The 70,577-nt window shown below is 52.9% G+C and overlaps 2 protein-coding genes across 2 annotated transcripts; one reads left to right on the plus strand and one right to left on the minus strand.

Annotated features, from left to right (window-relative positions):
- Positions 1-265: 265 nt before the first annotated feature.
- Positions 266-48,338, minus strand: Sez6l (seizure related 6 homolog like). Its single transcript, XM_051176436.1, has 16 exons — positions 47,785-48,338; positions 46,157-46,290; positions 45,119-45,311; positions 44,386-44,571; positions 38,936-39,101; positions 35,817-35,983; positions 35,056-35,250; positions 33,592-33,730; positions 17,942-18,138; positions 13,844-14,038; positions 11,875-12,066; positions 7,671-7,865; positions 5,627-5,659; positions 3,457-3,571; positions 2,464-2,566; positions 266-398 (listed from the first exon to the last, which is right to left on the minus strand). The coding sequence occupies exons 1-16, from the start codon at positions 48,320-48,322 to the stop codon at positions 369-371; spliced, it is 2,778 nt and encodes a 925-aa protein (XP_051032393.1). The 5' UTR covers positions 48,323-48,338; the 3' UTR covers positions 266-368.
- Positions 24,494-25,936, plus strand: LOC127215940 (coiled-coil domain-containing protein 121). The gene has a single exon (XM_051176435.1). It carries the CDS (start codon positions 24,494-24,496, stop codon positions 25,820-25,822), a length of 1,329 nt encoding a protein of 442 aa, XP_051032392.1. The 3' UTR covers positions 25,823-25,936.
- Positions 48,339-70,577: the final 22,239 nt, after the last annotated feature.

A 70,577-nucleotide genomic window follows, 5' to 3' on the forward strand; every position in this document is an offset into this window, starting at 1 on the left:
ACGCGGTGGCCCGCTGCTGAAGGCCATGCAGCCCACGCGTGGCCCTGCTGATCCAACTTGATCTGCTCACCGAGTTGATACCTGCTGCCGGTCGCCTTTGTTTGCCTTGGGGAAGGAGGTTGTCATGTGACCTTGGGCTGCAGCCCGCAATGTACCAAACCTACCGATTTTCAATACCTTCAATTTTAAATATAGTAAGTAGTGCGAAGAAACAGTGAACATTTGAGTCAGAAGTGTAGAGGGAAAGATGGCTGCCCCGTCGGGCTTCAGCCCAGTGCCACGAGGTCTCTGATGGATTTCCAAGGAGGTCCCGACAGCTCATGTCTGCATGTCCGTCTCTAAAGTCCCCCTTTCCGGGGCAGCTCTTGTTAGATGGAGACTTCGTACTCTCTTGTTTCCTGCAGGACAGAGTAACACAGACGGGTCAAGTCCTGAGTGGCAGAGCAGCATCTCAAGGTGCCCAGCGCATTATACCTCTCTGTGGTGTCCCTGGCCTTGGCCTCATGGCTCTGCACTGTAGGTCTGCTCTGCCCATTCACTGTGTGTGTGTGTGTGTGTGTGTGTGTGTGTGTGTGTGTGTGTGTGGTGTGACACACATATGCAGGCTGGGGCATTTTCTGGCCTGACCTTCCACCAACACTGTGACCACAGAGGTGTAAAGGACAAGCCCCCCGCCGATGTCACTGATGTTAGCACTTCCCACGGTGTTAGGCAGACTAAGGAAATGTGTGCTCTGACTCTCAGGGAATTGGAACTCCTCCCTCTCCCCAGATCAATACGATAAACGGCGATCACATCAACACTTCCTGGCAGATGGGAGGTACCACGGGCAGAGTGTAAGGCACTTCCCATGGTCCCCACCTTCCAAAGCTCATGCCCGGGTCGGTGGGAGACGAGGGCAGGGCGGAGTGAGGGTGATTCCAGAGGCATCAAGCCAGACACGAAAGGAGCCAAGATCAGATGACCGGAAGGCTTCCCTAGGCTTCAGGGAACAAAACACACTGTGCAGAGAACCCCGGCATCACTCAAAGGACAAGTCAGAGGGCGGTCAATTCAACTCTGGCTCATTTCCAAGCTTGTTCATTTCTGTTGGTAGACTGCTTCTTTCCCTGTTACTAGCCACTCCGCTCTCTAAGTTGCCCTAAGCAACCATGGGAGCCAGGGTGGCATGGATCATTCCTTGGTTAAGCCTTGGTGAGCCTGTGGCTATGGCTTGTGAGCCCCCAGAGCAGAGTGTTTGTGTAGGAGATATTTCACACAGGAGATCAAAGGAGGAGGAAAGGGAGGGGGCAGGGCCGCGTGGACAAGGGACAGGTTTGGCAGGGAGGGTTATGTCATGATATGATGACTTGAGTGAGGGCAGAGCTGCCACAAAGCTCTAACCCTGGCGGCTCCCCATACGCATGCTTGGACCCCATCACAGGCCCCATCTGCATTTCCTGCAGTTCCTGCAGCTGCCATCTAACTTTCACGCACATCTATACCCCAGTTTTACAAACTCTTCCTCAAACGGTGTCTCCCCATCGTGCAGTCACAGAACCTGGCTGCTTTCCGTGGTCCCTCAGAGTGATAACTGATCATAATCGTGGACGCAGTTGATGGAGGCAGGAGGGCATGCAGGCTTAGGATGCCAAGTCGAGATGCTCTCCTTCCTCCTGGCTGGGTACAGACTTGTCCGAGTCGCTTTCATCTCTCTGTAAATCCACGTCCCCACAGGAAAGCGTCTGAGGGCCACATGCCTGTGTGGCCACACACTTGTGTGGATGCCTTCGTGCTTCGCCAGGTGTTGGAGCTCACTGGAGTGAGAGATCGTACCTGTAGCCAGCTTTTACCATTGTGGCTGCAGTTCCTGGTGTTACCGGAAGGTTCTTCCGGAGCTGAAAGGGCTCCGCCGCCTAGTGCGGACATAGTCACCCAGCACAGCGCTTGGGAGACAGCGGCCAGGCTGTGGTGCATAAGCCCAGCACACACAGGTATGCGTAGAGGACAGGGAATACTCCTGCCTTGCTGCCTCAACATCCACAGCAAGTCACACGAAGCCACTGCATACCTGGCAGCTCTAGTTTAACTCTTGAGGCCCCAAAGAGTGAGTGATCTGGGCCATCCATGTTCATGGGCAAGTGCTCTGAGGTTTTCCTGACAGCGAGGTCAGGGGACACTCTTTCTCAGATCACATGCCTGTCTGTCTGCGGGCGAGACATCAGTACCACGCCCAGTGTCCCACAGGAGCAGGCCCTGCAACATGCAGAATGGCCCGTGCTGCCTTTAAAGAGTGGGACTCCGTTAGACATGGCACCTTCCCCTCCAGCTTGGCTCTAATCACTGGCGAACAGGGCTGGCTTCTCCTAGCACCCCGCTCAGTAGGGGATTTAGCAGTGGCAAGGCAGGACTCTCCAGTGATCCCTCTGCCAGCCACGCTGAGGGAGAGGCAGAGCTTCCCAGGAGACCCGCGGCACCACTTACCCCAGTCTCATAGATGGGGTTGTCGAACTCAGTTTCCACGGTGATCTGGCTGTAGGGGTGGGAGTACATGAGGGGCAGGCGGAGGCTGGAGTATTGTCGGCACCTGCAGGACAGACAGCAGAGCTTGAGTTGCACCCCTGTCCTGCTGTCTGCCCCCCAAGGCTCTGCAGGAGTCTCTGTGAAAGGCACGGGGTTCACGGACACAGCTATGAGCCTGTGAGAGTCCCACTGAGGGCAAAGTACCCTCCGCTCATCACCCCACAGGGCTGTAGCGGGCCAGCCTCGCCACCTCCCTCCCTGGGAAGGAGGAGCCCACAGTGCTTTCCCTTGTGAAGTAACTTCTGCTGGACCACGCCTCATCACACACTGCACTGCAGAGTGCATGCATGCAGTCTGCCAGGGCCTCTCACGCGTCCGTCGATCTCTGCCTGCTGGCCCCCTAGTTCACTCATCACGTTAAAGCTTGTTCAAAGGCGGCACCCAACGCAGCCCCTCCTACCTACTCCACCCAAGCACGCAGCCTCTGTCCCAGAGCCTTCGCTCTCCCTCAAAGGCCTTCTTCTGTTGACCACCACAACCAGGCACTTGCTTTCCCTCTGTGCTTTGGAGACCGGCTACTTCCCCTCACCAGAGTCTGCTCTGCTCACTGGAGTGTTCACAGAGCCCAGAGGCTGCTGGCACACACGGCCCCAGCTCTGCAACCGGACAGCGGATGTGCCTATGACTGTTCTGGATGTGGCTTTCTGTCTATCCAGGGCAAGTGCTGTGACCTTCCCCAGGGACCATGGCTCATGACGGTGCATCTGCCAAGTGGCAGTGAACAGAGGAATGCACATCGCTGTGATATCGCAGGGGAACAGGGAGGCGGCGCCAAGATGCTTTCTGATTCTGGCCACAGCGCCCCACGTCACACGAGGCCACTATATCCAAGAGCCAGACAGAGATGTCGAGGCCCCAGAGGTGTGCAGTTCACAGCTGCACAACCCCGCCTACCTGGTGATGTAGATGTAGGCTCCTCCCAGTAGCAAGGAGATGAGAAGGACTGGAATGAAGATGGCCAGCGCCATGCTCCCACCTTCCAGCGAGGACTCTGCTGCCGTTTCTGCTACTGAGCACACAATCCACTGAGACCCTTGTCTCCCACCAGCTCCACACCCATGGGGAACCTGGCTCTCAAGCGGATGCCCCACCCCAGCTGACATCCCACAGCCTTAGACCCTGGAGAGTCATGGAGGGGTAGAGGCAGAGAAGAGAGGCTGGGTTGCTGACCCTTGCTAGGGATCCCAGAGTCACCATTGGTGATGGTGGGCTGAGGGTGGCTGAGAACCTGTACCATGGTCATTCCACGCCCATTGGAGGGCCAGGGAGAGGGCAGAAATCTGGTTAAAATTCAACTCTGGGGCGACTTGGACATAGCTGAGGAACAGTCTCACCTTACTCTCCGGCCAACCTCTGTGAGCAGCCGCACCAGGCTTGGGGCCCTTCTAGAGCTTGCCATGGGATGCTACATAGGGGTGGCTTGGGGCAGTTGCCCCCAGTGCATGTGGCAACTGCAAAAATCATGGCAGGTATCTTGGGAGCTGGGGGCACTAGCCCAGCACCACTTGAGGGTGAATTGTCTCCCTTTTCACATTGCATCTGGAAGCTTGACCTCCACTGCCATTATTCTGTGGTCCTTCAGCTTCCCGTCCGCCTGTAACCCATTATCCACCACCTGTGTGGGTGGGAATAACCAACCCCCATCTCCACAATGAGCATGCACAGCCAGGTCTCTGGCTTTGTTCACGCTTCCTGAGCACAGGGCCCTGGGTGGTGGTCTCACTGCACAGCCAGGGGCAGCGGGGGATCCCAGTCTGAGGGACACCGTGGGGCACCCTGCTTCCTATGAGCGGTTGACCCATTACTCTCCCAACACTTAATCTTTGTCCTCTGCTCTACGTGCTGCATTAAGTGAGCACCAGCTAATGACCCGTGACTCACACCACAGCCTGATACCCAGCCGTGTTGTCAGGAGGACACTAATGGTGCTAGAGACAACGGTAACGGCCGCCGTCCGTCCAACTGGCTAAGGCTTTTTCTAACCGAGACAAACAGGTCACTGTCATCTGTGTCCGTGAACCTGCACTGCACTGAGTGGACGTGGTGCACAAGGCAGGCTGGTGCATGTGTGGGAGGGTTCATCTTCACGGCTGCCCTGACTGGACCAGGGAGGCCTGTATGCCTTGGAGGCACACCTCTGGGTGTGAGGTATCTGGAAAGGTCTAAGTGAGGCGGGAAACCCACGCTGGCTGTGGCAGCTCCATCCCATGGGCTGCAGACGCTGACTGAACACAAAGGAGGAAAAGCAAGCGAGCTGGGCACCAGTGTTCACCCCCGCTTCCCGACTGTGGGTGCCGTGCAAGCAGCCGCCTCTTTCTCCTGCCATCACGCCTCCCCTTCCTCGACACCCCGGACTGGTGCGCCACAGTGATCACTTCCTGCCTTAAGCTGCCTTTGCCGGGTGTCTTGTTATAGCGAGGAGACAAGTCACTAAGACAAGGAAGGGACGACTCTCAAAACCGAGAGAATTAGGTTAGCTATGGTCATCTGCCCCACAAAGCACCCCCTGCAGAGGGGGAGGGGGCTGTGCTGAGGAGGGGAGGCAGAAAGGAGGCCCCAGCAGTCAGAGGACGCTCTGGCCAGGACGTGAGTGAGGCTGTTTTTGTCCTGGTGGCACCTGTGTGGCGGAAGGTGTGTGGCAGGGCGGGGACCTCTCAGGGTTCTCTGATTACATTGACACTGTTATGTCAGGTTATACTTGGGGATCTAGTTGAAAATGCTTTTGTTATTGTTTCTTCTCTCTGTGTGTGCAAGGGTGTGCATGTGTTCATATGTGGTGTGTGTGTGTGTGTGTGTGTGTGTGTGCGCGTGCGCGCCACATGAGTGCAGTTGCCCACAGAGGCCAGAGGAGACCGTTGGATTCTCCTGGAGCTGGGGTTACAGGTGGTTGTGAGCCGCCTGACGTGGGTGCTGGGAACAGAACTCAGATCCTCTGTGAGAGCAGCTCACTGTTAACTGCCTAGCCTTCTCTCCACCCCTGGCAGCTACTTTTGGGCGACCCCTGGAAAAGCTAATGACACAGCTGCCCAGGGTATCGGGACTTCCAAGACGGAGTGAAACTCACCTTCCAGCGCGTGCTCGAAACTGTCTTGATTAACTGAAACAGAAACCGGGAAGTAGCGTCAACACCAAGGGAGCTCAGTTTGCACAAAGAGAAGCCAGGGGGCCTACATCCGAAAGCCCAGAGTGCTCGGTGTAAGGGTGGCGCTGCTGGTGCTATGCAGGATGGCTCCCCCCACAGCACCCCCAAGACGGTGAGAGGAAAGAGGTGAGCAAATAGTCACAGCATCACAACGGTGTTGCCGTGGGTTCTGTTTTGTGCCAACAGTTCTTGCATACTCCCACCCAGCCCTTGCCAGTCTCCTTCGGCAGATGTAATTATTATTATCTGCATTTTGCAGATGAAGCAATGGGTTCACAGAACTGCAGAGTACTCCCTCATCACACAGCAGAGTCCTCCCCATCACACAGCAGTGAGTCCTCCCCATCACACAGCAGAGTCCTCCCTCACCCCCTCATCACACAGCAGTGAGTCCTCCCACACCACACAGCAGCGAGTCCTCCCTCATCCCCTCATCACACAGCAGGGAGTCCTCCCCATCACACAGCAGAGTCCCCTCATCACACAGCAGGGAGTCCTCCCCATCACACAGCAGAGGGTCCTCCCACACCACACAGCTTCTAAGCAGTGAGCACAGAATTCCAACCCTGCGGCTTCAGCTTCTCTCTTAACTTCTTTGCTTTTTTGTTTGTTTGTTTGCTTGCTTGCTCGTTTTGACACAGCCTCCTGTGCTGGCCTTGAACGCTCAGTGTCAGCCTCCCAGTTGCTGGAAAGATGGTTGTGTGACCCCCACACCGCCTCTAACTATTGGTCTTTTCCCGGGACCAACATTCCATATTGCTTCCAAGGAGGTGTGACTCAAGATTCCTGACACCGGCTGCAGCCGGGGTGAACCGGCTCCGGCTTTGAAAACACTGTCACCTAAGCCTCTGCGTTGCATCTGTATTTATTGACTGGGTTCTGCATTCTATAATAGATCATTCTCATAAGAGGGCTGGAGAGGTGGCTCAGAGGTTAAGAGCACTGACTACTCTTCCAAAGGTCCTGAGTTCAATCCCCAGCAACCACATGGTGGCTCACAACCATCTGTACTGAGATCTTGGTGCCCTCTTCTGGCCTGCAGACACTCATGCAGACAGAACACTGTACGTGCAATAAAAATAAGTAAATAAATTTAAAAAACATTCTCATAAGCTCACACTTCTCATGAAACCCTGAGCTCAGGTTCAAGGTACCAGGGACCCATGCTGGCCCAGCACTGACCTGCCCAGACCAGGGCACTCCAGAGTGAAGGTTTAAGTGGGAACTCTGCACTGATGGCGGCCAGGCCACGCTGGCCGCTCTGCATTGATGTTCTGCCAGGTCCCGGGACTCCTGATTACACTTCCACTAATTAAACTCACCACGGACCAGTTACAACAACCCCCGCTAAGACGCCAGCTAGCCGCGGTCCTCCAAATGTGGCCCCAGCTAGAGAATTAGTCCCCAGATCTATAGGTTGCTGTTGTTGGGGTGTGTGCTTCGGGCGGCGACTGGACTTGAGTGGCTCTGTGAGGGTTGGCATGCTCTCTCTCTCTCTCTGTCCCACCACGAGAGGGCCCTGCCGTGTCAACAGGCAGTGCGGCTCCCCGATGTGTGCAGAGCTCTGTTTTGGATTCTTTGGCCGCCACAACCCCGAACCAGAGTCCTCCATTCTTTACAAACTGTCTGGTCTCGGATGTTTTGTTATAGTAACAGAAAAAAAGGGGGGGGGGGACCAAGAATGGGTGTAGTGGTGCAGGCCTGCAGCCCCAGCGCTTGGGAGATGAAGCAGGAGGCTCGGGAGTTCAGGGCCAGCCTCGGCGGCTACAAAGGAAGCTCGAGGCTAGCCTGGGCTACACGAGACCCTGTCTCAAGAAACAAATGTGTGAACCAAAAGGGAGAAACACAGACCGGACAGGCACAGCTCTCGGTTTGGATCCCCGGAGCCGCAAAGCACAGCACCCTCACAGCAAGCCCGGCTTCTCCCGGAACCAGCCCTGACCCTCGGTCCCCGGGGTCCCTTTACCTTTACAGATGGGCAGGGGCCCGCTCCAATGGGACGGCTGTCCCAGAATACAGCGGATGGTCACTTCGCCCATGAGCTCGAAGCCCTCGTAGCACATGAAGGTGAGGGACTCTCCGGGCAGGTACAGCCGCTTGTACAGGATCTGGTACCCATTCTCAGGCAGTCCAGGGTTGTCACATGCCAGGGACTCCTCGGCTGCAACGAAGCCAGACACGGGCTCTGAGACTCTCTGTCAGACTCAGCACCAGTCTCTGGGTGACCTGGCCCCACCCTGCACCCCACATGGTTTCCCTTCATCATTCCCTCTCACATCTCTGGATACACACTACATGTGAGCACTCCAGGATGAATAGGGCTGTGGAATCAGGTAAAAAAACAAAAACAAACAACAACAACAAAAACAAAACCTCAGTTCTTTAATTTACTAGCTGTGTGGCTTCCAGAAAGCATTACACCCTCTCTGATCTTCGATTCCTCTCCCCGACCCCCAGCAAATGGGACTATGACTGCAGGACTCCATAGGGGAATGGGTGTAAGAGGTGGAGAATGTCCTCGCCATGTGGAGAGTGTTCAGTAAGTGATGGATCTCGGTGGAGATCGATTAAAAAGGCTGTCCACTCCTCCAGAGCCCATCTGGCACATCCAGGTCTGATCTAGGTCACTCATCATTTCTCCTGCAGGAATCTTTCGCCCCGCAGTGCCCACACTGAAAAACGCTGCATTGTTGAGGACGATTGTCCCGCCTGCCCGAGACTAGTCAGTGGAAGGAACCAAACGCCAAGAGCCTCGAGCGGCCGCAACCAATAGGTTCACACTGCCCCCTGGTGGCTGCTCCTGGGTACTGGCGATGCCAGTCCTGGGAGACCTAGGGTGCAACTTGCTGGTTGAGCCATTCGAGCCTGGGCGACAGCCAGCAACCATCGCTCCGCACCACAAATCCTCAAACATTTGCAAGAACATAAACCGTGGCGAACTCTTCACTAAGGTTACCGACTTAGCCGCGAACACCTGACCGACCTCTAGGGCTCCGCCCACCTGGCCGGAACCTACAGCTTCCGGAAGCCAGCTCCCGCTTGCAGTCTCTATGAACCCAGGGAAGGTGAGGGGTTCCCACAGGTGCGACTACTCTGTGAGGGATGGCTTATTCCGCGTTGTTTAACCCTGAGCAGACCACGCCCGTGTCCCTATTTCCCACTGGTGGACACGCGGCTAATGTGCCCTGAGTGTGTGAATCTGGCTGAGCATCACTCTTGGTCCTTGGGGCGGATACCTAGAAAAATGACCACTGGGTCCCAGGGTAGCCCCGAGTTTGACTTTTGAGGAACCCTACGCAGCCTTGGACATAGCTTTCCATACTATGTTCTCACTGACGATGCGTACAGGCCCCAGGGGCCCACAGAGCCCCGCCAGTCGGCCTCACTCGGCCTCAGGTGTTGTTTCCTGCACCAGCAGCTCGCCGGTTCGGAAAGATGAGAGGGGGCGGCGGGCTCCGTCAACAGCTTTAGGTGCCCCCAGGTGAGCAAACGCCTGAGGCAAGCCAGTGGCCTAGGCTTCCACGTGTAACTTGTCCTCTCAAACCCATGGTCCCCAGGCCCGGACTTAGAACTGGCCTGTGGGTACCCACAGGACCCGGAAGCATTTGATAGCTGCTCTCAGCTGCCCCCAGGGTCACTTCCTCCCCCCCCCCCCCGTGCCTTCCTCACTAAGCACGTGCAACTCGCAGCCTGAAGGGTACCCTCTCCGTTCCTTTGCTTTGTCACAGGCGTGTGCCCTCCATGCTCTGGGGAGTCCACCAGCCAGCCACACAGGTGGGAGGAGACCCCTTCCCGCGAGAGGCGGGGTTGCAGACCAGTGCCCTTCAAATCCGCCCCCGAGCCGAGCGGCTCATGAGAACCGGGCTTGGCCAATGCTATTGTCACAGGAGATGAAGGTCACCCGGAGACTGCTTGAGTTTGCTCTTGGCTCTGCGCGTAGTTTGAGACTTGCAGCCGAGTCCGCACTCATGCATGCCACAGCGCCTCCTGGGAAATATCCAAGACGGATGAGACCCGAGGCGCACACAGCAAGGGTGTTACACCCTGGGGAGCCAGCCTGGCCTTTTAAATTTAATTTAAGTTTCAGTTTATTTTCTGGGTCTCAAGTACTCCAATTAGACGTTTGGACTAGCGAGTACTTTCCAAGCATTTGAGTTCGTTTTTTTTAGTGACAGGGTCCCACTCTGTAGTCCAGGTTGGCCTTGAACTCACGAGCTTCCCGCTTGAGCCCCGCCCCAGGGAACAGAGGACGAGCATGTGCTGTGACTGTCCAGTCTAAATGTCAGTTCTGGTTTGCTTGGTCAGGTGACTAACTTCATGAAGCAAATTCATGAAGCTCTGTTGGCCAGAGGCCCTGCAGCCACTACCAGGTGTGAGCTCCTTGGCTTGGTAGGCAGCTGATGAGAACTCTGTCCGTGCCAGGTCTGTTCTGGATGCTGGCTGGAGTGGATGGAGGCAGTGAGCCGGTTTCTGTTCTGTTCCCTCAGCAGCCTTCAGCACCGAGGAGGATCTGGTCCCCATCCCCCCTGATGGTCCCACGCAATCTCTGTAGTACCCAGAAACGACCAGCAGATGGCAGTAGCACCCCACGAGCATTCTCTATCATCCTTTCCGGGAACAAATGACTCCACAGCCCTAACCCTGAGTGCTTGCTGCTTGCTGGGATCGCAGGTGTGGGCTGCCACGCTGGCTGCAGGGTGCTTTTCTGAAAGGTCCAGTGAGATCCACAGCTCACTTTGACGAATCTGTTGCTTGTTTTCTGACGCAGTCCCTGAGTGGCTCAGGAAGGAGGGAAGGAAGAGTCTGTTGGTCTCACCGTTGAGGGCGCAGTCAGCTGGGGTGAGGACAAGCTTGGCGGCAGGAGTGTGAGGCCGCAGCAGCAGGTCGCATGCGCCCACGGTCAGGAGGCAGAGACATGAAACCCCCTTTCCTAGTCAGCCCGTGGGATGGTACCGCCCGCGTCGAGGGTTCATAGTGACGGCGTCTTCTCTCTAGAAAAGCTGCACGCATACATCCAGAGGTGTGTCTCCTAGGCAAATTTGGTTCGATCCACAGCGGAGAGGTGACATCACAGTATGGTCAGTGGGTTGATTTGTCCCTCAGTTCATGTCAGAATTGTTTGGGAGTTCATTCTGGATAGATGATAGCCGCCCTAAGTCTCCAGGGTCATCGCAGTCAAGACCAAAATGCCTGTTCCATCTCTCCGCACCATCTTGCAGCCACAGCCTGCTTTGCACGGAGACTGCTACTGTGCAGCTCAGGCTGGCCTTGATCTTGCAATCCTCCTACCTCAGCAGCTCCGGGATTACCGGTGCACACCAACAACCCTAGACCTGCTTCCTCCCTGCTTAGCTGTGGCCAAAGAACCAACGGGTTATCCACCACAGTCGCTCAGCCAATAGCTGGCGGAGATAGGCATTGTGGGGTGGGGGCTTTGTATCCTTTGCCGACAGCTTGCAGCATGGCCTTGTTAGAGGCAAATAAACCAAGGCCGGGCACCTCATTTGTCAAGGGCCTCACGGGGAGGGAGTGGCTATGATCCCAGTCTCTGACCATCAAAAGTTACACCGGTTTTTCAGCCTCCCGCCCAAGGGACCCCTAGAAGGAGCTTTACCTCTGCCTCCCCCAGTGAGGCTGCTCCACCCCCCCCTCCCCCAGGTGCTCCCGGAGCTTTCTAGTACCCTAGCACCTGCTGTGACTTGTGAGCTCATTAGCCTAGGTGTCAGGGAGGCCGGGGCTCCGCTCAGCCCTGCGCCTGGCTTGGAGATCTCCAGGAACACTAGTCGCAGTGGGGGGACAGTGGAGGGGGGATGCTTGGGGATCTTTGGCTTTCACCTGGGGTGAGCTTTGGTTGCAAGAATGGATGTTTTGGGCACTCAGGTGCTGGGGGTTCACCTCACAGAGCCAGCTCCCCAGCCCCGACGCCCTCTTAACAGGTAAACAAGATAAGGAAGGGAGGGAAGGCTGGCTGGCACAGGGTTGACAGAGTTTCAGGGTTTACCCGAAAGCCTTTGCTAAGTGCCTGTCAGTGCCGGCTGCACGGGAGGCTCTGTCAGTACCGGCTGTCCCGGTGCACGGAGGTAACCGCACAAACAAGCATGCAATGTGATGCCTCCCCCAGGCTGGTGTCCTCGGTAGCTGGGGAAGCGAGCCCGAAGCAAAGGACTCACAGACGCAGTGGGGCAGACGAGATGTCCAGATGGGAGTTCCCGTCTCTCGGCTGTAGCAGGTGAGAAGCGAGCTCCCTTCCAGCACAAACCCGGGGCTGCAGGTATACTGGATGGTGGTGCCCACCAGCAGCACGGGGTCAGAGATGAGGCGGGTGGAGTGTTCCACCTCCCCGGGGTCGGTGCAGTACATGACTGTGGACAGAAGAACACAGGGATGCACGGGTCACCACGGGTCACCGAGATCCCCCACCCCCACCCCCAGGATCTAGAAAGCCTCCCAAGCACGCAGCAGCTTCCAACAGGTCAGGTGGGAAGAGAACTCGGTTTTGTTCCTGAATGTGCCCCTAGATTTTTCACCAGGCCCCCAAACTACATAAGGTATAAATCGTCACTGAGGAGGGTGAGATGGGCTGGGAGCACGGGTGGGGAACATTATGAGTGGGTGGGGAGCACTAAGAGTGGGTGGGGAGACTATGAGGAGGATGAGTGCTGTGAGGAGGGTGAGCACAGTGTGTGTGGGGGAAGTGAGCACAGGGGGGGGAGGGATGGGGAGCACTATGAATGGATGGGGAGCACTATGAATGGATGGGGAGCACTATGAATGGATGGGGAGCACTATGAATGGATGGGGAGCACTATGAATGGATGGGGAGCACTATGAATGGATGGGGAGCACTATGAATGGATGGGGAGCACTATGAGGAGGGGGAGCACAATGAGGAGGGGGAGCACAGGGGGGAGGGAAGGGCTCAGTTTGAGCATCTGTTCTGTGACATTCAGAGCGGTGGCCAGAGTGGGGGGGAAGGAAGCAAGGTTTGCCTCTGCTCCCCCTGTGATGCCCCACACTAGGAAACAAGCATCAGTTGCACTTTAATTAGATGAAATTACAGATGAAATACAGATGAAAAAGAAACAGTAAACTAATCAAAAAGGAAGGCAGCGAACACCTGGGTGACGAGAAGGGCGTCCACCACCCTCATCAGGGACAGTTTAAGCACGTTCATAACTGTCGCTATTTCTGCTTGCAAGCCACCTGTCTATCCACCCATCCATTGGCCCTCTGTCCATCTGTCCATTGGCTATCTATCCTGTCTGTGTATCTGTCCATTCATCCATCATTCATCTAGACAAAGTTTTGTGTAGATATAGAGACACAGTCATATGCCACATATGTAGTTATGCATTAGTTACCATATATATAGATGCACAATGGTGTATATAATACACACTATATGTTAACTCCGTCTCATCTGCATAAATATCCACATCTAGGAATGCACACACACATATCTGTCGACAGATATGAGCAGGCGTCTATCTATGCGTGGGAAGATGCTGAGAAATGTCTACCTCTTCACGGGCCAAACCTATCTGTGTCTATAAACCCATCCACCCGTCTGTCTGTCTGCCCACCTACCTGCCTACCCGTGTCCTGCTGAATGTACCAGATCCCACAGATGTCACACAAGTGCATGTGGCTGGCTGTGGTTCTTCAGCATCTCTCCATGTTGCCTGGTTGCTGTCTTTTTCCTTAGGTGGCCCCATCCCTGCTCTGCCCCTCCCCAACACCTTTGCCCTTTGCAACACTTGTCATTATTGAGCTGTTCTGATTCTAATCTTCTGGTGCAGGAACAGTAGACTGTCACTTGGAGTCCCTGCAACACAGGGTTTGGGTTGGGAGTTTGATGCAGGAGGTGGGTCTAAGTGGCCATTGGCCATCAGCAAGAAGCTAGCAGCTCCTCCCTGTCTTATCCCCTTTTAGGATGCCTGGCCCTGTGGCCCTGCACTCCTGGGGCAGCATCCTGGAGTCAGCAGGAAGGGGTCTGGGCTGCCTGTGGAGGGAACTTAGGCTGCAGATTCAGCATCGCTTTAGCACAGACTGGACATGCTCTCATCTGGCACGGTCCCGGCTGCTCCTACCTGAAACAGTCCCTCGGGTGACTTAGGGAGAAGTGAAAATGGCTCTTACTTTTTTCACAAAATGGGGGGTCACTGCTCCAACTCAGGTCCCACTGGCAGGTGAGGGTGTCGCTCCCCACGATGTCATAGCCTGGGTCGCACTGGTATGTGATCCGGGCGCCCCTGACCAGCTCTGTGTGGGAAGTGGTTTTCCAGCCGTTCTGGATCTCAGGCAAGTCTGAGCAGGAGTCATTCCGTGACACCTCTTTAAAACAAAACACTTTCCTTAGGCTTGGCAAAAGCAGCTTAAGGCTCAGAGTCAGCTGCACTGAGCCTGTGGAGGATCAGTTCACAGAAAGACAATAGCTTACCTCGGGTGAAAGCCGCTGATGGCAAATTTCCCAGCTCAAGCCCCACATTGCTATTGCTGGAAAACATTTTCCACAACCAGGGACACCCAAAGGCGTGGCTGAGCAGGGACCCTCTCCTCCTCCTACAGACCTGTCACTGAGGCAGTCCAAACTCCACTCTTAATGTCCCCACGTCAGACTGCACAGCGCGCAGATCCGAAACAGCTTTATATACATTTAGGAACAGCAGTGGCCTCCACTGTCTGAGGAAAAGCCACCCCGAGCAGCCTGCAGGGGCTTTCCCCAGGTTTTCAGGACAGTTTTATTTGGAGAAAGGCCCTCTCCCGGATGTCTGAAGGAAGGGACAGGGATGTTGCTTCTAGAGTTGTCTGGATGAGAGCAGGGGCCCCTGTTTTTAGGGCTTTGAAAAATCAGCCAAGCGCTGGATTTGGGAGTCAGCTGCACGTGCCGGAAGGTGGACGGGATGGAAGACGCAGAGATGGCACAGCCGGCTTTCTCTGGCTAAATGCCTCCAGGCGGAAAGGCTTGCCCACCTGACCCTCAGTGGGACCTGCCATGCCACACCCCGTGAAGGACTCTGTCCCCACTGTGGCAGGAGTCATGTTCAGAGTTTAATTAGTTGGCACCATTCCCTACCTGGCTGACCATGGCTGAGTTGCCTATACTTGCCATTCTTCCGTTTTCAGAGGCCACTACGGGGAAAACTGGAGTCAGCTTTTCCCCAGCAGGCAGCATGGGGGGGCCAAACTGCTCATCCCATGGGCACTTGTTAGCTGTATGAGCAAGGAGACCCAGACAACCTTCTCTCTCTCCCCCCCTCTCTCTTCTCTCCCTGTTTCTCTCTCTCTCTCTCCCCCCCTCTCCCTCCCTCTCTCTCTCCTCTCTCCCTCTCTGTCTCTCCCCTCTCCCCCTCTCTCTCCCCTCTCCCCCTCTCTCTCCCCTCTCCCCCTCTCTCCCCCCTCTCCACCTCCCCCCATCCGTTCTCTTCTACTTTCATGGAGTCTCATATTAGCCTGTGTCAGCTTGTAACTCGTATATCTGAAGGTGACCTTGAGCCCGTAATCTTCCTGAGTGCTGGAGTCACAGCTGTGCACCACCATGGGATGGAACCCAGGACTTTGTCTCCCTTTCTTAAACACACACACACACACACACACACACACACACACACACACACAGACAGACACTTTGCAGCCTTGGTTTGCCCGGAATTTGCTACACAGACCAGGCTGGCTGGTCTTGAACTCACAGAAATCCATGTGTGTCTGTCTCTTGAGTGCTAGCATTAAAAGCATATGCCATCATGCCTGGATGTTAGGATTTTGTGTATGTCAAGTCAGCACTCTGTAGACTGACCCAGAGCCCAGCCTGGTTCATTTTAAAGAAACTGCAGCCACATTTGAGATACACATTCAACTTCACTGTCGTCATCTGCAGAATGAGGGTCAAGAATCACACAGCAATGCGGGGGTTAACTAACATGCACATAGCCCTGAAAAAAAAAATGTGTGGGACCCTCTGTGTGTTTGCTTATTGGTCTATTATTAGCACTAAGGTTCTAAAATCATGAAGTCACATTCATGGTTAAACTAGAACCCGGCTTCAAGCAACCTCTGGGCAAAAGAAATGTATGGAGCATGCAGGGCCGTGTGCCAGTTTCTTGTGAACAGCGAAATCACCTATCAATCATGGCCTTTGGGCCAAGTGGGATCCTTCAGGCTTCTGTCCATTACTGCAGGGACACTGCCCCGTAGGTGGAGTTCACTTACTATCTTCTAACCATGAGGGGTGGACACATATGCACAACAAGACTTGTCAGTCCTGAATTGCCACAGGATGCTCGGCTTCATGCTCGGCTTCAAGTTCAGCGTACAAGACATTTAAGACATTGACACAGAGCATGGCCAGATGCTGGGTCACCTGGACCGGCCTTGGATGGAGTCAGAGCTTTGCCACTCAGCTCATACTGTTCTGGAGGTTGCCTCTGGCACCAGGGGGTAGAGAAAACGTAGGATGACTTCATCTTTCAGCAGGGAGGAAGGGGAAGTCTCTGGAGATAGACGGGAGCCAAGCCACCAGAACCCCTTCCTCCAAGGCTGCCAATCACAAGGGCGTCCATCTGTGCCCCCGCAAAAGAACTCAGGAGCAGTGATGCCCCCAGATGTTTGCAGCACAATGAAGAAAGAAAAAAAAAAAAGGGTCCAGGAAGCAGAATTCAGAGGATGGATGCCTTCCTTAGCCTCTTGGAAAGGGTAACAGGGGGGTGGGGTAGACAAGGGCAAAGGTCGCTCACCAGCTGGGAAGCCCAAAGCAACCACATTATCTGACAGGTACCAGGCTCCTGGGGCACTGGTGGTCAGAGGCAATGGTTTGTCGACTCAGATACCAGGAGAAGCACAGAAAGAAAATTGATGTTAAACAGAGACCAGGTATTTCCCAGGCCAACGATGGATGTGGAACTGTTATTCAACTCAAGGGGCTCTGTGGTAGAAATCGGGGGGCTTGGCAGCGTGAGTTCTCTGTTTCCCTGATGCATCTTGAAAATTAAGATTCCAAGCCAGTCTCTGGGAGGAGCCAGGATAGATTGGAACCACCAGCTTAACCTCGTTACCAAGATGTGTATGTGTCCCCACCATCCCGGACACCACAAGTTCAGTTAGTCATCCCTTCAGCCCCAGGTGCTCTGAGTCTACCAAGAACATGACAGAATGAGGGACTCCAAGAGCTGGGAATGGGTTACCCGGATGCCATCTCCAGGGGTCTGCCCCGACATACAAATCCCCCACCCTCGTGGATCCAGGGCCGCTTCTACCACGGTGCGACAGGGCTGTGGTTGCCCAAGTGTCTCTTCAGGGCTGGGGAAGCAGGATGTCATGGGGTTCTACGATCGTGACTGCTATGGATGGTGGTGGGCCGAGGGTGTGGCCCTGGAGGGATGTGGGGATGTGCTTGGAGCTGAGGCATGATGGGGAGCAGAGGTGAGGAAAGAAAAACAGCAAAGTCGTTTGCCCATTCCCTGGAAACGGACATTTATGCTGCTGATGGTGGCGGTGGAGATGGTGACGGATGCCGGTGATGTGTTGTGGCTATGGTATTGGTGGTTGTGTGGGTTGTGGTAGTTGTAGATGAGGGGTTGGTTTTGGTGACTGCGGTGGTGGTTAACTGTAGTTGTGGTGTTGTGGGTTGTGGCGGTAGGGATGGTGACGATGGTGGTGAGGATGAGGTTGATGTTGTTGGTCATGGCAATGGTGATGGTGGTGCCGACGGCGAGCGTGGTGGAAAGTGAGATGAGAAATGGCCTTGGGCCTGATCACAGAATGCTTCTCTTGCTTTGTTTTATGAAGAATTCATCAGTCACACTGAGAACTAAGGAAGATGGACCCTGCTTATGTGCCCAGGCCCTTAGGCACAGCTGTCCTGTGCAGTGACTTGGAAGGAGGGCTATCCTCAGGGAGCTTCAGGTCAGGGGACAGGGAGCAGACGAGACTGGGAAGCTGCAAACACAGTGGGAGTCATGGCTGGCAACCCAGGAGACGAGACGGACCTCAGTGCTATGAGGCTTCATTTGATAAGTGTTCGCAACCACTTCCTCAATGTTTCCACTTTGCTTTGAGGAGGGTGCTGAGAGCCCTCCACAACAGTGCTAGGGTATAAACCATGGTCCTTATGACTAGAGAGCCTCAAAACTACATGTGACAATTATGCCAATCCCGCCGGTCACTAAGCATCCACACGGAAGGAGGACCCACAAGAATCTCCCTCCAACACAAACAAGATTGATGGGTTGAAATACCTACCTATATAGTTCATGATAAATCCCTGGCCCTTGCCAAAGATGAGGCCGGCAGGATCCGAGTGGAACTGGATGGTGAGGTCCGGCGTGGAGGAGTATAGCTTCTGCGGGCTGCTGGTGCCGAAGTACTGGCCCAGGACGTGGGGCACAACCTCATCACCGTCATAGATGGTCAGGATGTCACTGTTGCTCAGGTTCAGGCTTGATGGGCAGAGAGAAGAGGAGGGAATCACTGCAGGCTTCTGTCTGTCTGTCTGCATAAACACCAAGTCACCTCTTCAGGGACACAGAATTCCTTCAGCCTTGCTGTGCGCCAGGCCCCAGGCTAGGAAGTGGGGCCGAGGTAGACCAGATGGCAAATGGGACCAGGACACACTGCTCCCTCCTATCAACATGACAAGCAGATCTATAGATGGCTGGGTTCTGGAAGAGAGCTTGTGAAATGTGAAGGCGGGGTTTAAATGAGTCCACGAGACCCAAGATAAACGACAAACAAGTATTTATTAGGGAAGCAGTTGCACAGATAATAGTAAATAACCGCAGATGCAGTCTGTGCCCTTCCGATGCTCTTACCACAACCCAAGAGAGCCTGAGCCAGCCCCTCCTCTACCTTATAGGGGGTCGCATCTGCACACCTGAAGCCACACTCCTAGTAGGTGGCCACCACGGCAAGTTTACTGGCAAAGAAAGATGCCACTATAGAAATGGCTCTCCCTGTCTGGGTCTCACTGCAAGGCCAAATCATGCACAGCAACAGGCCAGTTTCCCTGTCCCATTAACAACACCGTGGTACAGCGGTGTGCTGGGCATGGGGCTACATGCTGGCATGTGACATGGGACTGTCCCTCTTCTGCGATGCAGAAGATGCCGAGCAAAGGTGGTGAGGTCATCTGGAGCTGGTGTTGTCCTCCAGGCTCTGCTGACCATAGCCTGTCTGCTCCCAGGAGGAAAACAAAAACAAACAAACAACCAAACAAAAAACAAACCTGCTTCCTCTTATTCCCCAAATCAGCAGAGTTCTCCAATGTGTGCGGGAACGGTAAGGTGGGAACTGCACTCAAGCCTGTTAGTGATCCTTAGTAAGGGAGGGCACAAAGATCTGAATGCAGGACAAGGCCTTGCCACTCACACCGAGGACGGGGGTGGATGGTTGATGATGCAAAGGGCAGGCCTGAGCTCGACCTTCTGTGTCTGCCTGACCCTAGCTTGCTTGTACCATGTCCAACCTTTGGGCCTAGTCTTGCTCTTGTCCAGCCTGCTGAGTCTACTGAACCCTAGCTTGCTTGTACCATGTAAAACCTCTGGGTCTAGCCTGGATCACACACCCTTGCTCTTGTCCAGCCTGCTGTGTCTGCCTGACCCTATCCCAGGCTTGGGCCTGGTAGTCCATCCTGTGCACTAATCTAACCTGCTGAGATGGCAGTGCTCCCCAATTCCCAGGCATCATATCCACCTCCGGACCTAGCATGGGTCACACTTCTGTGCTCCACTTCAGTCTGGTGAATCATTAGATCTTAGCCCGCACATATCCAACCTCCAAACTTAGCCCAGGCCACTCATCTGTCTGGTGAGTCTCCAGACCCTAGGCAGCTTGCCTGCTTGCACCACCCCAACCTTAAGTCTATTGCACAGGTTGTATGTCAGCTTAGCTGAGTGTGTGCCCAAGATCCCACCCACATCTCCTTTCACACTCTCTGGCAGAGCTCAGGTAGCAAAACCTAAATAGATCCAACCATTTGTCCCAATGCATGCGTTCTCAGTCACCCCTTAACTGGAATCACCCCCATTCCTACAATCAAAATTACCATCAATTAACTAGAGGTCTGATTGATAGAGATCAACCAAGCTTGAGAAAAAAACAACAAAAACAAAAATCCACAAACAAACAAAACCAAGCTTGCCCTCCATAGAAGCTGCCTAAAATCTCACTTCAGATACACAACCAACGGACGTCTGTGTGTCCAGGTCTTAGCACAAAGACACGACTGTGAAGGGCCAGTGTCTCAGTCACTATACCCCCCCCCCCCCATCCACCACAGAATCATTCTCCAGTAAGAATCACCGGGGGTAAACTCCAGGACACAGAATTTGCAAGAACAGTCATAAAATTTAATCACACAACATAAGGAACCTAAAGAAAGGAATACACAGCTTAATGAATCTGATGTGATGTCCTAGAAAGTACAAACACACAGCTGAGTGAAACGATGAAGACAATTTAGGATTCGAAACCCAAACTGAATAAAGAGGTTGAAATAATGGAGAGACTCCAGCTGAAGTAATTGAAAAACCTCATTAACCTAATTAGAAAACGCGGTGGAAAGCCTTATAAACAGAACGGAGCAAGTAGAAGACAGTTATCAGGGTTTGAAGATAGAGTAGAGATTTTAGGTGCTCAGGCAAAGAGCATTAACAAGTTTAAAAACACTCAAAAGACATTTGCAGGAACTTCAAGACACTACAAAAAAGACAACATATTGGAATTACATGCACAGATGAAGAGGAATCCCAGGACAATGGCATAAACTAGATATCCAACAACAGCAAAGAAGAAAACTTCCCCAAACCACACACACACACACACACACACACACACACACACACACACACACACACAGCATCAAATATGCAGGACTAGAAAAGAAGCTCCCCATTGCACAGGATAGTTAAAACACACTAAAAATATGGAACCACGAGAGGGTATTGAAAACTGCAAGAGAAAAACCACGAGTCATATTTATAAAGGGAAACCCAGGAAAACAACAGATTTCTCAGTGGGAACATTAAAAGGCAGAATGGCCCGGGGCAATGTACTTTGAGTTCTGAATGATCACAGATGCCAACATAGACTACTGTAGCTAGAAAAAGCTATCTGACATAGCTGGAGGAAGAAAAAAAAAAAAAAAACAAACAAAAAAAAAAACAAAACAAAACAAAAAAAAAAAAAAAAAAAACACTTTCCAAAATGGTATGAACAGGCTGAAATAATTCGTGTCCACCAACCAGCTCTACAAGGAATACTGGACGCAGTACTCCGGACTGAACAGAGGAATAAGCATAGCCAGGACACTGTAGAAAGGAAACAAAAGAACAAGGCCTTTCCTCTCCTCCAACCCTTTTTTTTTTTTCTTTTCTTTTTAAAGAGAAGGAAGGTCTCACAATGTAGCCCTGGCTGGCCTTGAGCTCACAGAGATTATCTGTCTCTGCCTCCAGAGTAATAGAATTGGAGGTGTGTGCCACCATACCCAGCATCATATACCTTTCAATAAGAACTTCAAATACTAATGGCCTCAACTCCCTAATCGAAAGACACAGGTTGGCTGAATGTGTTAAGAAACGAAAATCTGTCTTCTGGAATCTACAAGATACTTACCTTGCCTCCAAAGGCAGGAACCGCCCTAAAGCAAAAGGGTGAACAAAAGTACTCCAAGCAAATGGGACTAGAAAAATAAGCAGGTGTTGCTATTTCACAAGAAAGATTTCAAACCGAAATGCGTTGGAAGAGACAGAGAAGGACACGTCATTTTATTAAGGGAATTAAACAAGAAGACAGTACCACCCTAAACATATCAGATTGGCTCCAACTCAGTAATTAGTAAGCAAGTAATTAACACCCCACTTTCTCCCATAGACGGGACATCTGAACCAAAAAAACACACAGAGAAACACCAGAATTAAATGGCATCATAATTTGTTGGACCCAACAGTTACCTACAGAACATTCCATTTAAACACTAAAGAATACACATTCTACTCAGCAGGCAAGCAAAACCTCTCTAAAACAGGACCCCATCATGGGACAGAAAATAAATCTTAACAAATTGAGGAGAACGGCAGTAACTCTGTGTTATTCTGTCTGTCTACAACGCTACATGCAAAGGTTAAAGTCAACGGCAAATGAATCTGCAGTAAAAACCCACGGAAATTAAGCCACACATTACTGAGTGATGGATGGGTTGGAGAAGGAAAAGAAATTTAAACTTTCCCGGAATTAAACAAAAATGAAAAAACAATGCAACAAAACCTCTGGGGCACACTGAAAGCAGTCCTAGGAGGGAAGTTTTTTAGCTCCAAGTGCTTACATCAAAAAGAAAAATCAGAAAGAGCACTAATGAATGACTTAATGATGCAGCTCCAGAATTTGGGGAAACAGGAACAAACCAAACACAAATCCAGGAGATGGGAAGAAATGAATGAAACAGAAACAAAGGGAACGGCAGGGAGAATCAATGAATCTAAGGGCCAGTGCTTTGAGAAGATAAACCACCCTTGATCCAACTAACCAAGAGGAAGAGAGAGAGGGAGGGAGGGGGAGGGAGAGGAAGGGAGGAAGGAATAGAGGCCACAAATTAACAGAATTGGAAATGAACAGGAAAACATTACGTTAGACACCAAAGAAATTCAAATTTCTGCAGGAGGAGACATTAAAAACCTGTATTCCCTTGAGTTAGAAAATCTACAAGAAATAGATGAATTTCTATGTTCATCCAAACTACCAAAGTTAAGCCAAGAAGAGATTAACAACCTAAACAACTGGAGAGGAGGTAGAAACAGTGAGGAAAGCCTTCTGGGAAAAAAAAAAAAAAAAGAAAAAGAAAAAGAAAAGAAAAGAAAGGAAGAGTCAGGCCCAGAGGGGTTCACAGTGGGATTTTACCAGATGTTCAGAAAGGATCTGTAAGCCATACTTCTTAAGTTAAAACACGAACCGCAAACAAAGAAATAAAAACCAGAAGGAATACCCCAACTCCTTCTATGAAGCCAATATCACTCCAATTCTAAAAACACGTAAAGACGCAACCAAATAGAGAAAGCTACAGACCAATATTACATAGATATAAAACATAGATATAAAAATCCACAATAGAATATCTTCATCATAGAATATCATCATACATACGTATGTATGTACGTACGTACATATATATATGTACACACACACACACACACACACACACACACACACACATATATATATATGATCACCCACCATGATCAAGTTGGCTTAGTCCAAGAGGTATATAGAGATGGCTCAACATACATAAACCAATAAATGTAACAGATCATACAAATGGGTTCAGTACAAAACTCACACGACCATCCAAATAGCTGTGGAAGAGAACTTTGACAAAAGCCGACATGTCTCCACAATAACATCCTAGAGAGACTAGATAAATGCTGTATATGACAAATGACCGCTATCATCATCCAGAGAAAAAGCTCTAAACGATTCCACTAACACCAGGATTGAGACAGGGCTGTCCTCGATCCTTGCTCTTTTTAATATAAAGCTTTAACCACCAACCAGTACAATAAGGCAAGAGAAGGAAATTAAAGGGATACAAACAGGAAAAGTCAAATTATCCCTATTTCTGGATGTTATATTGTACATGAATGATCCCAAAAAATTCCACCAGAAAGCTTCTAGAAACAAAGAAATGAACACTTCCAGCGAGGTGTCGGGGAATGGCATCAACGTACAAAACAAGGAAGCCTACGTATATGCCGATAATACAGGTTTTGGGAAAGGAACCATGGAAATACTGCCATTCATAACAGCCTCAAAAACATCAAGGGATAAATCTAATCGGGGAGTTGGAAAGCTTCTATAATGAACTCTTGTCTCTGATAAAAGAAATCGAGGAAGAGTCTAAAAAAAAAAAAAAAAAAAAAAAAAGGCATCCTGTGCTTAATATCTGACTCTCACTATACCAAAAGAAATGCACCCAAACGCACTGAGAAGGGAAGCCTGGAGCGGGAGCCTCGTGGCCGTTGGCCTCTTCCCTCCCTCCCAGGGCTCCTGCCCAGCCCACACAGCAAGGGAGGACGCTCATGCCACTGGGAAACCAGCAAGCACGAAGGGAGTCCCAATCCAGAGGAACAGACGCAGATTGCACCCAAACGCACTGCGAAGGGAAGCCAGGAGCCGGGAGCCTCGTGGCCATTGGCCCCTTCCCTCCCTCCCAGGGCTCCTGCCCAGCCCGCACAGCGAAGGTCGCGGGTGCAAAGGGTCTTCCTGGCTCTCACAGAGACACAACCGATGTGCCCGGCTGAGAAAGCCCAGCTGCTGTAGCTTTCCTTTGAAACTCGAAGTACACAAGCCTTTAGCTCCAAGGCCAGGCTCTATCCAGGCCCCGCCCTCACCCCCACTGCAGCCCCTGCCCACCCTCTGGTAAGTCCAGTCTTTCCTCCCTCCTGGCAGGTCCTTCCCTCCCTCCACAGGCCCCGCCCTCTCCCTACAAGCCCTGCCCCAAGATCCCACCCACCAGCCTGAGGACCCTCCCGTAGGCCACGCCCTCTCCCAGCAGACCCTTCCCTCCCTCCAGCAGGCCAAGCCCTTCCTCTCCGAAATTCACCTCCTAGGCCTTATAAAGCCCAGCGTCTGGAGTCCCCCCAGAACATTCCACATTCTGAGCCCTCATTGTGCAGAGAACCCATTTGGTTCCAAGACTTGGACAAAGGCGGTCCACTGCGCCAGAGCTGGGGCAATGTAGGGGAGGTGGTGACTGAGGGACCCAGAGAATGGATGGCTGGGATCACCCGAGGAGGTGAAGGGACTATGGAGTCCCAAGGTCAGGGTCACCCCAGCTGGAACACTAGGGGCAGGCGTGCCACCATCTTCCCCCAGAGAGATGGGGCTAGAACTTTGGGGCTCTCTGCACTTCCTGCTCAAGATGAGGCCGAGTTCCTGACCCCCCGCGAAAGGCGGTACAGGCCTCCCCTGGTCAAGAAGAGGGCCATGTGCGACTTCAGGGTGAGGTGGCCAGAGATAGTCTCCAAGGAACAGGAGACAGAGAGAGAGGACCTGCCCCGGCCCGGGCTGCATCCCCTTGACAGGGTCGGCGACTTAAGCCCTTGCTCCTCAGTTGGCAGCATCAGCCTCAAACCGCAGGACAGCAGCCACGGTGATTTCCAGGGTTCCCAAGTATCCCTCACCCACCTCCCGGAGACGCTGGCAATGTCTCCCTACATGAAGATTCTCAACAACTATCTGAAGCCACAGCTGATGACTCGGCTGGAGAAGAGGGTGAGGAGGAAGACTTTGGTGGCCATGAACCAGATGGAGCAGGAGATGGAAGCTGTTAAATTACGTAGGGAAGTGCTGCTGAGGGACGCTAGGGAGCTGCAGGATGAAAGGGCATGCGAGGAAGCAGAGAACAAGCCCCTCGTGGACTACCTTAGGATGAAAAACCAGAGAGCCCAGGAGAAATACAACTTCCTGTGGAAAGATTACATCCAGCAGTGTCAGGAGATAGAGAACAGGAGGCGAGAACTGGTCTCTGCCTTCGCCTCCCGCACCGACGACCTCCGGAAGCGGCTGTCGCAGGGCAAGAAGATGGAGGTCGGGTTGAGGAAGAAGCGGAGGGCCCTGGATCCCATTGCACAGATAAAGGAGAGCCAGGGCCGGGAAAAAGAGGCCTTAGAGCAGGAGGAAGCCAGCATAGTGGCCGACATCCCCTTCATGGACCGGGAGGCACACTTGCAATTCCTGAAGGAAAAAGCCGCCCTGCAGAAGCAAGTGGAGGAGCTGAACCTGCTGGAGTCAGGCGAGGGCATCACCAGGGAGCTGAAGAAGAAGGCCAAGGCCTTGGCGGCTATGGTCAAGCAGGCTCACAAGGACTTCTGTCAGGGTATCAACGCCGAGAACCGGCGCCTGCGAACACAGCTCCAGCAGCTGGATCGGGAATTCCGTGAGCTGCAAATCAGAAAGGAGGAGCTGGAACAGGGAAAGCAGCGGTGGAAAGAGCAGCAGTGGTACCTGGAGGCCCTGGCCCGGGGGCGGCAGCGCCTGCAGCGGCGGGAGTTCGGCCCCCCCAAACCGCAGGCTGCTCCCCACCCAACCCGGGGCAGACTACTGGAGGCCAGGCTGAAAACCAATCCCAAGTAATGGCTGCCACGTCCCAGGAAGCAGGCCGGAGCTGAAGTTGGGGGTAGCACACAAGAAATGAAGATGCTATCTATCAGGATAAAGCAAAGGGGACAGAAATCCCAAGGGGATGGAGGGCGGGGCTTCTCCGAGGGCGGAGGGATCCTGGCCTGTCTCTCAGGCTTGGTCCCCTCACCCCAGCTGAAAGGGCTATCCTAACCCACGGAAAGCTTCACAGCTTTCGGGAAACTTTGTCTTTAGACTCTGTCCCTTCCATGACAACGCGTTCCCTGTTGTGGTGGAGACTCTGGTGCTCAACCCCGCTCAAGCGTGCACTTCATGACAACAGGCGTGTTTGTAACCGGCACCTTCCACACAGCCCCCATCTCTCAGTGGTAGGGCTGGTGTCTTAGGTGGGTGCTGGGAGCCATTTGGGGAACGGGTTCTTTGCATTTGTGCATGGCTGAGGCTGGATTGGTCTGCAGAGCTGTGGGTCGTGATGTGGCGTAGGGCCCTGGGTTTGGGCTGTGTGCACCTGCGTGCCAAAACATACACAGCTCTCTCAGTCCTGGGCATTGCATCAGGCATTACATTGTAGAATTTTAAGGTTTACTTAGCTGTAAAATGAGCTCATTTAAAACTGTGCTGAAAATGAATGGCCTTATGTACCTTTGGCTTACAGATTTACCCTGCACGTGAAATGCTTTGTTCAAACAGTTACTGAGAAATAAAAGCCTGCCCGTGATTGTTCAAAATAAAAGCCTGTTTTATCATTACCGAAGCACAGGGCTCCTTCCTCTCATGTAGAACTGGTACCTGTGGGGGATTTCAATTGAAATTGATTTGCACCCTTGAAGACAAGTCATGCATGACTGTCCAGGATCCACCTGCTTGCTTGAGCCCTCACCTAGCTCTTTCGGGAGCCATGGATGTGTTTGGAGCTCAAGAACTCTACCTAAAAGACTTCGCCTGGTTCCCTCCTCCTGGCTACTTGGAAACAGGGGGCAGGAATCTGGGACCTACATCCTGAGGCAATTGCAAGGCAGACAGAGAGTTCTGTTAGGACAGGCCCGCTGGAGATGGTGCTCAGGAAATGGGTGGACATGATGAGGGTAACACGGCTAAGCCTTTGGGAGGGAAGACAGGGAGAGGCTGATTTCATGGACAGGTGTGGGGGTGGAGATCCTTATAGAGTCTTTGCCTTTGAACTCTGGGACATGTGGATGCGTTGCCTCTTCAACAAGGACGCAAACAGCCCACGAGAAGGTCATGGTTCTCTCCCTGTGGTCCAGTGTGAGGTGAGGTCTAGACATGGTGAAGATTTTCATTTACCAGCCCAGCTCTGGGAACAGAATTCTCCCCATTGCCAGCAGAGGGCAGTGTTCGAGCTTCCCACCCCAGCCAGGTGTGGAGCCTGGGTATGGGAACATGCCTTCCATGAGGGTTTGTTTTGTTTTGCTTTGTTTTTCTCTGTGTGGCACTTGCTCTGTAGACCAGGCTGGCCTCAAACTCACAGAGATCCTCTTGTGCTGGGTTTAAAGGCGTGCACCACCACTGCCCGGCCTGTCCTCAACGGTCTTTGCAACTATGCAGGTGGAGTTTGCCTTCTGCAGCCTGCACAGGAAGGAATGACAATCCAGCCATCCGTCTCCCTTGATCCCTTCCAGACAAGTGTTGGGCCCTTACGTAGACATCATGCCCTTGAAAGGTTGTCCAAGAGACATTTGCAAGATGGCTTAGGCGGGCAAACATATGGAAAACCTCCAGAGCTTATGCGCTTATTTAAATGTGAATTATATATGTGCATACACACGACTCATCTGTCAACCTGCTGATTTCAAGTGCAGAGGCAAGTCCATTTATACACAGCCTCTAGACATTCAAAAGGCAGCTGGCAATAGAATGAAAATAATAAAAACCATCATCCCCCCGCCCACCCCCAGAACAGCCCATTTCCTAGTCCATTCTCCAGTGAGGTCCGGAGTTGGGTCTTGGCCACTTCTGTTTTGTCAAATGTCCTCTGCAGAGGACTCTTCAAGGTCCCAGATCTGCCTCCGGCCTTCTGCAGTGTGCTAGAATGGGTGCCTCTTTTGTCTCATGGGTTAAGAAGGGACATGGTCTATAGTGAGATAGTTCTGTGGCACTGACCACGCCCATTGGGGGTGGAGCCATGGGCGGAAGTGACCTGAGGAAGGAGGTCAGAGGGGGCCAGGAAAGGCGCTCTCTTTCTGGCGTGACTCGGACAGGAGAGGATCGGGTTGAATTTCCGGGTGTTCATCTGTCTAGGTTGTAAGTTATTTCTCCCTGAATAAACATCTATTTGGCCTATTTGTTTATCCTGATCCTTATTTACCGCGATAACGGTCCATCTTGACTAGGAAGCATGGCAGCAGAATTGTGTATCATCTGGCCACACAGAGTCTGCGCTCGGGAAGCAGAGTGTGGACAGGAAATGGCTGACTATAAAAATCTCAAAACCCACCCCCAGGGACTTTGTCCACTTCCTGAAGGCACCACTACCCTCCAAAATATCACTAGCAGTTGGGGACCACATAGCCAAACACACGGATCTGTGGGGACCATCTCACAATCACGCCACAACATGCTCACCACCGGGAGCCTTCATGAGGTTTCTCTCACAATGCCGTTCCTGTTATCCTGTGCGGAGCGGGTGGTGTGTGTCTTTGGACGGTCCCACACCTCACATTTTTTTTCCTGTCACTGGGTGGTACCTGCTGTGTGCCCCCCCCCCCCCCCCCGTCATTGAAGACGAAGGTCAGAGTATCAGCCAAGCCACCGATCCTGTTCTCAGGACATGGGTGGGCAAAATGCAGCCATGTTGCACAGGTGACCTCTAGCCCAGTTCCCATGCAGCTCTTTGAGGCGGCACTGTGTGGCAGGCCTGGAGTCTCTGAAAACTCTGAACAGGATGTAGGTGAGACAGCAGCCCCGTTGTAGCAGGAGCTCCGGCATTTGGGAGACGCCAGTACTGTATGATAACCACAGGAGCAGCAGCCGGTGTGGAGTGTGGCTAACCAGAGCATAGAAGACAAACTCTGTGTGCTGCCGCGGGCGGAGCCGGAGAACTGCCCCAGGCCCCTTTGGAGGAGCCCAGCAGACTGCCAGTGAACCCCGGGTCACGTCTCTGGCTCCCCTCTTGCCATTGGGTCACCGAGATTACAGAAGCATGCTGCCACGCCTGGCTTTATGTCAATTCTGGGAATTGAAGTTGGATCCTCACCTTTGTGCAGCAGGTACCTCCCCCCCCCCAGTTGTCTCTCCGGGCACTTAGTAATGTAACTTTCTCCAGTACGAGCGAGTGAGCGAGGTACCAGAAAGGAGTTAACCACCGCCTAGAGCAAAGGACTCACACAGGAGGCCGGCAGAAGCTTGACCACAGCCAGCCTTGGCTTCCTCTGCCTCTGCCCTTTGCATGCCGTCACGGTCTGGCCCTGCAGCGCTGGGGGTCATAGTTAGCTTAGCTCCTTTCTAACGTTAGTACAGGGAAACATGTAGCCGCGGAACATTTGCGGGAAGAGGAGCTGGGGTGGCAACGTTCAGTTCAGCTGCCCGAATAACTAGGGGAGAGAGAGAGAGAACCTGACTATTGTGATGCCCCACCCAAAGCTGGTGCCACAGTTCGGCCGTGGGAAAGGACTCTGAGTTAATGGTTTGAGCTCTGTCCTGCATGGACTTCGAGATGGAGATAAAATGTAATGCGGTGCCAAGCTGAAGGTTAAATGAGTATTTCCTGCACAGCATGGATGAAAGAATATCCCACCTTTCCTCCATCCTTAGCCAGGCTGAGATGCCCGCAGATGTGGCCAGTTGGAGCTGGACAGAGCTGCACCTCTGGGAGGCTTCCAAAGGAGAGGAGGTCAGAAGCAGAAATGGGGTGGGGTGGTCCACAATGACTTATTGGGTAGGGCTTGAAGCTGGATGGTACTCCTTTCAAGAAAGCAAGAACCTGGGAGTCAAATTTTCCTTCTCCCACCGAAGCTCGGTGAGTTTGCCTGGTAATGTCTTCAGGGAAATGTTCTCATAAGTAGAATTATGTGTTTGTAACTTATCACAAGAACAACAGGGAGCCAGAGAAGGCTTCTGAGAGCTGTGTGTGTATCTGTGTGTGTGTGTTTAACTTATGTCTGAGTGCACGTGTGTGCACATGTTTGCGTTCTCATGTGTAGGATAGAGGTTGATATCATGTGTCTTCCTCAACTGCTCTCCATCTTAAATATTGAAGCTGAGTCTTTCCTCGGTTAGTCAGTTTGCCTTAGGGACCCTGTCTGTCCCTACCTAGTGGCATGCTCATGACCTTAGTACTGGGATTACAGGTGGGCTGCCATGCCCAGGTGGCGTTCACATGAGTGCAGGAGATCTGAACTCAGATCCTCATGCTTTTGAGGCAAGCCCCACTGGACCAACTTCTCAGCCCCCCATGCCATTCTAGAGTGGAGTCTTCTCTCAGTTAAGAGGGTCCCAGAGATGACCCCCATTATTGACCCTTTCTTCGACTGATGCTCCACGCTGGTCTCTAGATGAGGGTAGACTGATGGGGGATGTCCTTCTGTATATATGTTTCTGTTATTGGTTGATGAATAAAACACAGATTGGCCAGGCAGGAAGATAGGCGGGGCTAGGGGACCAGGAGAATTCTGGGAAAGGTAGGCAGAGGGATACGGTATAGATGCCATGTTGCCGAAGGACTAACATGCCAGATTACAGGTGAGCCACATCCTCTCTGCAATACATAGATTAACAGATATGGGTTAATAATTTAGAGAGAGCTAGCCAGTGAGAAATCCTAGTCATCGGCCAACAGTTTTATAGTTAATATAAGTCTCTGTGTGCTTATTTGGGGCTGAGAAGGACGGCAGGATCTGGCGGGACTAAAAAGAACCTACAGCAGGGGTAGACTTCCCTAAACGGACCACCCTCCCTCGCTCCCAGCTTGCATGGGTGCTGTCTTTGCTGCTGGAGCGCGTGGCCTCTCTCTCCTCACCCGCTCTCCTCTCCTTTCACCCTTTCATGGGGAAACACTTCCTCTTAGCCCCCTTGATTCGCCCCCCTCCAGTCTCCCTAGCTGCCCATCCACCATTTAATAACTTATCACTCTGTGAAAGGCCCGCCCCCAGGAGTGGTAGACAGGGATGTCCCATGACTCCCACTGAAGATTAAGGAAAGAAGAGAGAGTCAGGGAGAAAGCTTGGGTCATATGGCTGGGAAGAAAAGGAGGTGGAATTCTTTCCCTGGCCCATGAGGACCAGCTATTCAGGATCTGAGGGGCTTTTGGCTCAGCTGGAACAGGGAGGCCAAGGCCAAGCTCCCGGGTCAGCTTTACATGACAGTCCAGTCACACACCACATGCACGCATGCACACACACACACACACACCTGAGGAGTAATAGAGGATCCAGGAATGAACCCACGCAGTGACAGCATCCACATGGTCTTAGACAAAGCTGCCCAAATCAGACACTGGAAAGGAAAGCAATCTTTCACACACAGTGCTGGGGAAAACTATGGGTCTATGCCACCCTCAAGAAACAAACAAACAACCCCCCCCAAACAAACAAACAAACAAAAACCCCTGATTCAGCAAGGATCAGAAACTTCACTCTAAAACCAGAAATTACAATGGTTAGAGGGAATGGAAGAAAATACCCCAACATCCTGGAACAGGAAAGGCTTTCCGAGGGCGTCCAGCGACCCAGGGAAAAGCAGGAAGAACCAAGGGACTGGACTGCATGGAATTTGAAAACAAGAGACACCACCAGCAGAACTAAGGGATGGATGACCGTCAGAGTGGTGGGTCTCAGCCAATGTCACATCAGGATTGATTACTAGTGTCTGCAAAGACCATGGGAAAGGAACAGCCCCCAATAGCCTTATCAATCAGTGAGCACATGAACCAAGCAGACAGTCCTCCGAAAACAAACACGGGCAATAGAGACAAAGAAAACATTCAGCGTGCGTCCTTAGTCCCGAAGGACAGACAGATGAGAAGCCCCTCTCACCCAAGTCAGGGTGACCACACAGGCTGATAGGGATGTGGGAAAGCAAAGCCTAGTCATCGCAGGTGGCCGTGGCACTCGGGCAACCATGGGTCTCCAGAAACCCAAAACTGAATCCCTGACAGTTTTCTGGGTAGATGCCAAATGACCTAAGTCAGCCTTGTACAGAGAGCTCAGGCATCCAGGCCTGTTGCTATTCACGATGACAGAGTGATGCGGCTAGCTTTGATATCTATGGACAGATATGTGGATAAAGAAAACGTGGCCTGTTTACACAACGAGTTGTGTTCAGCCGTAAAGAAAAACAAACAAAATTACGCCGTTTGCAAGAAAATAGATGGAGTTGGAGACCATCATGTTAAGCAAAATAGCCAAACTCAGACAAATGCGACATCTTCCCTGTATGCAAAATCTAGTTTTTTTTTTTTTTTAAACATAAGGGGGCTTTTGAGGGGAGCTGGAAGAATGGAAGGGGCAGAGCAGGGCGTGGGGATGCAGCTGATCAAATCATACATGATACCGCGACAAAACCCACAAAACCCATCAGTCACCTTGCACAATGACTACACACTACAAAGACTGCACATTACAAAGGTAGCTACTGGACATGTGGTACCCGTCTGCTGCTTGCAGAGCCAGAGGCTTTTGGACTCCCAGCCACCTGAGACTTCCAGAAAGGCCTTTTCTCCAGACACCACCATCTGTCCCTGTCCCCATCTCACCGAGGACAGTGGGAGTAGGCGGCTGAGAGGCACCCAGAGTTCACCTCTCTCTTACCTCCAGAAGTCCTTGGAAGCTGCCCTCCAGGCAGGGCCATGACCTCAGATACACACACTCAGAGCTGACACCTTCCTTCTGGGTTCAGTGCTGCCCTCCTGGGGAGCTGGGGGCCGTGTTCTGGATGGACACACTGTGGTGGGTGCCCGGGGAGTGTGGGAAGGAGCCTAGGGCAGCAAACCCTAGCAGCCCATTCAGTAAACATTTTCACCCATTGTTACTTCCTAGACCAAGGTCTGGCGAGATAAGACCAGACCCTCACTGACAGGGACATTTGTACTGGCTGCCAAATGCAGGCAAGGAATAACTATAGTGTGGAGGGGGTGGGGTGGGGGTGGGGGTGGGGTGGGGTGGGGGAGGGGGGTGGGAGGGTACACGGCACAGCACCCTTTGTCCCTGTCCACATTGGCCATTTGGTCATTCAAAAATTGGGGGCTGGCAAGGTAGCTTGGTACGTAAAGGCACCCGACGCCGAGTCCGACAAGCCCAGTTTGAGTCCTGGGACCCACTGGTAGGAGAGTTGACTACAGGTTGTGCTATGACTGCCCTACCCATGCTGTGACACACACACCCTGGCCTGCACTCACAGTAGATACGTAAATCAATAATAGAAAGAAAATAAAAGGAGCGTTGCACGCCTCATCTTTACCCTGAGCTCTGCTGAGTGAGCCTTCTTCCCTTCCTTCTTTATGTCCAATGCCCAGTGGCCATGACCTTCCGTCCCCTGTGCTATGAGCTGAAGTCACACGTGTGATTATCTGTGTCCACCCTCCCCGAACATCAGCCTCCTTGGCAGAATGAATTCATGAGAACAGGGACCGCTCTCTCTGTAGGCTGCTGGTTGTGTTGCTGTGGCAACCCCAGGGCTCTGCAGCTCCCTGGCATGTACTAGGCACTCAGTTAATCCTGGCCCGAAACAACAAAGCAGAAACCAGCCCCTCCCCACCCGCCTGCTGCTGCGGTGGGCCTTGGTGGAGGGAGGGCGCCCCGGACACTCACAACTGGATGTCCAAGAAGATCCGTTTCTCCTCCCCCACGTGGATCTTCCAAACACAGTCTTCGCCTTCTGCGTAGGGCTCAGGCCAGTTTGGAGACAGCACCACTCCAGCCACTGCAGAGAGTTCCCCGCCACACATGGCTGTAACGGATGGACAGACGGATGGACAGACATACAGACAGACAGGAAGACATTGTTGTGAGGAAGCAGAGAGAGAGAAAGAGAGAGAGAGAGAGAGAGAGAGAGCATAGTGGTTGGGAGTGCGGGGGATGAAGCTGGCATCTGTGGGTCCCTGTGCAACGTGACTGTGCGTCCACATGGGGTGGAGTCGGGGGGGGGGGCAGCATGTGCGTGTATGTACATGAACATGTGTGCACCTGTACCCATGAGCACGTGTGAGCATTCATGTGAGTTTGCGTGTGTGCGTGTTGTGCATGTGTGTGCAGACAGAGGCTACTGGGCCCATCTGCATCTCTGAGAGTCTTCCCCACTGAGGATTGGTCACACTGTTCTGCCAGCTTTAGATGAAGTGTGTATGGTCTCATAGCATCAGTTTCCTTCCTTGTGTGGTCAGGGAACGCCCTTGCTGGCCCCCACTGACTCATGATAGAACGTAACCAAGCTCGCCACACTAGCTTGCAGCACCTTCCCCGGCCCCAGCGAATGCCCAGGTGGCCACGAGGGTCAAGGTTCTGAGAGATTCAGCCTGCACCAGGAGCCGAGATGTGGAGGCTCTGCTTTCTCCCTTCCGTTCTATTTCCCGCCTTGGAAGGTTCTCAGCACGGCAGAGGCTGGAGCCTCAATAAATCCCTCCCTGTTAATGTAGCAGTTTAATTCAGAGGCCAGTCCTTTGCCAGGGCAAGGCCGTGGCTTCATGCCAACTGCCAGGGGGTTTCCAGGAGCGAGGGCACCCTTTAGTTATCCACATGCAGGGGCTGGGGAGCCGATGTGCTTGAGGGTTGTCATGGCCAACATTGTGCAGGCTCTGAGCACAGGGGGGCAAAGCCCACTGTCTCTTCCAGTGACCCTAGAATGTTCTTTAGCATGTCTGACTCATGTATGTGGCTGCAGAGAGGGCATTGCCATGAGGCATATGCAACCCTCAGTGGGCTGGTGGTCATCCATGAGACCCACAGCTGCCGTGTGCTGATGGCTGAGTTGTGCACCGTAGCGGCAAATGCAGGAGGGGGTATGTAGGAGCCGACACCCACACAGGGCTCTCCTGGGGGAGCAGCTGTGCCCTGCAGGCCTGGGCCCTGCAGGAGGGAGCAGCTCCTAAAATGGACCAATTGTGACTCCCCAAGAGCCAGTCGCAACTGGATCCAGAGGACCATTTTTCTGGAAAGGGTCTCTCATCTTAAAATCAGTGTGTGATGAGGCCACACCTTCCAGGCTGGGGGTGGGGCTTGCTTTTGCAGCCAGGTAGAGGCCCTGGTGTTCCGGTGTTGTGGGAGGCGGTGGCTCACCTCTGCACAGAGGCTCCGTGTCGTTCCAGTATGGGTCACGCACATTGACACACTCAATGACGGCCGGCCCCTGCTCCAGAGAGTGGCCGGGGTCACAGGTGAACTCCACAATGGCACCGATGTTATAGGTGGTGTCAGATGTGGTGAAGTTCCCATTTTGGATGTAGGGTTCGTAGCAGTGACCTTTCTCAAAGGCTGAGGTGGGGATAAGGAGAGAAGAAGTGGCCAGATGAGGTCAACCTGAACTTCATGAGATCCCTAAATAAGACCTTGTCCAAAAAGTAAGAAAAGTAAGAAAGAATGAATGAAGGAAGGGAGGGAAGGCATGGAGGAAGGAAAAGAAGAGAGGAAGGAAGGTAGGAAGGGAGGAAGGAGGAAGGGAGGGAGGAAGGGAGGGAGGAAGAGAGGGAGGAAGGGAGGGAGGAAGGGAGGAAGGGAGGGAGGGAGGGAGGGAGGGAGGGAGGGAGGAAGGGAGGGAGGAAGGGAGGGAGGAAGAGAGGGAGGAAGGGAGGGAGGGAGGGAGGGAGGAGAAAGGAGGGAGGGAGGAAGGAGGAAGGAGGGGATGCACTAGTTCCTAGCACAAGAGGTGCTTAGCAGGAAGTTGGCATTAATACAACTGAGGTCCCTCTTGGAAACCCTGGTCTAGTTTGGCTCTGCATCCTTCACCCTTACACCTCTACATCCCCCATCCCAGGCCCAGGTTCAGCCTACATACTCTCCCAGCTCCCAGGCTCCACCTTACAAGAAAGAGGGTCCCTCACCCTCAAAGCGGATGTTGAAGGCAGAGGCTGCCTGGCCCTGGTCGGATGTGAACTCGATATGGATGCTGCTGCCCTCGCTCAGCAGGCCCTCGAAGGGCACGCTTTCCGTTCGGAGGGAGTCGTACAGCAGGGCCGATGCGTTTGTCAGTCCACTGTAGACAATCATCCTGGCCGGAGAAAGGACAGAGGGGTTCTGACATGTCTTCTCGGGTCAGTGATACTGCGGCCAGAGGGGAGGGCTGTCTCTCGGGCTCCCCAGCAGCAGGCAGGGCAGGGTGGGCACACCCAGCGAGCGTCCTGCCCAGAGCCTGGCTTGTTGCCACAGAATATCACCTGGCCCGCGTGCAGGGTGGCGTCGTTGGGGGAACTTGAGTGAAACTGCCCCTCCTCCCATTGCTCTGCCCTGGCTGTAGAAGGAAGCTCACTCTTGATGATGCCTTGAAGACAGCCCAGCGTCTGTGCCCTCTTCCTCTGAGAGCCTCTGCTTTTTCTACCCGTCCTCACACACCCCAGTTTTATCATCCAGGAGCTCCTGTGAAACCCTCTGCAATGTTCTTGTCCCTCCTTGCTTCTGGGTACAATCTTGTCAGGGCTCTGAGTTCTTACAACTCACACACTGGGACGTTTAAGTCACCCCTCCCCAATAACACTCATTGGGCGCACGGAACTGCACAGCCAGTACCTTCAACCACTGAAGACACTGGAGGGCTAGGAGCCCTGGGGCCAGCTTGGCTTCTCTGTAGGTGTCATGGGTAACAGGCAGAGTGGGGTGTCTCTGGGTCAGTTGTCATAGTCCACACGGCTTTCAGAAAGTGCCTGTCTCTCGTATTTGTCTCTGTCTCTCTTTGTCTGTCTGTCTGTCTGTCTCTGACTCTCTCTGTGTCTCTCCTCCCCTCTGATCCAGTGCTGGAGAGAGAACTCAGACCTTGCACACACCGGGGCAAGGGCTCTACCGCTGAGCTCCATGCACAGCCCTTAGTGGGTTGAGACAATCTCACTCTGGCTCAGGCTGGCCCTGAACCTCCAACCTTCCTCCCCCGGCCTCTTGAGTGCTGGGGTTACAGATGTATGACACCACCCCTGGCTTTCTCCTTCTTATTCTTTTTTCCCCCACCTCATTCATCTCTGACAGGGTCTCTGCATGTTGTCTTTTTCTTTGTTTTCAGACAGCATCTTGCTGTGTAGCGCTGGCTAGCGGAGAACTCAACTCACAGAGAGATGGCTGCCTCTACATCCCAGTGCTGGGGTTTAAAGGTGCATACCATTTTTTTGATTTATGTGTATGTACACGTGTGTGTGCATGCATGTGTGTGCCTGCTTGCCTGTGTGTGTGTGTGTGCATGCATGTGTGTGCCTGCTTGCCTGTATGTGCATTGTGTGCATGCAGGCATTCTTGGAGGCCAGCAGAGGGCACTAGATCCCCAGAACTGAAGTTGCTGAACCCAGGCAGGTCCCCTACAAGACCAGTTAATGATCAAAACAACAGAGTGTCAATGTACCCTGGCTTTCTCATGTAATAAATGCCAGCTCTGTTTCCCTCCCGAGCCACACCCAAGAGGTAGACTGGAGAAGACTGTTTTGAAGAATGTCCAGCAGCAAGGTGTGCATGCATAGTTATGGGCCAGTCTTCCTGGGAAGGGCTGCAATCTGACACTGGCTCTGACTGCAATCTGACACTGGCTCACCCCTGGTGACACTGGAACACCCCAGCTGCTCTGCTGGAAAGCTGTGGGAGAGCCCCCCCCCCCATTTTTCACACTTCACACTGGTTGGTGATTATTTTTGACACAAACCTACTGTGCGTCAGATTCTGGAATTTCAGTGTTGGCGCACTGGACACAGCACAGATGCCAAGGTCCTAACCCTTCCCATCCCCACAGCTCTGGTTGTCCCTGAAGGCTCACCCAGCTCGTCAAAGCGGGAGGCCCAGGCTGGGGAGAGCGTGTAGCCACGGACACAGTGACCGACAGATGCTCTGGATAAATTACCGAGTCCTTCATCCTTCTAATAGGGCCACCGCGAGGTCCTGGGGCTGGAATCTCAGTTGTCCAAGGATCCGCCTGCTGATCACACATACTGCATCCCCTTCCTACAGTTTCTACGCCACCAGAGTGTGGTGGTCTGAATGTGATTGGCCCCCATAAGCTCACAAGGCCGGGGGGGGGGGGATGTTAGGGGGTGTGGCTTTGTTGGAGTAGGCGTGGCCTTGTTGGCGGAAGTGTATCACAGTGGGGGCGGGCTTTGGGGGGGTCTCCTTTGCTCAAGCTTCCCTCACTGTGACACTGAGATCACTTCCTGTTGCCTGTGCAAGATGCAGCACTCTCCAGCACTGTGTCCGCCTGCACGCTGCCACGCACCACTATGACGATGATGGACTGAACCTCTGAAGTGTAAGCGAGCCACTCCAACTAAAGTTTTCCTTTGTAAGAGTTGCTGTGGTCACGGTAACAGCAGTAGAAACCCTAAGACGGGGTAAACTCCCCTCCCCACACTTCCCTGTCCCTCACCTGTTTTCAGAACACAACCCGAGGCAGGCTCTGGTTTTCTGGAATGTTCTAGAACAAGGCTCCAGAACATTAGCCTTGAATGTGGAGTCCTCATGTTTATTTAGGGTCTGCACACACGGGCCTGGCAGAGCTGTTACCCCTCCTGCCTGCCTGCCTGCCTGCCTAGCTTACTCCAACCCAGGGTTTCTCCGCCCCTTGCTCCCTGTCTTCCCGGGAGCCAAGGCTGTCTGGGCTGTGCCTGTTCTCCGTGGAGAACATGTCTTTGTACAGGGGAGGTACAAGTCCTTATTCCACTGATGGTGAAGAGGAAGACTCGCGAGTGTGTGTATGTGTGTGTGTGCGCGTGTTCATGCACGTGTGTGCGTGTGTGTGCACGTGTTCATGCGTGTGTGTGTGTGCGCGCGTGCGTGTATGCATGTGTGCGCGTATGCGTGTGTGCGTGTGCGTGCCTGTGCGTGCGTACCACCTCTCCTAACTTCCTAGGTGGCTGGCAAGTTCCTCTCCCCTGAGTGCCTCAGTTTCCCGATGTTTCTTTCTGGGGTTCAGCCACACCCAGACTGTGTTCCCCACCCTCTCTAAGGTGGGGAGGCGTGGCCGGTATGGATGGCTCACCTGTCCTTTCCCTGAAGCAGCAGCCTTTCCAGATGCAGGTGCAGCTTCTGACCCGCTGGAGCCTCTATGGTCCACACGCAGAGCTGGCTGCCGTTGGCGTTTCCAGGGTAACTGGGGGAGAGAACTCGGCCAATGGTGGCGTTGTGCACGGCTCCTCCACACGGGGCTGGGTACAGAAAGTGAGATGTGAGGAGGGAAGAGCAGAGAGGAAGCAAGAGGCTTGGCCTCCCCTGCCTGCACCCAAGTCCTCCGGCTGGGGTGGAGCTGGGGACACAGGGGACGGGGCCTGCTGTCCTGTCAACGCCCCACCCCCATGGCTGGAGCCACCAACACCCGTGTGTTGCTAACAGGTAGGACTTCAAGGTAAAGACTGGGCCTAGGTGTCCATTAAAAAATCCACATTCATTCCACGTTCATTCACCCCACTCCGTGTGCGCATATGTTACAATGTTACAATGTCCCCGTGGAAGTCAGAGGACAGCCCACAGGAGCTGACTCCTCTACCATGGGGATCGAACTCAGGCCTTCAGGCTTGTCGGCAAGTGTGTTAACTCGCTGAACCACCTCCCTGTCAGTTATGAAATGATTCTCAAAGGCAGACGGGAGCAGTTCATGGAAGGAGAAGCATGTACTAAGGACTTAGTGCAGCAGGGCGAGAATGGAAGGAACTCGAGCTGGGTTCTGCTTTTACCCACCCAATGGCAGGCTGGAAAACATCAATAAAATCAGAGCAGTATCCTCAGGGGCATGGTCTTAACTTTTACATGGTGGGCCACTCACCAGGTGGGTTGTGACCATTTCCCGAAGGGCAACTCAGCAAAAACTCCCTTTTTAAAACTATGTCGGAACACCCTGACCCAGAAATGAGCCCTGGGAATTTATCCTGCGGGAAGCTCCGGATTTCATCTGACTTGTGACTGAGGCTGCCCAGCTCCGCCTTCATCCTCAAATTCAAAAGCAGAACTGGAGTGAATCTCCCAGCACACCCTGGGCCTCCATGGAGCTACCGAACACCGCCTTCTCAGAGACTGCTTGTGAATCTACGAGTTTGAAGAGGCAGCAAGCTGGCAGAAGGCCTGCCTGGTCCATTCCTGTGAGGGAGCTGCAGGGGTAGCTTGAGACCATCGGATATAAAAGAGATTTGTTCCCATCTTCTGTACATTTGTGTTTCTGGAATTTTCTTTTAACCGGAGCCATATAACACTTTTATGTTAAAATAATATGGCGAGGTGACCCTGCACAGTGATTTGTGGCCCACGGGAGCGGCTCAGCTGTCAGATCACAGAGGAGAGGAAGTGCAGGGACTCGACCTCAGGGGGTCACAGAGTGGGTCTGATTTAATGTGGTGTTTGGGGGAGCTGGCCCAAAGCCTCTTGGTCCAGGGTGATCCGTGCCCCTGAGGAGGAATGAGGGCATATAGGAATCTTCCGTGTCCTCCTCCAGGGTCAGAGGAGCAGAGCAGACAAGCACAATCAGGTCTCCGTCTGGAGCCGGATCAGACAGGTTATGCTATGGAGCTGCCTCTTCCATCGAGGACAAACAACACTCCTGGCTCCTCCCCGTGTCCTGGGGGTCCCTACCCAGGTGTCCCCTCTCCTCGATTCCTTTCTTTGATTTTTTTTAAAAATTTCTTTTAAAGACAGGGTCTCATGTAGTCCAGGCTGGTCTCAAATTTGCTTCGTAGGGGAAGATGACCTTAACTCCTGATTTTCCTGCCTTCCCCACCTGAGTGCTGAGATTATATGTGTGCCGGGGATTGAACCCCAGGCTTCATACAAGGTGGGTGAGCACTCAAATTAATGCCCCCAGTCACTCATTGCCATCCTCCAGGCTGGCCTCAAACTCAGAACTCAGAGATCTGCCTGCTTCTGCCTCCCCAGGGCTGGGATTAAAGAGAGGCAGGCAAAGGCATTGTCCTTCTTAAGAATCTCTCTGCAAAACACATTTCACAACAGCTTGGGCTCTTGGCTGTGAAGACAGTGGGGTCTTAGTGGACCCCAGTACCTGATAATATGGTTTATAGTCTGCGCTCAGTAAATATTAATTTCTATTTAGCTACTTCTTAAAAACTTGAGAAAGAGTCTCCATTTGTAGCCCAGACTGGTCTTGAACTGTGAATTTCCTGCCTCAGCCTCCTAAAATCTAAATTGTAGGCTTGGCTTCATGAACTATCTATTGAACAAATAACAACTATTCACTTCACAAACGGGTCAAGGAAGTTAAGAGACTTTAAGTCGCTTGCTCCAGGACACACAGCTAACAAGTAGAACCCCTGGGGTGTAGGCTGGGGTTGCTTCAAGCCATGTCTCATTCACAGTGGTCTCTGAAGCCATGGTTGGGGTGGAGGGTGGAGTGGGTACCTTGCTTTGGTTCACTTAGAACCTCAGCTCAGTTTTTGACACACAGTAGATATTTGCAGAGCGTTTGCTGAGTGACAACATGGCGGAATTGAGTTGATGGGTAGAGAAGGCTTGAGAGCCTTCCTGGGCCCTGGACTCAGCTATGTGGCAGGTGGAGAGAGCACCAGGAAGTCATCCCTCCTGAGCGCAGGATTCCCTTCCTGTTCTGTCCCAGGGACACTGTCCTCCTGTGGATCAGCCTGAGGCTCAAGCCGCCATTGTATCACACATCGGTGATGGATTTCACACAGCCAATGAAGCCCTCTGAACCTGAGGTGTGCCCATGGTGCCTGGGGTGGGGCATGATCTCACTCCTGACAGTCACTCATGAGGAACAGGCTGTTGCTTCCCATCCTGTCCTGTCATACTCTGACACGTCAGTACAGCCTTTCTTTTTTTTTTTTTTTTTTTTTTTTTTTTGGACAGGGTCTCACTATGTAACCCTGGCTGTCCTGGAACTCCCTGTATAGACCAGACTGGTCTCAAACTCACATGAATCCTCCTGCCTCTGCCTCCAGAGTGGCATTGATACATTCTGACTTCCTCAAATCTGCCAAGCCCTTTTACCTCTGGGCCGTTGCACAGGCTAGATCACTGGCTGGGACAACGTCCATCCTCTGCCTTCACTTGGCCTCCACAGCCTGGCCCCTCAGGGACTTGTTCGTGGGTCTCTGACCCACTATAACCTCTTGTCCCTGAGCCCTTTCTCTGAGGATGACAGGGTTTCTCCTCTCCTCGCTTACTCTATGACATTACCCCTATGGCCCCCCATTGTCCCCGCCCTGGCATTTGCTGGTCCCCCCATATTTGCTCATCTGCTCCCATATTGTGGTGGTTGGAATGAGAATGGTCCCATAGGCTCATATATTTGAATGTTTATTCACCAGGGAGTGGGGCTGTCTGGGAGGGGTTGGGAGGCGAGGCCTTGTTGTGGGAAGTTTGTCACTGGGGGTGGACTTTGCAGCTCTCTCTCTCTCTCTGCCTCCTGCCTGTGGATCACGATATAAAGCTCTAGGTCACTGCTCTAGTGTTATGTGCCATGCCTGTCTGCTTTCCACCATGAAGATCATGGACTAACCCTGTATGCAAGCCCCCAGTTAAATAGTTTTTCCTTCGTTCCTTCCTTCCTTCCTTCCTTCCTTCCTTCCTTTCTCCCTCCCTTCCTTCCTCCCTTCCTTCCTTCCTCCCTCCCTTTCTTTCTTTTAAAGAAGGGTTGCCTCAGTATTGGCGTTTGTTCACAGCCATAGAGCAGTAACTAAGACACATGTCCTGCGCCAATCTGCTGACTTCGAGAGAGCAGGCCCTCACAGCTCCAACCATGGGTACACAACCCAGTAAACAGTGGACACTCGTGGGTGTTGGCAGCATGACAGATTCTCCCTGGGCCAAGGATCCTTGAAGGATGACAGACCCACAGGCCAAGGATCACAGCTGTCCTTGGAATCTACGATTCCACCTGCAGGCCCACACCATCCACTTCTGTCCACCGGAGGGCACTAGACCACCTTTGTTGGTGACTGTCACCAACTTTTGAGTTCACATTGACTGAGCTCAAAAAACAAAACCAAACAGCACCAGCCACCCCCAAAGTCCTAACAACAAAAGAAACAAGGGATAAGTCAGACCTCATCATTATAAAAAAAGGTACTGTCACAGACCTTCTGAAGAGGTCAAAAGAAAACCACAGAACGGGGAGAAAGGCCTACAAATTGTATCTTGTAAAGGTTTGGATTCAGCACATGTAGAGTGCTTACAGTACAAGAAACAACCCAGTAGCCTCTTGAACAATGGGCAAAGGGTTTGAAGAGCCTTTCTTTGGAGATGGCTCAGCTGTGGAGCATATAAAAGCATTTGAAAAGACATGCTACATCAGTAGTTATGGGGCAAACATGATAACGTGGCGAGGCACCTATAGACCTACCATGCTGGTTTGAGAACACAGTGATCTGTAAGTGTTGGCAGGACAGAACGTCTGTGCCACCAGGGAGACAGTGCGGCCTCTGTGGGAAGTGTGAGCCTGTAGGGTTTCCTCTATATGACCCAACGATCATATTTAAGAGAAATGAAAACTTATTTCCTTGTTCGTAGAGAGCAGTTACTTAGACCAAAAGTGGAAATAAGCCAGGCATTGGTGGCACACACCTTTAATCCCAGCGCTTGGGAGCCAGAGGCAGGCGGATCTCTGTGAGTTCGAGGCCAGCCTGGTCTACAGAGCAAGTTCCAGGACAGGGTCCAAAGCAATACAGAGAAACTCTGTCTCAAAAAAACCAAATGAAAACAAATGGAAATAATTATAATGTCCCATGATGGACAGGCAAACAAAACAGATTATAACCCACATGGTGGAATATTACTCCACCACATAAAGGAACCACGATGCTTATGTATGCTATAGATCTTGAAAACCCTATGGTTGGTAGAAGAAGACAGACATAGAAGTTATCTGTGTCACCTGTGTGAGTCTCACAACAGAGACAGAAAGGTGGCTGCTGGGGTGTGGGCAGAGCGTTATACGTCTGGTAAAGGCTTAGCATCCAGAATGTATGAAGAAGACAACCGCAGCCACTAAGTAGATTATTGTGTGACTGCTAATGAGCAAGGTTCCCATTGGACAGGGTGGCGGTGGCACAGAGCCCCACTAATTGCTAAGTGTCCTCAGGGGCCAATTTTGTGCATCGTATTACAACACAGCTTGGCGCGTAAGAGCTTTGCCCAAGGTTACTCCAGATACCCCACAACAGCAATTCTCAACCTATGGGGTTTGATATGGGTTTTAACCCCGTTCCAGTGTGTGTGTGTGTGTGTGTGTGTGTGTGTGTGTGTGTGTGTGTGTGAGACATCAGATATTCTGCATATCAGATATTTATGTTACAACTCATAACAGCAGCAAAATCACAGTTATGAAGTTGCAATGAAAAAATTTTATGGTGGTGGTGGGGTGGCGTTCACCCGGCATGAGGAACTGTATTAAAGGGAGCATTAGGAACGTTGAGGACCGCTGCACTACAGGGTGCTGCCTCCCACCTCCCGGCTGGTGGACACTGGTGGCACCTGAGCAGACGGGCTCCCGGCTGCTCCAGTGGGGTTTGGAGGCGTTGATGCAGGTCAGAGTCTTGGCTCCCTGCAGCTCATAGCCCAGGTGACAATGGAAGTGAGCCTCCCCGCCCGAGTGCAGATCGACCACTGTGACATCTCCAGCCTCAGGACGGCGGGGAAAGTTGCAGCTCAGCATGAAGGCTGGGGGAGAAAGGAGAGACACAGATGCATCAGCTGTGACCAGGAAAGCAGTGTGTCCCACATGCAGGCAGCAGCCTTTGCTGAGAACAGAGGGACAGACGTGGACCCTGGGGAGGCACTGGGGTTGCCACCTTTATGGTTTCTCCGCTTTACTTTTGAGGTCAGGTCTTTCGCTGGCCCGGAGCGCGCTGATTTGGCTAAGCCGGCAGGCCAGCAAGTCCAGGAATTCCCGGCTCCACCTCCCACCACTGGGGTTATAAATGTGCCCCCATTTGCCATTTATGCAGGCTCTAGGGGTGGAAGCGCAGTCCTCATTCTTGTATGTCAAGCTCTTTACCGAGTCCTCTCTCTAGTTCCAAAATTCCGTTCTGTTCTGGGCTTTAAAAACCATTGCTCTCAGACAGGAGGGAGGGCTTTGTTGATTTAATCAGAGTGCCAGGGGGAGTCCCCGGCACACACACACACACACACACATGCCCAAGAGTGTGGCTGGGTGCTGGAGGAACGTGAGGCCAGCATCTCCATCCAGCTGGCCTCAGAATCCTACCCTGGTAGTGCAGCTGGAAGGTCCCAAGGCCGTCATCCTGGAAGGTCCGGAAGTAGACAGAGATGGCGTTCGTGGGGCTGCGGATCACCTGGCCCTCTACCAGGAGAGTCTGGTTGGCTAGGACTGTCAAGGTGGGGCCGTCCACCCCACGGATGGAGAGCAGCTCCCCCTCAGACAGGTTCACACTCTTCACCTGGAACACAGGTGTAGATAGGGAGAGCTGGGCAGCAGGGGTGCGGCTGGAGAGGGGGGGGTGGCGCTCCTCTGCAGACGACTGTACTGGGTAGTGAGCGGCCACTTAGGCTCAACACCCTCCCTCCCGGTAGGCTGCAGAGCGAGGGCCACTCTCATTTCTAGCTCTCCCCCGGCTTTCTCTCTCTTCCCCTGCGACGACGGCATTCCAGGGCAACCCACCCTGCCCCGGGCTCTGGCTGTGTACTTCACCACTTCACCGCATGTTTTGCAGTTGGATGGGCGGTACTGTGCACCCATGTGCACACAGGCACGCATGTGTTGTATGTGGTGCCTGCCGGTGTTTAATAGGCAGGGCAGTAAGGGACTTCCTTTATGGTAACTGTTAGTATTCGGGCATCTGTACTGGCCTGCCCTTGGGGTTCTGACAGGATTCGCCCTCAGCTGCAGCCACTAAGGGCACCGCCTGTGCACATTCACTGCGTTCCCACCTCCCACCCTTTTCTCTTTTTTTCTTTCTGTCCTTCTTTCTGTCTGTGCTCCCTTCCTCTCCCCCCTTTCCTTTCTTCTCTCTCCTGCTGCTCCTGTCCCCAGAGGCCGGGCTCCCCTCTTCCCCCCCTTTATGATCCCGTTCCCTGATAAAAACACCCTCTGCTTGAACCCTGCTGCATTGCATCTTTCTCTCTCATGATGCTTTTCTTAAATGTACAGTAGTACATCCGATGCTTTGCCAACACGCCCTCTCCATGTCCCCAGGCTCCAGTGGGAAGTCCCGCTCTATAAATCCAACTAGAATAACCCGATTTGAGGAAAGGAGATCTGTTCGGGCAACCGAGACTAGGCTACCTGCAATTCCACTCCGTAGCCAGTGTAGACCGTCACGTTGTATGTGCACTCCAGGAAGCTGCCCAGGGGCTGAGGCGGGAAATCACTGGAGTCGATGTATCCCTCGGGGTCAGTGAAGCTCACACTGCAGAGAGCTGCAGAGGAACAAACACTACCATCAGCACATCGGCAGGGTGCTGTGGGGTGGAAGCCGCCCTTAGCGGTCTGCACCCCTGGAGTAAATACAGACACGAAACCAGTGTCCATCAAGTCAGAACCCCACAGCCGTAGACTTGAGTGGGGACGGCTGTTTTGTTTTCATTGACTATTGCTGATTTCTGCCCTCTCCCAACTGAAGTTACAAACCACCAGAGGCAGCCCCATTCAGCTTTACATGGAACGGCATTGCACTCCCATTTTAAAAAACGATTTACTAAGATTTATTAATTTTATGTATGCCGTGCTCTACCTGCATGTGCACCTCCGTGCCAGAAGAGGGTGCCAGATCTCATTACAGGTGGTTGTGAGCCACCATGTGGTTGCTGGCGATCGCCCTCTGGAAGAGCTGCCAATGCTCTTACCTGCTGAGCCATCTCTCCAGCCCATTTTGGTTTCCACCTTAAAGACAGGTAGACCAAAGCACAGGGAGGAACCCATCTGGGCCAAGCTCACACAGCACACATTCAGACCCAGCTGTCAGCAGTGGTCGCGAGGTGTAAAACACTACCCCCCCCTGCACCTGGCTCTTGGTGTCAATATGAACAGCCTATGTCAGCTCAAAGGCCCCACCCTGCCGTACAAAAATCTGGTTGCTTTTCCACACTTTTGCTCTCGCCTCTGCTCCCCACCCCGGAGGGACGGAGATGGCCTTGGCAGCTTGTGCCCCGATAAACCATTCCTTCTACCCACGGAGAGGTCTAGTTCTGTGGTTGGTTTCACTGCATGCACCCCACCCACCCTTGCTTGCACAGTGAGCGGCTACGTGGATGCCTTCTTACAGCTGTGGCCCCCAAACACGAGAGCGAGCAGCGGAGCACAGGCTGGGAGAGCAGGCTCAGCAGTCCGCCCACATCACGCCCCCCTCCCCCGCCCCCAACCCCCACCATGCGCGCTCCTCTTGTCTATCATCTCCAGCGCCGCCTATAGGAGGATGTGGGAAGTGAGCATCCTGCTCCATTTAGCTGTCAATCAAACTGCCAGGGCTCCCCACTCCCCCAGACCATGATGACAAGAGGCTGTGTGACCAGCTCCCCTATGGTTTAGGAAATAAGATGAGGAAGAAGTTAGGGGCTCACAGGATTGACACAACTAAATCTTCCCACATCTTTGTATCCACGGTTGTCCGACTCCACAGAGGAGCCCAAAGACAGGAAGGGCCGCTAGCCTGGAAACGTCAGCGTGCTTTCGGTGAGGGCGTGGCTCCGTAGTAGAGCACTTGCCCAGCATGTGCCAGACCCTAGGTTCTGTTCCCGGGACACTCTTGCACACCTGCGCACATATGCACACCCCCAAAACAAAGCAAAAAGTATGCTGGAGTGGCTCGGTGCTATGGCGCCCTCCCTTCAGGTTCAGGGCGCCGCCCAATTCCACGCCCACTGTGGAAAACCCAGAAAAGAATCATAGCAGGGGTAGGGGGCGAGTGTGGCAACCTGGGGCCTGCTCCGTGGTGATGATGGTAGTGGTGATGATGGTGGACGTGGTGGTCTCCTGGCTCTCCTCGGAGGCAGACCCGGTCAGCTCGTTGTCGCTCTTATCCATCGGGCCTCCCTGGCTGCTGTCGTCTGGGGCCTGTGCGGGCTCTGGGCTGTTTGGGAGCGTGGTCACCAGCGTGGCGAAGGGCACGATCTGCAGGGGCGCAGGCGCTGTGGGCTGCTCAGGGTCCCCGGGCACATGTGGCTTTGTGGTGGCCGAGGTGGGGGACCTTAGTCTCTGTAGAGTCGTCGGGGTGCTCAGGGGCCTCAGCTGTCTCCGGGCCGAGTTCAGTTGCTTCAGGGATGGCAGGCTCTTCCTGAGGGCCGGGGTGTGCTGGACGCTGGCCTGGTCAGGGAGCGCAGGGGGCGAAGATCCCTGCAGTGTTTCCAGTGATTTCTGGGAGGGCAGGGGTCCTGGGGCTTCTGATGTCACCCCCTCATCCAGGTTGCTCTCCAGAGAGGCAGAGGGCAGGAAGTAGGCTGTGGAAGGGTGCATGTCTCCCTCTGGAGCACCGTCTGGGGAGGAGGGAAGAAAAATATTGCCATTAGCTTCAGGCTGCCTCACCTCCGTGACAGTGGCATCTAAGGGTGACAGTCCAGACTGGACAGGGGGCCATTGGTCCACCGACTTCCTTTCCTTCCTCTCTTTACTTCCTTTGTTCCTCTCTCTTGAAGAGTTGGGGTCCCACTAAAGGTTAAGGCTACAGAAGCCAAGGGCACCAGCCTCATGGTGGGGAGGGTGCTGCTTGCCAAGCAGGAACCCTATAGTAGGAGACACACAGTTCGGAGGCGGATTCATGAGGGATATGTGAACACAGGCAGAGGCCTGGTGCTGGGGATGAGTGTCCCCCCCCCACCAGGGAGCCCGGGGGAGGAGTCTAGGTCCAGAGCAGGCAAGAGTGGGAGGTTTGTGGACCTCGCCGTTCTGTGACTTGTTTCTACTTTGAAAGTAAAACATGGCCCTTGACTTACAGTGGAATTATGTCATAATAAACCGATTGCAAGCTGAAGGCGCATAGAGTATGCTAAACCCACACAGCTTCATAGCGTAACAACCACGCATCCTGGACCGAGTGCCCTTTGGTCATTTCGTTAACCCACAACACATGACCAGTGTTCTTCTGCCTGTGGTTCCCAGTGTCACCAGAGAAGGTGACACACTGGCGTCCAGGACAAGATCTGAGCTCCATCAAAGGGTGTGGCTGAAGGGGTATGGCTTTGGCAACATCATTGGTTTAAAAATTAGCACTTTGCGCTGCTGTCGAACACCTTTGGTCTAAGCAAACGGGAGGCAGAGGCAGGTCGATCTCTGTGAGTTCAAGGCCAGCCTGGCCTATGGAGCAAGTTCTGGGACAGCCTCCAAAGCTACTCAGAGAAACCCTGTCTCGAAAAACAAACAACAACCAAAAAAGCACTCCATCTTTCTGTTGACAGAGGAATAAAGTGTGGGCGCTGTCTACAATGAACAGCGGAAGAAGACAGCAGGTTTCAGTGTTTGTAGAGAGAGCTTGGATTTCAGTTTGTTGGATTTCAGTTTTCCCCTTTAAGGATACAAACTTTAGAGTTAAATGACCTTCAAACTTACTTATGGAGCTAAAGATGACATAGGTCTCCTGATCTTCCTGCCTCCACTCTGTCAGGCTAAGATTCCAAGTGTGTGTGACCATGCCCGGTTTTAGGTGGTGTCAAGACTGAAACCCAGGGCCTCATGCATGCTAGGTAAATTACTCACTGAGCCACATCCCCGCCCCCAAACTTGTAAGTTTCCAGTGATGACTCGGTCTTGTGTGACCTTGCACATCGAGGAGTCCCCAGCTCCCAGAGACTCAGCTTGTTCCCCTATCAAATGAGTTTAGTTATGGCGGATGTGCCGGTTAAACGGAAGCGCCCATTCAGCGTGCCTGGCACCATACCCGGCAGAGGAGAAAAGAATCATGTGGAAGGAGAGGGCGTTGGGGATTCTGAGAGAGAAGATGACGTGTTTCACGCAGAAGTGGGACAAAGCACACAGGCGTGATGGTTATTTTCCCCGTCGCTGTGGCCAGCGAGAAGTTGCTTAGGGGCGAAGGGCTGGTTTTGGTTCACTGGCGAGGGCTCTGCCCACCACAGTGAGAAGGCGTGGCGATGAAGCTGGCTGAGGAGTGGAGTGTGTGAGGGCTTCTGGTTCACACCTGGGGGGGTGGGGGAGGGGAGGGAGAGACGCAGCTCTCAGCATGCTTCTCCCCTTTCCCCCTTGCATTCCAGCCCAGGACCCCAGTCAGTCAACCCTGCAGACGCCATGGACGGTGCTGCTCACTGCTTGTTTCTCATGGCTTGCCCTGTCTGATCTCCTATAGAACCCAGGGCCACCAGCCCAGGGATGGCCCCACCCACAGTGTGCTGGGCCCTCCCCCATCAATACTAATTAAGAAAATGCCCTACAGGCTTCCCTACAGCTGAGCATATGGAGACATTTTTTTATTTTCTTTTTCCAGTCCATGTTCCCTCCTTCCAGATGACTGGATCTTGTGTCAAGTTGGCCTGAAACCAGCCAGGACCGCAAATCTTAAATTGGAAAACTCTAAGCCCCGGCACATGTGCAGTTTCTTCAACGAAGGGCTGGGCCAGCCGCTGCCCAGCAGAGCCACGGAAACCAACTTTATTTCATCCCTAGATGGTGTCAGCCGCAGCTTCCTCCCCCCAGAGTCCCGGTCTGCTCAGCGGTCCAGTGGGGCGGCTCTCTGCTGCTCACTGGAGCTGTCATCCCCCAGCAAGCTGATGTGCGAGGGCTGTTAGCTCTCTGTCCCAGCCAGTTCTTAGCAGGTGCCAGCTGCCGCCACCTCTCCTCATGGAGACCAAAGCATCTCCATCTGTGGGAAGCCAGAGAGGCATGAGCAACCCTAGCAAAGATCTTGAGAGATTCCCTCCCGTGGACAGAGGTCCTTGTCCATTTCCTGCAGACAGACACTGGCTGAGCCACAGTCTGTGGCCCGTCAGGAGCTGCTGTCTGAATTGGTTTGAGCAACAGCTGGAATGTCTGGTTTACTTTCATGGAGCTGGTGCACAGGTGTGATCTCCGTGGACCCCAACAGTTACTGCTGGCAGCAACCCACGTACCTGTTGGGTGACGCTGACCGTCAGCCAGCATTCCTCCAAGAACATCTGGGAGTGGGAATCGTGGAGGACGGGGTGGGTGTGGGTGACAAGAGAAAAGATCAAGGTCATCTGGGAGTTTAACATGGATTCCTGGTCCAGAGCTGAGACTTCAGAGACCTGGGTTCAGGGCCTGCCACCTGCAGTTGCCTCCCCCGATCCCCGTACTGGGGAAGCCGGCACATTCACCTTTCTACAGCTCAGATCCCTCTATAAAGAACGGGCTCTTCCCAATCAGGGGTATAGGCGTGCTCAAAGCTGTGGTCCAGCACTCACCAAGGCTGTTACCTTGTGATTGGTGACTGTCTTTGTAGATGCTTGACTGAGAAAGAGGTCATGGGATTTATTCAGAGGAGGTGGCAGGTCAGGGAGCCCAGTCTGGGAGACCCAGCTGGAGTTGGATGTGCTGTGCGGAGTTTGGCTGTGAGCAGAGCTCCTTTGTGGGCCGTGCCCGCTGGCATAAATGCTTTGTCTCCTTGTCTCTCTCTACAGGTCAAGTGTGCAGCCAGGCAGGATGAAGTCAGGGCTGCCAGCTCCTACACCTCGGGGATGGGAGCGGTAAGTCTCTGTCTGTCTGTCTGGATGACTGTGCAGAGTCAGGCAATGTGACTGATGAACGCCATACTGACCGATGAGCTGATGGGTGCAAGGGCCGGCTCGGCTAGCTCTCCATAAACATATCCTGTCCTAATCACAGGGAGGATGGGAGGGATGGGGAGGAGGAGGGGTGAGGGGAGGAGGGTGAGGAGGGAGAGGAAGAGGGGTGAAGGGTGAGGGGAGCACCTCTAAGTGTGGTTGCAGGGGTAGGAAGTGGGTTTCACCCCTTGGCCACAGCGGCAGTGGCGGGCAGGCCTTTTACTGTGCCGGTGGCGGGGCGGGCATGCGTGGTGTGCTGCTGTTATCTGTTGCTCAGTCTCCCTCCTTGTAGGCATCGTTAGGGAGTGCGTTCTATTCCCGTCCCTTAGAGATGCAGACAGATCGGGGACACACACAGCAAGTTCAGGGTCTAGGTTTACCTGGACTCAAAGAGTCTGCTGTTCACCGTTTCCTCCCTCCTTACCCCAAATCTATCACTGTCATTCAACATGGCCTAGACATTCACCACGTGGCTTCAAACCCCAGGCAGGTCTCCCAGCTCCATCTTCCTTGAGGAAGTGGGCACCACGTCATCTGGTGCCATCCCCACATTCACTGTGGTCTTCTGGGAGTTATCCCTCTTTTTAAACCTTCCCCAAGAAAATCCTACCCTCTACCCAACTTCACAGCTACCAGATCTGAGGTTATAGGAGTGGATCTCAGGAAGCTGAGGATTAAAAACAAAACAAACCCCTGTTGGTGAGTGGGAAAAAAAAAAACAAGAAAAAACAAAACCATCAACACAGATCACTTGTAGGCATTTACAGCTGTGAATTTAATGGCCAGTTTAAAACAACCCAGAATCCCTGGGTAGAGTCCCCATGAGGGATTGTCTCCATTGGGCTAGCCCATGGGCACACAGGTGAGGAGTTGTCTTCAATAATTTAACCGATATGGGGAAACCCACCAGCCCCTTTCCCTAGTTTCCCTAGGCAGGAGGACCTGGAATGTTAATGGGAGACAGCATTCTGAGCACAAGCAAGCAATCAATCAGCGTGCTGTCATTGGCTCTGATATCACAGCCACCTCAACTTCCTGCAGAGATGGACTGTGGAATGCTGACCCTAAATAACCCCTTTATCCTCTAAGTTGCTCCCCCCCACCCCTGCACAAGGTATTTTAATCACAGCAACAGAAACGAAACAGAGAAACTGGCCACCGTGTGATAATTTGCTACTGTGCCCATCATGACACCAGACATTAGCACTTCTGTCTTCTTATGTAACCCGGGGTGACGCTGAATTCCTGCTCCTCTTACCTCCACCTCCCAAAAGCTGCTAGGCCTGGGGACTGAACCTGGGGCTTTGTACATGCTATTGGAGCTGTTACCGATGGAGCTGTAGGCCCAGCCCAAACCTGATCATTTCCATGCACTGGGACTCTTTGGATTCTCTCTCTCTCTCAAAAAAATATTCTCAATTATGTGCATATGTGTGTCTCTCTCTGTGTGTATGTGCATGTTAGTGCAATGCCGGAGCAAGCCACAAGAGGGCACTGGATCCTCAGGAGCTGGAGTCACAGGCAGTTGTGAGCTACTCAACATGGGTGCTGGGAGCTGAACTCTGCAAGAGCGGCGAGCTCTCCTGACACTGAGTGTCTCCAGACCCTGGCCTCTCTCCTCAAGCTGCTTTGAAATGTGTTTTACGTTGTTGCAGGATGCAGAGCCCCTACTGTCCTCCCAAACACCATCATCGAGGCCCCTGCCTACCCACATTTCTCTCCATCCTCGTCCTCCATAGCCCACCTTTCTACTGCGGTCTTGCAGGAGACCTGTGACGCTGACATCACAAATGAGCGAGGCCACGTGGAGTCCGCCCTTCACTGCTGGGCACATCTTACTCTACACCACACCCTCTGCCCCACCCATGCTCCTACAAGTGTCAGGGCTCCTCTTTCAAGGTGGGGACTCAGAGCACAACCCCTTCATCCTTCTGCCTGTGAGCAGACATCCTCACCGGTCCCGTATCTCATCCATGCAACTTCTGTAGCAGGCACCGGCCAGCAGGGCCCGCTTAGACACAGCGCCCGCCCTTCCTCTAAGTACTGCCCTGCACTGCGGGCGCCCGATGTGGTGGTAGATCTGCCTTCGTGTTGTGAGGAATCTCCAAACCTTCTCCACAATGGCCACGCTAGTCTGTGTTCCCACAGCAGGGAAAACTCATGTCAGCATTCGCTGTTGTTATTAATCCATCTGCTTTGATAGCCCCCCCTTCTAACTGGGTGAGTGACTCCCTGGTGGGAGTCCTTTACATCAGGGAGGCTCAGAGAACTGCCACCTTCTCTCTTGCTCTGTGGTGGTCCTCCTCAGTTTGCCTCCTAGGCGCAGGTGGCATGAAGTGGTGGTTGGGCTACAACCTGCTCCCTCAAAGGGAGCCGAGGGGGACATTTGTGGGAAGATCATATCCAACCTCTGGGGCCCCAGAGTGGCCAGGTGACATCTCCTCAGCTAGAGCCCACAGGAGACAATTCTGGCTGCTGTCCCTGCCCATCCTAGGACCTTCTGATGCACAGAGGGCCTCCCTCTCCTGTCCTGAAGTGCTCACCCATGAACACAAAACAGACCTTGCTGGCGGACTCCAAACTCCCGGTCAACGTCAAGACTTATGTGCCTGTAGCCTGCAGTCCATGAGGCCTGAGGGCTTGGCTGGAACGCCAGCCGGCTAAGTGCCACACAAAGCCGAGTCCCACTGTACTCAGCCTAAATGGGATCCCGGGCTTCAGAAATGCAGCCAGTTAATAACTCGCTCTAATGGGCTTTTCCCCAGGCCCCAGGGACCACTGAGTTAAACGCATTCCTCCATTTCTGAGCACTTCGAAATCTCAGTTACACACGACAGATTCTCCCTTTATCGTGTGCACTCAGCACTCTGCGTGGGCGCTGTCAGTCAACCCACCAGCCCTTCTGTGAAAGAGCGGCTACCCACTTTCTCCCCCGGTCGGTCGACCCTCAGCACTGTGTGATATCACTGCTGCCCTTAGGAAGACACACACGGAAAACCAAATACAACAGTCACACAGGAGTGTGTGTGTGTGTGTGTGTGTGTGTGTGTGTGTGTGTGTGTGTGGCTGGGGGTGGAGGCAGGGAGAGTTGTTAATGAGACACTCCCAATGAGGCTGCTCTCTCCAGGGACAAGCGGAGCATTGGCCTTGCTTTGTCCCTCTGTCCCTCTGTTCCTCTGTCCCTCTGCCAGGGAAACAGTTTAAACAGGAGAGACACCAGTGCCCATCAGCCCAGGTCCTGGGAAGCCTGGGGATTCCTCCATCAACGGCGACAACACTTCTCTGTAGAAGATACCAGCAGGTGTCTGCTGGACTCGCCAGAGGGGAACAAGAAGCAGAGAGAGGATGGGCCCTGGAGGGGACACTGGGAAGGAGACACCATCATGTTTGGATTCCTGCGTGCTGACTGACATTCACCCGGCACCCACAAACATTAATTCTAGAATATTCTGAATGTGTCAGAGACTTAGAGGGGTCCCGTGCCTAAAGCCTGTGCCTCACCAGCACCCTAGGGGGTGCTGATTTTTAAGTTTGTTAGCACAATATTAATTGCTCTATTAACGGGCCTCCTTAGGCCATTGCCATCCATGCATGTAATACATTTCGATCAAATTCACCCCATCGCCCTCTCGTGTCTCCAGTTCTACTGACCCCTTCCTCTTCCCAGTCAGCCTTCCCTTCTACTTCCATACCGTTCTTTCGGTAGTGACCCAATGTGTTTCATTAGGGTTACTTGCAGGAGCACGGGTAAAGGGAGGATTAATTTCACAGGGGCAGGGATGGGTTCCCAGTCTGCACCACTAGGAGAATGCATCATTTCCCACTCCCTAGGCATTTCTTACTCGAGCAGAGAGTTAACAATCACAAACGGAGTAGATTCTCTTCCATGCTCTCTTTCTCTTTGGAGGAGAGCTGATTGATAGCAAGGTGTGTGTGTGTGTGGGGGGGGTAACGGAAGGGTGGGTAGCAGGGATCTCTGGTGGACTGTCTTTGACTCCCTGAGGGACACAGGGAAAATCCTGAGACTCCCAGCGTTTCTTTTGTACGAAGAGTTGGTGTGATCGCCATCGGACTGGGATGCACACCGGAAACTGACTGACCAAGCGCGTCTCCAGGTGTGTCTGTGGGGGCCTGGCTGAGGAGGGGAGGTCTGCTAGGACGTGTGGTCATCCATCCACTCTCCCTGCTTCCTGAAGGGCGAGCACTTTTTCCCGCCACAGCCCTACCACAGTGCTCATCACCTACAGAAACCTCTGCGTCTGAGCCCAGGTGGGCTCTAATGTTTCCCTTGTAAGCGTCAGCGCATCTAACACAACATGTGCCAGGACAGGAAGACCCAGGGGCACCCTCCTTGGTCTACTAACCTTCAGGGGAGACACAGGAAGATCCCTTCCATGCAGTGATGGCCTGCAGAGTTCATCTCTGCATGCTCACCGGCAGAGACGCCTGAGTAGATCAGAGAGGCCACCGGGTCACACCGGACCTGCCTGCATGTGGACTTGGATGAAGCCGGGTTTTCATCTTTACGCAGTGCGGAAGACCTCGGCTTTTCCGAGAGAGGTACAGATGGCAAGCCCATGGGGACAGCTCATCACTGTCAACAGCCGTGATGAGTCCTGCCTTAGGCCTGGGTCTCATAATGATTCCAACGCAACCGTGTGCCTCTACAAGCTACACCCCTTTGGCCCACAGTCTGCTTAACTTCAGATCCCTAGAAGAAATCCCACAGAAGGTTCTGGAGACCTGTCTCAGTGTCCCCGGGGCTTCAGTTGGCCCATCGGTGTATCCCTCTCCCTCTTTAATACAGTCAGCCCCTGACTTATGAGGTCGGCTCTCATTACAGCTTACTGTTGATGTGAAGTCTCCCCGTGGTCAGGAGGAGTTGCCCTTCGAGCCTTCTGCTGTTTTCTGGCTGATCTCACTCACTCACAGTGCAGCTCCCAGGGAGCCACACAGTCCTCAGAGCAGCCCGAGCTCTAGGTCAGGGACACCAAGGGCGTTTGGACTTATAATGTCTCTGACTTATCTTCCCGTTCTTAAATGGAGGGGCATTGCCACACAAACTCTTGCATAGGCTTCTTCTCTGGGATTTAGTCTCCTCCTTTAATTTTCAACACCACCAGAGAGGCGTCAGTCACAGCTCTCCTCCATGCTGACTTCTTTCTTGTGTCCCGTCCAACCCACACTAAAATACCTCCAAGGACAGAGCTCATGTCTCCTCTGCTTGCTGACGAGTCTCTAGAACCTGTTCCGTGGCCACGGACCTGACACACAGGTACCCCGATAAACATCTCTTCATGAGCATGCTTCCTGTGTAGACAGTAAGACTTGGTGCTGAAGGCAAGGCCCACTACTTTTGTCTAAATGACATCTTGTGGATAGTTCACCCTGCAGACTGAGAACCCCATACCTGGAAATCCAAAGTGCCCCCCATCACAACACAGGTGGAAATTTCATACTGCGGAACTCGGTTTTGTGAATCGCGTTATTGAGAATAGTGTATGGAAATAGCTCCAGGCTGTGTGTGCAAGGTGCCTACGAAATGGTACAGATTTGTTTTAGGTCTTAGCTTCACACCCAACGTAGCTCTCTGCGCTCGTGTGTAAACAATCCTGAATTTGAACAAACTGAAACAGGAGCCACCTCTGGCCCAGGGCCGCTAACATACTCACGCCTCAGCTGACAAGCAGAGAGCAGGAGACAGAGGAGCCATGCACGGCATGTCAGCAGGACAGATGGATACTCAGTTGGCACACTTCTTGCTTGACTGCCGGTTTGGGGGCCAGATTAGCATGCTGTGCTCACTGGTGTGGATGTGGATGGGGGATTATTGGTGCCACTCTGAATGCAGCAGAGTATAAGTGCAAATTGACCCCCAGGCTTTCCCCCCTCAACGGTGTACAGCAGTCTGGGAGCTGCAGGGGACCCTGGCAGGTGCCAAGTGGGTAAGCCTGCCTAGGGAATGTCACAGCAACAAGAATGACCATTGTCCTCTCTGCCCTGGCTTCTTCCCAACTCATGGGTGTCCTTTGTAAATCACGCTGGGTTCAGAAATCCTGGAACATTCTTTATGTCCATTTACATTTCATCAACATGCTGGCTTGGCCACTGTATCCTCCCTCTCTGTGTATCAGCCCAGAGAGCTGTTGGCACTGTGCTTGCGATTGTGCCTGTATCTTTAACCCTGATTAACAGGGCTGGCTCACTACCCACTGAACCTCTGCCTCTCCCTGCCCACCTGCCTCTCTCTCCAGCAGCCCGTCACCCCACCTGTCTCCATTCATGCCTCACGCTGGACTTAGTGACTTTTAGAGCGTGGCTACAAGGAGAGGACACGATGTGATTAATTTGAGTACGTGAACATCTGAGTCACCGAGAGGAGGAGGGAGCCAGTGTGTGTGCAAACCCTGTCAGCATCAGATTGCCCGTATTCCAAAGGAGAGAAGTCAGATCCACGAAGGAAGCCACGTGGTTCACAGGTGAGCTTCGGAGGCTCGAGCTGAGTTAGCGATTAGCCTCCTTCCTTCAGTTGTGAGCCTGGAACAAAGGGACTCCAGCATGCACATAAAGACGCATTTAAAGGTGCAGAGGAGCCAGGATGGTAGGGGACCAGATCCCGTCCCCCTAAGCCTGTTCCCCACTCTGTAAAGTTTGCTGACCTTTGCGTACTCATACTTTTTGTTTTGTTTTGTTTTTGGTTTTTTGAGGCAGGGTCTCTCTGTATAGCGTTGGAGTCCGCCCTGGAACTAGCGCCATAGACCAGGCTGGTCTCGAACTCACTCACAGAGATCCGCCTGCCTCTGCCTCCCGAGTGCTGGGATTAAAGACGTGCACCACCAACGCACGGCACACATTCTCACTCTCAAAGAAGCAAACTGGAAGGTTGGGGCTGCATTCTGAGTCCTACAGATAGATGATGGAGGTGTGAGGGACCAGAGGCCACTCTGCAGAGATGGGGTTGCCGTCTCTGCCGATGCAGCCACAATGGCGGTATCTCTGTTTGCTGAGGGTGTGAAATGTGAAGTTTCCGTAACTTTCATTTTAGAGACGAGAACGTGGCGGGGTAGAGAAGTATGGTCAGTTGGCTCTGTAGCCTCAAAACTCTTGACTGAGGTGAGGGACTGGGCTGTCTGCCTGTCTGTGTCTGTCCCATGCTACCCCCCCCCCCCCACCGCCTGTTTGTGAATCCCGATAAGGCTGATTCCAGGAAGAGCACAGATTTGCAGGTCCCTAGGGACCTCCCACTGCCCAATGTTCCTTCCAGATTGGTGACCTTGGACAGGTGCTTTTAAAGGAAAATTCCTGTTTTGAGGCTATAATAACAAAAATTCTGGGTCTTGGGAGGAGAAATGATCATGCCTCGTTTGGGGGTTCACCTTAAGAGATGTGGAAAGTGGGGTTCAGGAAACTGAGCCTCCGTCATCATGCTCTGGAAGCTGGTTCAGGACTGCCCTGGGGTGTGTCTAACTCTGGGCCGCTGTCCCTAGCATTCGGGGCCTCCTTTTCCATTCTGCTTGCCTGCAGCTGTTCTGCTGGACCCCAGGCTTCTCTTTCTCTCCCCTAGGGCGCTTCTGCTGCTTCGGTGGTTCTGTTCCTCTGGGCATGAGGCTTGTGACATTGGTGCCATGGGCCAGGTAGCTCAGCTCCTGAAGCCGGTGGAAAGGAGATTGACATATAGCCTTGGCAGTCAGCACCAGCAGGGTGGTGGCAGATGGCACCGCATGCTTATTCGCCTCAGGAAGACCCCATGTTCTAGTCACTTTTGATCAGAGGCCGCAGCCGGGATGGCGCAGTGTGTAAGTAGCAAATGACAGAGTCTGCACTGGGGGCTGCTGGGGTGGAGGTTGGGGTTCACCTGGCAGTTCCAGAGGGACAACAGGAACATGATCATTGTTCAGATGGCCACGAACACCCTGGGCCAGCGTGGGCGATACTTTCTCCACCTGCTCCAGGCTCGGATGTTCTTTGGAACAGTGGAGCGCTAAGTGTGGCGTTTAATGGGGGGGGGTCTGGGGACACTGTGTTTCTCAGAAGTGTCCCCAGGGGCAAGAACCTTCCCTAGGCGAGTCACATCCGGTCCCGCCACCCGGTGGGAATCATACTATATCCCACAGTACCAAGGTTTTGTCCCACATAGTCATCATAGGACATTTCTCACACCTGTACTGCACGTGGTATTGCCTAGTGCTCTGATTCCTGAGCCAAACCTAAAAGAATTGACACTGCTTTCATCTGAGAAATGAATGAGTGGAAGCTCATGGGGCCAAGAGGTCACCCCAGAGGGCCCCCCTGTCCCATAAGTAAGGCTGTTGTCCCTCCTTAAGTGCTCCTGTGCTAACTTATGTGGCTGATGGCTTGCAGCTGGGGTGGTTTTCCATGGTCCTGGTGGAAGATATTTTTAGTCTAGGCTGGGGGGGGGGGCTCTTGACATCAGGTGGGCCAAGGTGGTGCTGCTGTGTCCTCCAATGGGAGGGACAAGTCCTTCCCCAGTGAAGAAGGAGCCAGCACTAATGTGCACGGAGGCCAGGGGGAGCGGTCTGGACCGTGCACCCTAACCCTGTCCTTCCTTGCAGGTTCTAGGCGAACTTCTTTAGCTGAGTGCACTTCGGACACGCATGGCCTGTGGCCAGATGAAGGCTTCAGAACCCCTGGGTACTAAAGGAAGCTTGGACCGAGGAGGAGGAGAAAAGAAAGGCTGGGCTGAGGGGATAGATAACTTGGGTGGCAAAGGGCTGGGAAACGAATGGACGAAGGCTGAGTCCGATTCCAGAACCCACTTACAAAAGCTGGATGTGGTGGCACACACTTGTGATCCCGGCACTGGGAAGACAGAGACAGAAGGATCCCTGGGCTCCCTGGCCAGCCAGTCTAGCCTATTACCAAGCTCCAGGCCAGTGGCAGACCCTGCCCCCAAACCAACCCCCCCAAAAATGCAGCCAACCAACCAACAACAAAACAAACCAAGGTAGATGCCACCTGAGAAAGAACACCTGAGGTTGGGGGAGGGAGAGAGGGAGGGAGGGAGGGAAGGAGGAAGGGAGGGAGCTTGAGCACCAGATAAAAAGCCTTGACCTTGACTGATCTACCCCCTTTGCTGAGCCTATTCTCTGGCAGCTCATGCAGGAGGCGAAGTGGGAGGTGTTCGTGGGGTGGGAGACGGGATGTGGGGTGGTGGATTGGGATGGAGGGGGTAGTTTGGCCACTCTGCGTTCTTTCTATGGCCTTAAACGGGTGCTGCCATCTACTTCAGCCTGCTGCTGCAGCCGATGCCCTCCCTTGGAAGGGAGAGTTGCTGAGGGGCCAGCTCCAGGGCAAGACAAAGCCATGGAAGGGTTTGCCCAGTCCATTTTCCCGCCTCTGCAGTCAGATCCACTCCCAAGGCGGTGGAAAGAAAGCTTTGGAAGGAAATTGGATTGCAATTTAATTGACGGCCTGGGGCATGTGCTATGGTCATTAAGCTGTCCTGGAAAGCCAGCCATTGTTCTGTGCAGCCAGACAGAGCACTGCTGGGATGATACCGTGTGTGTGTGTGTGTGTGTGTGTGTGTGTGTGTGTGCGCGCGCGCGCGCGCGCCTGCATACATGCCAGCTCTTTCTCTCTGGGCCCGCTGTTAGCAGGAGCACATCTCAGATGCCAGGGGGACCCCAGGGGCCGCCATCACAAGCTGTCCCTGGGCTCTCAATCCTCTCCAGCCCCCAAACCTGCATATGGGCATGCTCTCTCCTCTGCCCTTGCCATAGTCGCCCTCCCTGGTCTCTACTGTCAATGCAGTCTCAGGCTCCTCATTCCCTCAGGCTCCAGGAAGCCCCACTGTGCGCTTCCAGAAGCTTCCTCTGGGTCTAAGAGAGAGCTCCCTGATCACGGTTCTGGCCTGCCTCTCAGCCAAAAGCAAATGAGCAAATGCCCCAGTTCTGCTGCTGTCTCTATTTCCCATGCCATTGCATATGCCTCAAACGGTCCTTCCTTCTCTTTATTCATGTCTCCCCTTTTAACATACTGTAAGGTAGCATTTCCAAAACTTCCAGTTTTATCCATATTTGGCTGAGGCCTTTAGTCTGGAATTCAAGGTTCTGAAGGGCAGGTCTCGCAGGCAACAGCGACCGGGTAAGGGAGTGCGGGGCTCAGTTTCCCCATCTGTGAAATGGGTGCGCGGGTGACACCTCACCCACCGGTGGGTGGCTGAGGATTAAACAGTACAGAGCGGGGATCACGGGGGACCCTCCCAGGCAGCACCGACTGTAGCGACAGAGATCCCACGTGATGTGTTCCCTGTTACCAGGATGCTTTCTCACTCCCAGCCTATGAGCACCCGCCTCCATCTCAAGTCAAATCCCTTTGGAAGAGAGATTCTCTTCCTAGTGCTTCAGATGAACCTCAAACTCATGCATGCATGTATTCATTCATCCATCCATCCATTCATTCATTCATGCATGCCTGAATGCATTCACTGCTTTCTCCTTTTGACTAGCCCAGCCTCTGTACCTGCCATTGAGCTAAGAATAAGCCAGACAAAGGATCAAAACTCAGCAATGGTGATGTCCTACCTACCCTGGGATGATAGCCTTGGGATGTCTGTGATTGCTGCAGGCTCTGTCTGTCTCTTTCTCAGGCTCTGTCTCTCTCTCTCCAACACCCTCTCCGTGTCTATGAACTTTTTCCCTCCCTGACTGGGAGACCCTTTCAGGCCTCAGGCCATGGGGAGGGTGTCTGTTTGCTGAGAAGGGAGGAGGGGCCTTGTGAAGTCTAGAGTGCCCCCCCCCCCACATCCCTGGCTCCTGCAAGCAGACATTTCTGTCAGCTCCTGGATCATTAAAGACACCCTGACCACATGCGGCCAACCCTAGCTCAGTTCCTAAGGGGACAGAGTGACCTGACTCAGCTCCATGCAGGACTCAGAGTTCCCAGTGCCCCGGGCACGTTTGGAGATCTGTTTCTTTTCTTGAAGAAAAACAATGAGCCAGGCTGCAGGCTGCTGGGCGGCTACTCTCCCAGGTTCATCCCTAGTGGGATCCAGCAACACATACACACACACACACACACACACACACACACACACACACACACACAGAGAGAGAGAGAGAGAGAGAGAGAGGGGCGACATCTTGCTTCAAGCAGCCCGTCTCTGTTTAGGGAAGATACCATCGTCTCAATTAAAACACAGACCAGAATATTCAATGGCACGGAAATTGATTTAGATACTATTTAAATAATTTCCCCATGGAGAAGATGGGAATTACTTGGCCTAATTTTCTGGAAGCATCCATTTCCTTCCCGATCAGAGCTTCCACTCTCTGCTCTGTTCACTGGGGTGAACTGCAGTGAGCTTCAGCCTCCTGGGACCAGAAGGACAGAGCTTAAGACAGGAAAACTGGGGTCATCAGGGAGGGCAGGGTGGCTCGAGGAAGGCTCTGGGCTTGTCATCCTCACCAGCTCCTCTGTGTATTTCCAGGAGGCCCAGGTTCATGACGTCATCAAGAGTGCACGGTGCAAGTGGAGGCAGGCTCAGCAGAGGGTATAGCTATACCCTCAAGCCACCTCTCAAACACAGCACACTAAGTAGCCTGCAGGATGTTGGGATGTCTCTGAGCTGGGACAGGATGCAAAGAGAGTTGGAAACTGATCTGTGACTTGCCCTTTGGTTCTCAGTAAATCTATGAAGAATCCAAACTTTGCCTTCAATTTTCCTTTCACAGAAGAAAATACGAAGGTTCAAAGTTGGTGAACTATGCAGATTATAACTCGTGGGCTGAATCTGGCCTGCTGCCTGCTTGTATAAATAAAACTTTATTGAGTCACACTGTGCTTTTCCTTTTAGATGCTGGCTGTCTATGCTGCCTTCCTGTTCCCTCAGCAGTATCAGGCAACCTAAACTATTTACTGCTTGACCGTTTGAAGGAACATCTTGCCAACCTCTATTTGAAGTACAGACATATGAAAATGGCTGTTTTAGTGGGATGCTTTATTTTATTTAGTTAAAATGTTAAAAGGGGAAAATGCCATCAATTTCATCTGGCTGGATCTAACACCTGGCTGGATCTAACACCCAGCTTTGGTGCTAAAGCCTGAAAGAGATACAGTTGCCTTTGTTGCTGTCTTCATGTGGGTTTGCATAGTAACTAGAATGGAAGCCCAGAGAGGTCAAATGACTAGCCCAAGGCTGCACAGCTAGAAATCAGGAAGAGGAGGTCACCAACACAGAGGCTTTGCTGAGCAGCTTAAGGCCCCTGCTATCCGTGCCTCTCTAGGCTGAGCCCTGTGGTCATGTGACTGACTGCCCCTACAACCGCCAGAGACTGACTTGTCCCTGAAGCCCTGCATTTCCTGCCCTGGAAACACACCCCTACAGCATGCTGGGACTCCAGAGTAGGAAGGATCCTGGCTGACTCTGCTCTGACTCAGCTCTGCTCCTGGAACCCTCAGTCTTGGACAGAGCAGGCAGTTACCAAGCTGGAAGCTTCAGGTCTTAGCAACGGGAGCTGGAGCATGGTGCAGAGGAAACTGTGATTAGACTGGCAAGGGTCCCTCTGTCCATCCTCTGCTTTCTGGCTACAGCATGAGCTGGTAAGAGGTCGGGCAAAAATCCTGGTCCAGATGAGAGATGTGGAAGCCATGGAAACTCGAATGGTTGTGGAAGTCTGAACAGGTTGGTTTGGAACCAAGGGTCTTAGGGTTCGGTTGTATGAGGTGTTGGGGTGAGTTTCAGAGAGAAGGGAGCGGCCAGGGGTACACTCGGGCGTCACCGGTCGGCGTGGATGCTCTCCTGAGACAGCACTTGCTGAGCAAGGTGCAGCTGGGGGATGGTTGGGCATCCCTCTTGGGTAACTATAGAAAGTGGGGACTGTCTCAAGCAGTTTCTGAGAAGGTTAAGTGGAGGCTTGTACAGTGTTGAGCACGACCCGCGAGGCTCGGGATCACAGATGAGATCACTAGCGGTAAGGCAGGGTGGAGACAACGCTGTCACCAGTGTCACTCTGACAATCCGCAGCTCTGCTACCCACTAAGTGACCATGGATGGACACCTCATCTCAATGTGGCAGCTTGTGTCTGAGCGGCGGGCTCCCAGGGAGGGACAGGAAAAGCAAAAGCAAGCAAGCAAACAAAAAAAAAAAACAGGCAAACGAAATGAGCTTTGAGGCCTGGGAGACTGATGAGGGAGGGTCAGCATTCCAGGGGCAGAAGAGCCAGCCCAGAGATGGCACATTTCAGGCAAGGTGGACTTGTGTGGAACACAGGGACTTACAGGTATGGTGGCCTTAAAAGCTCCCACATCTGTGTTAAGACACCTGATAGATCAGTCTCCTCTTTGCTCTCATGACCCCTTATTTTTTTTCCATATTCAAACCTGATTTTTCATGATTTCAACTCCTCTCTCTCCCCTGTGTCTCTACCTTTGCTCTTGTTTGCTGGGGTGTGTTCAGAATGAAAACTACTCAGAGGACGGACTCTCTTGCTATGTTTTCACTAGCCTATACCCTTACCTGCCCCTCATATGACCCTTCAAGACAAAACTATTTTGAAATAATTTCCCCAGGCATGGGACATTGGTCTCAATTTTCCCCAGCTCTGTCAAGTTCTGAGAGCAGTGACACTCAGTGTTTGTTTTCACGTGATACCCACAAACTGCTCCATGGGTCCCTTATTTTGTTTTGCTACTCATTCTAGCTACTGTGTTAGCCTATTAGAAGCCAGAAACCCCACACTCACCTATGCCCAACCTGGACAGCCAATCACAACACTTGCTTTTCTCATTCTGTGATGTTAACATTTGCGTCATCACTTTGATGTTTCTCGGGCTGATTTTGACTTTCAATTTCTGATCTCCCTGCCTAGCTCTAGTAGCTGAGATTGCAGACAGACACCTCTTACCTGCCCTAACTGACCACCACCTCTTCCCTAGGAATTCACAGCCATCTCCCACAGTTTTCTTGGACCCAATCTCTCTCTCCATGATGCCTATCAGATACCCATCTGCTCGAAACTGACCTTTAGACTTGGGGTTGGAGGGATGGCTTAGTGGGTAAGGTCATTTGCTAATCTTGACGAGGACCTGAGGTCAGATCCTAGCTCCCATGTCAGGTAGTTCATAACTGGTTGTAAGTCCAGCTCCAGGGTGGATCTGATGCCCTCTTGCAGCCTCCTTGGGCGCAAACATATGTTTCACACACATCCTTACACACACAGACTCTTTTACACTCACCACACTCATGCATTCACACACACACACATACACACACACAACTCTCACATACACATTAATAAAAATAAAATGAAAATCTCTAGACTTCCCTTTCAGAGTGAGATTTGATTCTTCCAAACCATGTCCACGGCAGGCGGCCCCTATAACCTCAGCCCAGAGCCTTCATCAAACAACCACCCATTGGCAGAGTTACTAGTACATATTGCTTTCCGGACAGGTGAATTCTACAGCATGGTGGGTGGAGGCCTAAGTCCAGGATTCCAGACAGAACAGCAGTGCAGCATGAACGCGGGGAGGCAGAAGAATGCAAGGAAGCATACGAGTGTGGTGTAGGCGCTTAGAGAGAGGATGCAGGAAAGGACGGCGCAAAGCCGGAGAAGAAAGAAATAAAGGAACCAAGATCTCAGCGTGGTGCAGGGGAGAAGTCCCCCAGGAGCCTACCCGCTCACCCTCTCAGTAGGACACACAACTGGGTCCTCTGACCGCTTCCACTGAAGCCACACGGGACTCAGTGCTGTCCACGCTGAGTGCAGCCCAGCATGACCAACTGTGCAGTGGCTGGAACTGAGAAGTGACGATAGGGTCGTCACGGGGCCAGGGCCGCCAGGCGCCCCTTGTTTGACCAGCTGCCATGAGCATACAAAGGGAGCCATGCAGCTGACTGCTTGGCACAGAGAGTAATCAGCACAGTGTTGCGGGCACAGCTGACCTTAAAGGAAGAGCCCAGAAGATCCCTGGAGCTCCTGTCACAGATGTCTCTAACCACAGAGACATCCTCACGCGGGTGCCAGTGTTTGTGTGCCCCTCAGTTCTGCCTCAGCTGACAAGATTCCCCTGCCTGCCTTTGGCCGACTTTCTCCACTGTTGAACTCACTGTTCACAAACTGAAAAACACAGAAAAAAAAAATCTATGATTTAAAGAAAAAGGTCCAGCGGTCAGGAATCTGGGTTTAGACCCACTTCCTATAAGCTCTGTCTGAAGTCTCTTACACGTCTGTTTTCTCACTTAGACACAGGGCAGAAAACGCCTCTCTATCAGAAGGTCACTGTGGTGCCAAGCCAAATTCGCCTTGGATTTGCACACTGCGCCTGTGCCTATTCCAATACCAGCACGCTGTGTCATCCCTGCCCAGCTCATGCTCAGCCTTTGCCTTCCTTCTACTGCACCCTCCTTGCTAACGCCTCCTCTTGAGTTTTCCCTTGGCATGACTCTTCCAGGAAGCCACCGGGATCCTTTAGCTAGACCCAGGGTTCTTTTTATGTTTTGTGACAAGGTCTCGCTGTGTAGCCTGGCTGGTCTGGAACTCGCCATGTAGACCAGGCCGGTCCCAAAGCCACAGAGGTCTGCCTGCCTGTGTCTCCTGGGTGCTGGAATTATAGACGGGTGCCACCATGCCTAAGTGTGGTTCTTTTTCAAAGTGTGTGTGTGTTTGTGTGTGTGTGTGTGTGTGTGTGTTTGTGCGTGTGCGAGTGCATGGGGAACCCAGAGGTCTTCCCCAATTGCTCTCTATCTTAGCTTTTGAGGCAGGGCCTCTCACTGACCAGCCTCACTGGCTAGACTGGCTGGTCAGTAAGGCTCCAGGAGCTGCTCCTCTCTGCTCTCCTGGTGCTGTGGGGTTACAGGCAGGAACCGCTGCTCCTGGCTTTTGTGGGGGTTCTGGGGATGGAATGCAGGTCCCCATGATCACACTCAGGCTCTCTGCTGCCTGAGCCTTCTCCTGAGACCCAGGTCTGGAGTTTTTAATCAGGGGGCTCAGGGCTTCCTGCTTGATTTCCAGGATGCTCTGCAGAGGCCAACCCCACCCAACAGGAGGCGGAGTGGATCCTCCGTGCCTGGCAGATGTGGTGTCTGAAGGATGGAGAGCTGTGCCCCCTCCTAGGAGAGCCTGGGCAGGCTTCAAAGGTAGGTGTTGTGCCTTCTCCTGGCCCTGCTCCCCGCAGCCCTCTACTCCACAGGGCCTGGCAGATGCTCACAATAGACATTTTAGTTTGAACCAATGGGAAATGACAGGCTCAGTCCTGCCATGGCCATCTCAATGAGAGGAGAGAGCGGCCGGCTGGGAGACCACGTAGATAAAGCAGTGTGGAGTTGGCAGAGCTATTTATCCTCCTGGAAAGAACTAAGGCTAATCTTGAGTGAGCAGCCTGGGTGGTTTCTTGTTCCTAATACAGATGGTATCAGGGTCAATTGTGATAACCTCCTGAGGTCTCTGTAAGACACCGGGTGCTGGCTGGAGCTAAACACTTGCTTTCCCTCTGGATCTGCAACTCCTTGACACATCACAGTGTCAGAAACTCAACTGCAGGTGTTTGGAGAAGGCTGGAGGACAACACCTACGTCCTTTCCCCCAGGGATTCCCGCTCCAGCGCCAAACCTCAACATACACATCCCCTCAGTCATCTTAGGTTAAGGAATCTGTCTGTTTTCCTTCCTGCATGCCTACCTACCTATCAACTGTCTGTATGTTATCATCCATCCATCCATCCTTCCTTCCATATTCACCCATCCATCCATCCTTCCTTCCTTCCATGTCCATCCATCCACCCGTCCGTCCGTCCGTCCTTCCTTCCTTCCTTCCTTCCTTCCTTCCTTCCATATCCATCCATCCATATCCATCCATCCATCCATCCTTCCTTCCTTCCATGTCCATCCATCCATCCACCCATCCATCCATCCGTCCTTCCTTCCTTCCTTCCTTCCTTCCTTCCATATGCATCCATCCATCCATCCGTGGGAGGCGGGTGAGCAGTCCTGAGCTTGGCCTATGGAATAGATAATAGATCCATGCTCACCTTTCCGGGGCAGATCTTTCAGTGCAGTTGCCGTGAATCACTTGCTTGCTTGGCTGTGCACTCTTGCTGTGCCCTCTATTATGGGATGATGCAGCAAGCAGACTCCCCTGGCTGTGGCCCCTTCAACCTTGGATTTATCACCCTCCGGAACAGAGAGCCCTTGGATTTATCACCCTCCGGAACAGAGAGCCCTTGGATTTATCACCCTCCGGAACAGAGAGCCAAGCGGACTCCTGTTCCTTATAAACCAACCCATTTCAGGTTTTCTGTCATAGTATCACACAATGAACGGAGGAGGGACAGGTCTTATACTTTGCATTTCCAAACACGTGGGGCCAGGGTACTGCTGCTGTAAGTTCAGGGGTCCCACTATAGAGTGAGTGCCCCATGGAAGCAGTTAGCAGCTTTGTAAGCATGTGGGAGCATGCGGGAGGCCTTTAACAACTGTGCTGTTGGGACATCTTCAGGGGCTCATTGGTTTGAACATTGGTCCCAGTTAGTAGGTGTGGTAGTTTGAATATAACTTGCTCCCAAAGCTCATAGGAGGTGGAACCAGTAGGTGTGGGTTTGCTAGAGTAGGTAGGACCTTGTTGGAGGCCGGCTTTGAGGTCTCATATATGCTCAAGACACACCCAGAATCTTAGGTCACCCCGTGTTGCCTCCAGAACCAAGATGTAGCTCCTTCTCCACCTCAGCTCCTTACCGCGTCTGCCTGCATGCCGCCATGATGCTAATGGACTAAACCTCGGAACTTGTAGGCCACCCAATTAAATATTTTCCTTTTTAAGAGTTGCCATGGTCATGACGTCTCTTCATAGTAATAGAAACCCTAACTAAGACAGTTAGGGGTGTTTGGGAAATTTGTGAAGCCCATAGGGGGGAATCTCAGTTACAGGAAGCCATTGTGGGTGGTATTTGAGGTTTTGGAGCCAAGATCAACTTCCTGTCCGCTTTCTGTTTCCCCTGCTGGGAACATGCTATGACCCCTCATCTCCTTCCAGATGCCCTGCCTTCCTTGCCTCGATGGAATGTCGCATCTCACTCGAAAGACAGCATCCATTCATTCCTCATTTCTTGTGTGCTTGGTCACGGTCTGAAGAAAAGAGACCAGAAGAAAGCCTGAGGCCTGGGACACCCCAGCCCAACCAGACAGACTCTGGTGGGGGGGAGGGGCACTGAAGGAAGCCAGGAGGGGTCATCAAGCTGAGGACCTCCACGTGGCTCCACCTTGCAGATGAGTGTGTGATGGCCAGAGGTCTGAAGAGCGGCACTCCCCTGCGGTCTGTCTGCACAACACCCTCAGGCGGTCTAGAATTAGGACTCCAGGAACAAAGCTGCTTGGCATTCAGGGCTGGCTCTTCCTCCCGAGCCTCTCCGCGGGGCCCTTGGAGCCTCTTGTTACCTCTTCTCCCAGCCCGGTCCCTTTTGTGCCTCCTCCTGGCACAGCAAGCCCTCCCCTCCTCTATGCAGCACCCTCTTATCGGCTCCCACTCTTAAAGTGTCAGACTCTGATTTGCTTCTCGTCCCCCTGCTACCCGGTTTTTATCTTTGCCCATTTGTTTCCCTGGCTCCTTTTGTGAGCACAGAGTGCAGGGACCAGGGTGACTAAGACAACAGGTTGTCCTCCGCAATAGAAGCTCCCCTCTTCCCACCCCTTCCTCCCCACCTGATTTTCCTGAGGACTTCAGCTTAATCATCTCTCCCTGGATCCTGGGACCAGCTACTCCACAGGAGCCAGCTACTCCACAGGAGCCAGCTACTCCACAGGAGCCAGCTACTCCACAGGAGCCAGCTACTCCACAGGGGCCAGCTACTCCACAGGGGCCAGCTACTCCACAGGGGCCAGCTACTCCACAGGGACCAGCTACTCCACAGGGACCAGCTACTCCACTACTGTTCAACACTAGAATTTTTAAATCAATTGCCTTTTGTTTGTCCAGCATGGCCATGGGCTATGTGAAGGCAAGGCTGTCTATTTCGCATACTCTTATTT

This window comes from Phodopus roborovskii, unplaced genomic scaffold, assembly GCF_943737965.1.
Source record: "Phodopus roborovskii unplaced genomic scaffold, PHOROB, whole genome shotgun sequence".
Lineage (NCBI taxonomy): Eukaryota > Metazoa > Chordata > Mammalia > Rodentia > Cricetidae > Phodopus > Phodopus roborovskii.

Bases quoted from the DNA above. Each gene is read 5' to 3' on its own strand.
- LOC127215940 (XM_051176435.1), top strand. From the start codon at position 24,494: ATGGAGTCCCAAGGTCAGGGTCACCCCAGCTGGAACACTAGGGGCAGG.
- Sez6l (XM_051176436.1), bottom strand. From the start codon at position 48,322: ATGCACCCTTCCACAGCCTACTTCCTGCCCTCTGCCTCTCTGGAGAGC. The intron at 44,572-45,118 runs GTAGGATTCTGA...TTTCTCCCCCAG, and splicing joins CTTCCAGCTGCACTACCAGG to CCTTCATGCTGAGCTGCAAC. The intron at 33,731-35,055 runs GTGAGCCACCGC...CATCCGTTACAG, and splicing joins CACGGAGCCTCTGTGCAGAG to CCATGTGTGGCGGGGAACTC.